Source organism: Notolabrus celidotus, chromosome 1 (assembly GCF_009762535.1).
Source record: "Notolabrus celidotus isolate fNotCel1 chromosome 1, fNotCel1.pri, whole genome shotgun sequence".
Lineage (NCBI taxonomy): Eukaryota > Metazoa > Chordata > Actinopteri > Labriformes > Labridae > Notolabrus > Notolabrus celidotus.
The window spans coordinates 17,383,649-17,455,737 of record NC_048272.1 but is presented as its reverse complement, the minus strand read 5'-3'; the positions used below and the strand labels follow the sequence as shown (position 1 = coordinate 17,455,737).

The window sequence follows — 72,089 nt, the reverse complement described above, 5'->3', positions numbered from 1 at the left end:
CTTGTGTCCACACACACACACACACACACACACACACACACACACACACACACACACACAAACACACACACACACACACACACACACACACACACACACACACACACACACACACACGCATACACAAACAGCCCGCCTCCTCGCCGGTCCCACCACTTCCTCCCCAGCTCTCACACTTGTGCTGTTCTTTCACTCTCATCAGATATCCAGAGTCTCACCATCACATGAAGATCTCTCATTAGTTCCTCACTTCAACAAAGGAAACAGCAACATCCGGTTTTTGTATAAGTGGATTATAAATACACCCCGTCATATTTTTTCACTCATTTATTTCAGAAGAACTTTATCAAACTAACTTTTTGGAGGCACTTTGGACCGTACAACAGCTGCATGCAGAGGCCGGCAGCTGAGGAGCGATGTCATCTCTACTCTCTCAGCACAAAGATCAGCCTCGCCTCAGAAAGTCGATCTCATCTGACTCCTCTCCAGCTTCATCTGCTGCCACCACCAAGAGCCTGAGGGTAAGACTTTCCTATCTTTAATCTTTCCAGTGTCTGTTTATTCAGAGGAAATGCTTTGGATCACACAACCCAAACACTACCACCATTAAGGTTCATTTAGTGTCAAACACATTTCAACACAGAGGTATGCCTACCTCATTTAAGATTAAACTGTGTCCTCTGTTCTGGGGTAACACACTTAGAATGGCCTAAGATAGCCAGTGCTGTGGTTGACCCTTCAAGTTAGTATCATTTTATGCATTCATTTTAGCACTAGATTAAAAAGTGAATGACATTTTCATCAGGGCTTTTTTATCCAATCCTGCATTACACACCCAGACGTTTTTTCTCCATCTATAAACTTTAAAGGCAGTATAAGGAGTTTCCATGCTGTGTTATTTCGGGTGACCCCTTTGGACAAAATCAGTAGTGTTCTTCTGGGATGAAGACTGCATTTCCCATGAGCACCATCACCCACTGTGGTAAAGATGTGGCTCTTGCCAAAGCATGCCACTCTACTCCCCACATTTCCTGTCTATCTACAGCAGTCCTATCAATGAAGGCAAAAACGCCCAAATATATATCTTAAAAAATAATGATAATTATTAACTGTACAACCCCAACAACAGACAGTGTAAACTCTGATTTATTACCATTAGTTAGCTTACTAAAGATAACCACAAGTAGGTTTAACGTCACAGCCCCGGTGTCATGATGTGCCAGTGTACCAGTAAATGTCAGAATAACGTAAATATGCACACACTTAACTCATTTCTCCTCAAAGAACATTAAAACATTCACAGGCCAGCACAAACATCAAATCCTGTCTCAAACATACGTGTTTTTGCTAACCCGGCTCTAGTATCAACTGTGAAGACAAAACATTATGTATAAATGAAACTATCTAAAGTGGACAAAACTCTTCCTGCTTGTAACTTACTTCTCACTGCCAAACTTTACCAGCAGAGTTCTAAGCATGGATATCTCGAAGAGAGTGTTGAAAATCGACTCAGCTTTTTACATGGAAAATCAAACCTGAACAAAGAAACTAGAATTCGATATGAAGAAATAACAAATCTTGTCCCAGATGATCTCATTTTATTAGGTCATAAAATGCATCAGTGTAAGAGTGAGACTATTTCAAAACCTGTTAAAAACTCCTCATGGTTCCTTTAAAACACATTCTTGAATTTAGTTTGTGTTTTTATTCTTTTTACTTTGAGGGGGTGTCCTATTAAAGGACACATATCTAATCCCTAGTCCTTCTTACACTTTTGTCTGCAATGTAACTTATTTAAAATATCATCCCAGCACATAAGAGACTTAAACATTAAACATTTACTTATTAATACTGATGGCACTTTGTAGGTTCAGTTCATGTCTTAATTTCCTCCTTTTGATTTTCATCTGCTTTCTTGTAACATTTCAAGAACAAATCAATGTCACAATAACTGTCATTCAGTGTTGAAAGTAAGTTAGCACAAACTTTAAAAACAGAACTAACATGCACATGAAGGTGACATTTGACGGAGGGTAACAACAGAATAAATATTGAACTGAATTATGGGGTTTATTATTCTGGCACATACATTTTTATTAAGCCTACTATATTAAAATTATTGTAAGAGTTAGAAGTGATAAAAATACCTTTATTGTCTGAGATAACAATGGATGGTGGCCGTGTGTTTCAAATGGAGGCAACTTTGGAGAATGAGAGAGGCAACTTGAGACTCTTTTGAATGTTGATATAATAAAAACTAGCAATACCTAACACTTTGCCATACTTCTTAAGGCTCCCAACAACTCCATATCTAACTTTGTACACTGATGAACTTGCATGTTTATGAGCATGGAGGAACCAAACTTGGAAAACGTTCCAAGGCAAAATTGTAATAAACTGCTAATCTCTTCCGTTTATGTGAACTAAGAATCCCCTAGGGAAATATACATGGAGAGAGGGAGAGAGCCCCACACAGGAAGAGAGAGTATGAAGAGAGAGAGAGAAAGCAAAGGGTGAAAGACAGGATGACAGAGGGAAGGAGGGATAGAGTGCTTACTGACTTGTGGGAACTCAGACGCAGTATTTATGGATGTTTATCTCTCTCGGTCCTTCGGGGAGCTCACATTTTCCACTTGGGGATTGCTGGTTGGCCAACACGAAGTCCCTCATGGGATCCTGACATGCTGGAGGAGAGCTTGGTGACAGAGATGCGGGACAAATGTCACAAAAAAACGAAGTTTCCATCAGCATCTGTTTATATGTGATGTCTCTTAATCCAAACCAGAGCTCTCTCCAAGTCTGCACACTGTATATCATTAATGACCGTTTACCCAGCAGAGCCAAGTGTCCAGAGAGAGCCTTAAAGGAGCTGACATCAGAGTCTGGTGAGGATCCAGAAGGTCTTGTAAATGTCTCAGTAGAGGCCTATCACTGTGTTTACACATAGTTTCTGAAACTTAAACCCCTGTGTCTTTTTTGCAGAAATCCACTTGACGTCTCCTCGATTTAGTCTGCTTTTTGTTTCAGTTTATGTGACTGTCACAAAAGACAGAGTTTAAAAGAATAAAGTACAATGCAAAACAGAACAGTGTGTTCTGTCTCAGAATGAATAAGTGACTGCCTGGTGCATATACAGTGTGTTTCTTTAATATATGCAGAAGTAGAAGAAACAGGCGAGTTAATATTCATTGGTTTCTGCACTGCTGAATGATATCAAAATGAGTTAGCCTTTTAAAGAGAGAGAGGGAGTAGGTTCAGAGGTGATATATAACAATACTACTTTTTCATGACTAGTCATCATGCTGTCTTAACTTCTATTCATAAAGTTACTCTGAATTACCTTGTTGTTGTAAAGAGTGTTCAAAAATGCTTAAAAACAAAAGTAGGACTCCACAGCAGAGGCTTTGTGAGGCACAGCAGTGCATGGAGCTAAATGCTGGCATAAGACATGCTTGAATGCTAACATGCTAAAAAAGACAATGTTAACATTCTGTGCAGCACTTGAGTCCAAGACAGATTTCCATAAGAGGACAACCCTGGAATTGTATCGTATCGTGCCATGTCGTTTTGTGCAGCGTCGTATTGTGCCGTGTTGTGTTGTGTCGTGTTGTGTCGTGTCGTGTCGTGTCGAGCATGTTGTGTTGTTTGTGTTGTGTTGTGTCGTTTCGTATATTTGTGTTAAGTCCATGCTAAACAAAAACGAGATGAGCTGCTAAGCATCTAAGTATTTCAAAAATCCATTAACAACAGATCAGTTTCAACAGGCAGAATGGTGATTATGTTCACCCAGTCTGCTCACTGATAATATTCTGGGGGGTTCTTCTTATCCTGTTGTTTATTGTACCTAGTTATGGCACTGACTATCTTGCTTTTGTTAGAACTTCTTTGGCATTTTTCATGCCTTTGTAGATACATAGAACAGTGGAAACAGGTATAAGTAAGTGGGGAATTACATGCGACTAATAAACTGAAGGTTGGATTTTAATCTGCTAGCTTTAAGAACTATATAGTCTCTATACACGGTGCCTGGTAGCTAAATTAGTGCGTCAACATTGTTGGTCTTGCTTGTTTTTTTTTATGTGGCTTTGTGCAACACCCATTTGTTTATGCTTTCATTTGTGAACATCGTATTTTGTTGATGTTAAGCACTTTGTGACTTTTGTCTCAAATTTTTTCTGTTTTAACCAAAGTGTTAGGAACAATATCTTTGACCTGAAGATGATGCAAGATGAAAGGTCAAACATCATCAAAGGTGTCACAATTCATCTGAAGGAGGATGTTTGTCCTACATCTCACTGTGAGCTTTGAATAATGACGTGTGTTTTACATGTCTTACAAAACAACTGGGTACCCTTCAGCCTCTGCATGAGACAGGCTTTCAACTAGCTCCAACATAAAACCATATAGGGCAATGTTAGATACTGAGAGCAGCTGCTGCTGCTGGTGCTGCTGCTGTGTAGTAGAGAGCAAACTAAGGTCTGTTTTGGGTGGTGGTCAGAGGCCATGAATAGGCCAAGATACAAAAGAATGCCATCCAGGAGGCCAGGGTTTGGCCTTGTTGAGTTATTCTTTAAACCCAGCTCATGATGCTTTTCCTTACCTTAGCCTAACTTAACCAAACCGACCATGGTATGTTAAATACATGCCAGAAAGGAGGGAGGAAGAAAATCTAAGGCTACCATTAGTGCTTGTGTGACACAAAACAGACTCTACCTCATGTGGCTGTTTAACATGCAACAGGTGCTACCTCGATCCTCTGAGTTTAGCGCCAAAGGGTTGTAACAGAGTGTTTAACATTTACAACCCAGGATGAAAACACATTGTCCTCGCAGTGTGCCAAGGGTCACTGACGTGGTAAAAATCAAATAAACACCTACGGTATGGAAGATTTCACACCATATGCTGAACAGTGCTCTCTTTCATCATCATCAAAATCAATAAATTAGATGTTATATTGTGGAGGAATAGTGTTTGGGTGACGGTGCTCATGGGAAATTCAGTCTTCATCCAGAAAACACTACTGATTTTGTCCAAAGGGATTGACAGAATCAACAAAACTTCTCACAAAGCTAACTGACTTGTTATGCCACAGTTCTCCTCCTTTGAAGGAAGGGTACATTTTAATTGGTCTCTTGTTCTCCTTCTTTTCTGTGTCTCTCTAAAGTCTCTCATCAAGGAAACTTTTAAACTCTTCAGATGTGAGCAGGCCATAATGAACAAATAGTGAGGGCCACTGACAGCTATTACCTTTTTTGGATGTGTTTAGCTATCTGTGCTTGTCAGTTTATTTAAGGGATCATTTCCTCTCTCCCTCTCTGACTTGGCTCGGTATTTGAAACTACCATAAACCTTCTCTTAGAAAACTGAAAACAAAATCTTCCATGAAGAATTTGTGGTAACGTCACTTCAAAGAATCTCTGAGCTTTGCTTTCAAGTGGAGATACTGATGATGGATGTTCTTTCTGATGACGCACATTTATTAAAAACATGTGCTTTGTGAATATCAACTGCATGGTGAAGCTGTAATGAAGAGAAAATAGTCAATGAGTACAAAAAAAATGTATGAATGTGGTTTCAGACTCCATTAATCTCACATCAGGAGTGAGCAGCTTGACAATCAAATAATGATTGACAATGTTATGCGATGTCATTAGGGCCTATGTCCGCTAACGCCATTCTTTGTGCTAGCAGCACTTCTCACTGGCGCTTACTGTTCCTTGGTTATGAAAATTGTCTTGCAACAGTTTCAAGATATTGAAAACAGAAAGAGAACTAATAGAAACTGTGTCATAGTATCACCAGTAGATCTAGACCTGAAACTAGTGACCTCAAAAAAAACAAGTGTGGCTAGTTTCTCCTCTGTACAGACTGCTGCCCACCCTTTCTTGATTTTGATTGCTCAATGATGGAAAAGTGACATTTACAAGAAAAGCTTTGTTCCAATAGTTGAAATATTGTCGACTGTTAGTACAGCAATAAAAAACAGCTGATGCAGAGGATGCTGAATAGTATTCATTTGTACAGAAAATAGGCACTGCTAGCACAAAAATAGCTTTTAGCGGAGACAGGCCCTCATTCTTCTTGCAGATTGTCTTCTGAAATAGAGTAAGGGTCATCATGGTGTTTTGTTCATGCTATGAAAGGATTATGCGCAGTGTGTAAAGCTGATTTTTCAGATATCAGTTCACTAGCGAGGACCACACCAACAACAGAATGAGTTCTGACAGATAGCTTATTGATTACGGATTATTATATTTAGCGATTTTGAACACGTAGTCACTTTGGGGAAGCTTTGCACCTGGGCACGACGAACCCCTCAGGGCCCTATGGATAAGGAGAAAGGAGGAGATGAGCAGAAGAAGAAAGGGAAGGGAGGGAGGGAGGGATGGATGCAGAAACTAGAGCGAGAAAGGAGGAAATTGTCAGGTTTAAATTTATGGAAAAACAAAATAGGCGCAGTTGAGGTGTGCCCCTGCTCTTGAAATTTTGCTATTATCACCACTATTGGGAATGTCCTTTTATAAAGTCTGTGTTGCTGTTGTGTTTTGAATTTTCAGATCTAACAACGTTTCTTTTCTATTTCAGCATGAGAGACTGTCAAGGTAAGCTTCCTCTGATTAAATTCACATCTTTCCTACAGACAAGAGACATTTAATTATCACCTGAGAGAAGAGGAACCCGTGTCTGACTTTGTAGCAATAAACTCTGACAATAACCAAGTTAAACACCATTGATGAGTGGCTAATACCGTCTTATTTTGTCAGATTAAACTCGGCTGGATCCACCGACTGCTCCAACAATACATCAACAAATCATGCAGAGTCGTACTTCAAACGTAGAGAGAACAGACTGTCTGCGAGGAAAAAAGCAGAAGAAGAGACAGCAAACAGTGACTATAAAAAGGCAAGGGATACAGCCAGCATTGTTCTTACATTTCTACTGTTCTCAGTATCAAAGGAACTGAGAAGCCTGTTATTATCAGCCAATGTTTGTGCTTTCATCCTAATGCATTAATCGTACAAAGGGGCACATATGCCACTGCCATTATCCAAAGAGAGTGTCATAAATAAACACAAATATCCAGCCCCTTAGGACTTTGTATGGGTTCTGTCCCAAAAGTAGCACTAAGCAAAGCCAACAAAAATAACTGCTTTTAAGGTTTCTATTCTTGGATACCTGTATGAACTTTTGGGCCAATGGAATCTTTAAATGTTGATATATCCAACTGGGATAGTGTACACTTTTGAGTCTTAGTTGCAATAGTTGGGATATAAAGGAACCAGTACATTCATCTCCATTCATGACCTGGGCCCCATAGATTTCTGCACCATCTTTATTAGCTTTGAATGTTGAGATATTCCCCTCACAATCCAAATAAACAACCACCAAGGTCAAGGAGCTAAACCTACAGAACAAACAGTCTCTGTGCCTGGGTTTGTTGCTCTTGGTGCTTTAAAATCAAACACTCCTTTAGAAACCCTAACAAGTGCATATCTTGTAGATGTATGAAAAAGCTCTGGCCACCAATCAAAGGCTCAAGTCCAGGCTGGAGACGAGTAAACAGGAACTAAATGTGATCCAGGACCAGCTGCAGAGGGCACAGGTAAGACAGCACTCAAGTATTAATGAGCTTGATCCAGATTCCTGAAAAAAGAGAAGGAAAGAGTCACTAAAGAGATAACTGGGAGTGTGCCTGAAAGTTTCTGACAGTCATATAATCATCATAAGTTATTCAGACACTGAAGTCTCTCTCATATGTTCTAATGTCTATATCAGGTTTTAACAAGAGAAATGTGGCGTGAAAGATTGTAGTAAAAGAAAGCTGAAATTCATTACTGTTGGCTGCTAGGCCACATTTGAACAACAACAGAGAGCAGCTTTGGAGTTTCTGAGGCTATATTGGATATTTTACATCAGACACATGTGCACACTGTAATGAATATAAATGAAGATGTAATGCAGCTCCCATAATTACACATTTCAAGGCTTTGTGCTGTAATCTTTTTTCGTAATAACCTCTCATTGTTGCAGAGGGAAAGACCAGGAGACAGCAGCTCCAACATGCTGGAGGCAGAAAAGAAGGTATTACTTCTCATTTATACTTACTAACATATTTTATTCATCTGGATTTATGAAAAGATTTTGATTTTTTTTTTGTTGCTTTTATGAACTTTTCCTCATTACAGGAAAGTTGGAGTCTAAAAAAGAGGATATCAGATATGGAGGAGCAGTTAAAGGTAATCTGATGTTCTATCTTTAGTTCCTTTCTTTTTGAATATCTGATCACCCTTAACCCTCCTGTTATGTTCCGGGTCAGATTGACCCATTTCAAAGTTTAAAAAAAATATATATATATATATATTAAAAGTATTTTTTCTGTATGAAACTTCTTCTGCTTGGCTTAATTTGCGTAATCAAAATGTTCATTTAACATATTTGCAACCCCCCTGCATTTTTATATTACATACATACTGTTCGAGGGTCAATTTGACCCGGCAGTCAAATACTGATTTAAATGGTTAGTAATGGAGTTGATAATGAAATTAAAAAAATAATAATTTGGATTTTTCTGGGTTCTGACACTTTTGGATAATTAAATATGCCCAGGTCAAATTGACCCAGGGACATTATTGCTGTTCCTGAGAAATGAACATAACAGGAGGGTTAAAATATCAATACAAACAATACAACAGGGTCTCTAAGCCAGGAGGGAAGCTTTTCTGACCTGAGGACAACAGTAAACAGTCTGATCCAGGCAGTGTAAAGTGTCAGTGGGACTTTGAGCTGTGGTGTTATCTGCTCCCTCTGTGGAGGTTTTAGCTGACATCATTTGCCACCGTTCTGCTCTGCTGCCTGAGGAATGTGTGAGGACTTTGACACAGCAGCGAGTGAGCCATCAATGTTCATCTACAGGCTGACCTTCATAAATGTCTGCTGTGTTATGCCCAAGAGGACACAAACAAAAAGCTTTTGTTTTCTGTGAATGAGGGCTCTAAACAAACATTGGAGGCTAGTCTGAAAATAGACGTTCAGAACAACAGAGGGGCACTGTTGTCTTTCTCAATGAGAATGTCTGGTCCAATTGTGTCTGTGTGTCACTGAATTAATGCCAGTGTACAAGTTCTATGTTATGCTAATGATTGTATGAATGTATCCAGATCATATGCATAACACATTTCCTATGAGAAAGAATATAACTAAGAACTGCAGAGAACTGCAGAAATAACTCAATTTCAGTCAGACAATTCATGTTGCTTGGTTTATAGTTTGTTCCAGCAGCAGAACATTGTTCATGTTTGGGGGGCAGTGGCAAAAGCAGAGAGCAGAAATCTTGCAGCTTAAGTAGACCACAAAATTGGGGGCCACATTAATCATCTAATCCCGCCTTGCACCACTCCATTTATCGAAGAATCATCCAATATCACACCAAATTAAAAATAAGAAGAATAGCTCCAAACAGAAGCATGAAAAGGATAGACTGAGACATCCTGACGTCTTTCTTATAAAGACACTCACATGTCTGGGTGTTGATTGCAAGAGTTACTGTATATTTGTTGTAATTATTCCTCTTGGTGGTATGAGCAAAAATCACTTTTTTTAAGTTATATATTTTGGGGGCTTTTACACCTTTATTTACAGAGGAGAGGACAGTGGATAGTGTAGGAAACGGGGAGGGGGTGGGGAATGACATGCGGGAAAGGGGCCACAGGCTGAAATAAAACTCAGGCCATCCGCTATATGGGCACGCCATTAACCATTAGGCTAAATCCGGCTAAATCCCCATTTTTAATCACATGTTTTAAAATTCCATAATTTGGCATTTATTCAATTCAAGGTTTTTTCAAGGTTCAAGGATTTAAAGCATTTTGAAGATATTTACAATTTAAAGCCATTCTTACCTGTGTCTTGATTCAACTTATTCAATTCAGTCTCATCCACTGGTTTGAGAGGATTCACAGACTCCATACCAGCACTGTCCCCTTTGTAGTGCGGTTGCCTGCTGACATCTGTCTGATTAGCTGCACCTGCATGCTTAGCTTGTGAGTGGTAGCTCAAACTTAAAGTACTTTGGTGATATCTTAATTAAATTTGACACAAAGTGAATATTACTTTTGACTTATCATCCAAGCTGTCTGGGAATTTTAAAAGTAAAATTTGCCATCCAGAAGTGCAGTGGTGTCGTTATTTTCCATCACAGCGCCAGCAGGAAGCAAGAAGATGCTGCGGCAGCTTAACTACGGTGTGTCAAAGGGGACAAAATAGCAAGTGATAAATAAAAGTAACGTGAAAATTTGAACTTGAGGAATACATTAACGTTGACAGCCCTAGTTTGAATTAAAATGATGTTTCTGCAGTCTAATTTGGAACAAAACTCCTCCTTTTTACTCTCCCTCCACTGCAGCTCAGCACGACACTGTATATGTAAAAATACAGGCGACAGTTTTAACCATCTTTGCATATTATACCTCTGTTTTCTGCTCTAGCTGAACTTTAGCATGCATGTTTGTTAAAATAGGACTGTGAATTTCCTTCGTGGTGATCTTTTTCACAGCCAGTGTTGACAGCAGAAATGATTACAGCAACTAATTAGTCTCACATGCATAATGGACATGTGAGTAATGTTTGAAGAATGACTGTGAATGTTTTTTGTGTGAGAACACCACAGACTGTGTGGGCATCCTGAGTTATGCGAAAGCCTTCAAGAACATATTTGTCATTAGTGTTTTGTTTGGACTGTTAGCTCCACTCTAGTGGGATTTACAGCTTATAAAGATAAACACTAGATTTACTTGGAAGATACAAATAAGGGAATATCAAGACAATTAGCTGTACTGTACAACATAGTACTGTATATACTGACCAGTGTTATAAACAACAGACTTTCCAGGTTATGTACGACCTGCATTTTTACATCTGTGTCCACTTTACTTATCTCTTGCTTCTTCTTCAGGCCAAAGCCGAGCTCAAGATGGAGAACCAGAGACTGAAGGATGAGAACGGCGCTTTAATCCGGGTCATCACTAAACTGTCTAAATGAGAGAGAAAGCAGGAAGGATGAGAAGAGGAGGAATGGATAACAGAAGCCATATCTACACTTGTATTCATCCTTTCTTCATCCTTGCCTCTGAAAGAATGCATGTGCATAGTTTGCCGGTACTTTAGGAAATTGATTTCATGCTTTTTTTAAATTGTCTGTTGAAGCATTTGCAAATATAAAAACATATTTCGACACATCTAACGGAGCTCTCTGATACTGCAGTGCATCTACAGCACAGTAACGACTCATTTCCATAAAGAAAATATTTAAATCAAACTTCTTTTTTGTATATTCAGAATTCTACATAAATAAAAAGCCAGCACTATCACTTAATGCGTTTCTTCACTGAGAGCAAATTTGTCCTGAGGAAACTGTGGTAATAAAGAGTACCCCTGCATACCTAAGTGGATAAAATATTGCAGGTATTTCAGAGACTTATTACCATGGAAACTGCAATATTTTGTCCACTCTGTATGCAGACCTTGAAAATTGGCTCTGGGCTGTCAGGGACAGAGGATGATGGATGAGCTACATTTTTCTGGAACGTGGGAGCATCGACTCTGATTTAAGAGCTTTAGCTTGAAGTATGATGTCACAAATGACAGGCTTTTCCTCTTTACCTGAAACACAAAACAATTGAATGCATAAAATGTTCAAGAGTGATGAAAAGCTTCTTTTTTTTTTAACATCATAACGTTCGGCAAGAAAAATCTGACTTGAATGTGAAATATGAATTAATCGGTTCATGTTGGAGTGTTGACGCTTTGGATTGTAGTTTCTAAACAAGCAGCTCTTAGTGATAAATCATTCTCACCTCAAGATCCTTTTAGAAACTATTCCAGGGCTTTCAGTCAAACCAGGATCACACAAAGATCAGGATCATTTGCTGTTTTCAGGCAGAAATATGAAATTTGGAGCACAATATGATATCAACATTGATGAAAAGTCATGAAACTCTACCTCATTACTCAGCATTCCTATTATCAGGGTTGATTCTGATTGGTCAAGACCCTCAACTCTCAACAACAAAATCAGGGATAATCTGATCACATACATAGCTTATATCAAATTACAGTAAAGGAGTCTGGCACATTTCAACTCTGTGAGAAAGACTCAGGCGTCAGATTCCTGTTCATATCATTAGGATTGTAATTTGCATACCCACCGGCTCACTAAACATTACGCCTTACCTATAGCTAGATTTAATATAATGCTAATCAATATTTGTTGTCCAAAATGAATAGAGAACATAAATTAACATACAAAGGTTAATTCAAATAAGTTAGCTTAAAGGCTACATTTTAATGTCCAATTATCTATGACATGCTAATATAATAACATAAAATATTTTTAAAAACTACTTTGTAGTAGAAAAATAAATCATTTTAATTAAACAACAAGCAAAACCTGCAGATGAAGTCTTAGTGACATGATGCAGAGTTTCAGAAAAGTGACTTAGAGCACCTGTAAGGCCCTTTCTGTTTGTGTCGATTTTGGCGCCACCATTTTTGATACCCATTATCTCTCTGCTGATTTGTCATGTACATGTGTAAGAAGGGTTTTCTAATTAAAAATCTCATTCTGTTCTTTTTATAGTAAAATATACTGTATCCCTCTCTTTGAATGTTTGCTGTGGAAAGAGTAAAAAAAAAAGTACTTTCCTTCGGCGTGGTATAAACCATCTTGTCTGACACCTACCTCCACACAGCAGTTACAGGCATTAAAAATTATGTTATAGGAATTGCAAGTCTAGTTGTGGATGGTCTTGATTGCATTTTTAGATCATAAAGAGGCTTCACTGTTCATATCAGTCGGTTTCATAACCAGCTAAATAATCCTCTCACAGCTATCTTTAAAAAATCTAATTTAAAAGATATTTTGACTGACAGGAGGAACTCGGGTAAAAGCTTGAATGCTGCTTAAAAAAATCCTGTGAGATTGATGACATAAAAACAAGTATCTGATGTGTTTTATAGGCCAATAAACACACTAATGATCATATTTGATTCAAATTCAGATGCTTAAACAAGTAAAATAACCTCTATGAAGGATCATTTGGCACTATTAGATTGAGATGTCACTTTGAATATTGTTAATTTGGCTGTCATATATTGGAATTCATTTCGAGTAGTCTCCTTCACCTTCTCTTGGTAGTGTCATACCTTCAGGGGCATCGTATGAGGGAGAAAGGTTACCAACATTTGTGGTGTGAGGTGTCGGGGCCAAATAGAATGTATTTCTGGGGTCCAAAATGTGTCATTGACATTGCACCAGTGATAACATGTGCCACTGACATGCTGCCTTTGATGCCACCTATTGTCCATGAGAGGAAATGCATCCTCTAACTCAATATACACACCACACCAGGACCAGGCTACTTAAAATGCCTTTATTTTCTATGGTTACATTTTGACAACACACAGAAATGTCCGGACCACATCTCATAGTTTGTTCCCCCGTTGTCATTCAGTTCCACACAGAGTGATCTATGGAGTACATATGTTTTTTTGTCTTTTTGTTCCCCCACTTTTTTCTTTTGCTGGAAAACATGGATTTGTACAGAAATTAATCATGCAAATCACAAAAAGGCACAACTATTGACACACTTCTACAACAAGACAAAAACAAGAAAGACTTTCAGGCATTTCTTTGTCTATGTTGCTCAGAAAGTGGATGAGAGATGGAGCACGATGATGATCAGGTCTTTGGATGTTCTGTATCATGGCTATGTTCACGTAAGAGGACGAAAGAAGAACCATTACTGAAGCAGCAGGTTGGCAGTATTGCATTGTGAATAATGTTGCTCTGCACTGTTTGGGTCTGCTCTGTGCTCAGGATAGTTTAGTAAGGAAGACAAGGGATTTTGTTGCCTGCTTTGCAGAAAACTGACACTTGTTAAGATCATAGACAGAACACCAAAAACAAATACAGGCTCTATTGGTCCTATTGCAGATACACAAAGTAGCAGACAGAATCTAGTGCCAGCACATGGGAGTGAGAGAACTGAGAGACAATCACAGAAAGAAGGTTCAGTGAGATTAAAACATGTTTAGAGCACTTTCTTTGATGTTGTTTTACTAGATGCACAGAAATCTACAAGCTAGCTAAGAGTTATCAGTTATTTTTCATATTCATATATTCAGCACTATTGACCACTGCAATTCAAATCAAAGTCCCTCCGAATTATTCTCTTACCAGCTGTTTCATGATAAATTTACATAAAAGGTGTGACATTTATAATGAAAGATAAGCTGCCCTGTGTTCCTCTTGGCCTTCTTGAACATATCAAAGATTCATTACGCTGTAAAAGATGGAGTTTCTTAAAGAAAAGAGCATTATATCACTGTTTTCTGTATGTTGCATGAAAACGTTAATTCACAAGATCAACATGGCGGCCATTTTCCACTGATGTCACGTTTCAGGTTGGAAGCTCGTATAGAGTAACATAAGCTACTTTGATTCAGGGAGTCTTACAAACAGCTGTCTCTACACTGTCTTCAATTGTTTTTCCATTGAAAATGTGTCGTTAAAAAATCTGGAGAGGCATCTGATCCTATTTCATGTTTATTCTCGATGGCCTCTTAGCTACAGTTAGACAGCAAGCATGCTCAAAAACACGTTAGCATTAAAATGTGTCAAATGACTGAAATGAAAAGTGAAGCTTCTTTGCTAAATTCAGAGTTAAGGACTACATGCGCTATATGTCAGCTAGCTAGCTAGCTAGCGATGGTAGCTTCCTTTGTTAACCTTAGCTGGGGGTGTTGAAATCTAACATTAGCTGTCGAGGCTTAGCTGTTGGTGCCAATGGTGGAGGATTCGGGCCACATTCAGGATAAAGAAATAGAGATTTCAAGAATATGGCCATAAATGTAAAAGTGATTGAACAAGAATGAAGTCAGATTTTTTTAACTATTAGTCAGTATGTTATAATGAAGGGGAATCAGAGAGCAGTCAGCCACCCGCATGAAGAATGTGGACATTCTTGTGAAGTTATACTTTAGTAACAGCTTCATAAATAACTGAATACTCTTTTCAGTCTCAGCTCATAGTCATAACTGAAGAAAAGACTGAATCCATTCTGAAGAATGTCAGCCTGAGCTCGCTGTAAAGTGAAACTTCAGAAGATGATCCACGTTCCTCATTTGAGTGCAGGCGGCTGGCTGTCCTGCTGATATCCTTCATTATGTATTTCACTAAAAAATAAACCATACCCTTTAAATATGACTTCTTTAGTATAAAGTTACAACTTTATTCTTAATTAAGAGTTTATTCTTGTAAAATTACAACAAAAATTTAGAGTTTTAATCTTGTAAATTATTTTTTTTCTTGTAAATTAAATTTTTTTTTACACTGAATTTATTACATTTCTTCTCACTATTTTTTTTTTGTCGTAATACTTTGACATCTAATTTATAGTCTGTCTTAATGTGGCCCTAATTCTCTGTTGCAGGTTTCTATGGAATAATCAAATATGTTGTCCACACTATGACCAATGGTCTCTTCAGATCTCAACTAAATATACATTTTTCAGTTTGCTGATTGAATGGGGAATGTTAAAATGAGAAGAAATGTTAAATTCCCTGAATTTAGAACATTAGTAAACTATGAATCCAGCAGTGAATTATAACAACACATGATCTTCTGACCTTGAGTGTGGTATCAGAGGAAATTGGGAGCTGAGTGAATACTATGAACAGTAGATGACAGTGACTTAAATCCCACATTGAGTTGTCATGGATGACACAGCATCGATATCTCAGAGCATGCACAAGTGACACAACACCAGCTCATCCCATTGCAATCCATTAAAGTTTGACTGTAATCTCATTGATGGTTCAGTTATGTAACTGGAGCTCCTTAAGAGCACAGCATCAGTCATACACAGTGATAATATTTCACAGAACCATTGCAGCAATGAAGAAATTAAAAGAAACATTGTGACGAAATTTAATATTAAGTCTGGTTATTTCATATGCAAATGATTAAGTTCACTCGTTTCTCTTTTAGAGGTTTAATCTGACGAGTGAGAGCGAGTTTATTTGAATAGCAATAAGATGAGATGGTAAAACTTAATGAAGTAAAGGGAGGAGAGACGGGCTACAAGTCGATTAAACTGTCCAGCATATCTACATTTAATAGATAGAAGTTTAAAAACCATCTGACCGGAGGGAATAAAGAAGAAAACACTTACGGTACATTGAGATAAAAAAAATCAAGGAGCTGGTAAATATTCCCCCTTTACGACTTAAAGACAGTTTACAGGTCAGCGACCAACACAACAGAAATGAACACTAATAACATGACTTGTAGCCCAAGCATAGTATAAGACTGGATTTAGCACAGAGGACACATACAGACAGTGACAGGAAACCACACAATCATGCAGCATTGTGGGAAGTTTGGTGTTTTTTTTTTCTTTTTACACAGATTCCCCAAAGCAACCCTGCTTTAAGTCCAGGCAATAATAAACCCGTGAATCGTAACATGAACTCTTCAGACATACATTCAGTCTCATTCAGCAAGAACACATACACAGTTTGCAGTCAGTGCATACTCTTTTTTTTTTCAACCCTTTTATTATCAAAAATGACACAGAACACAAACACACATACACAATAGAATTATGGTTCCTCTTCAAAACATGCTACTATTTACATCATCTTTTTAATACATGCTGTAGCCTATTCACAAAAGGTTGCGCGATGCATAATGTTAACAGTAGGAAGAAGTAGGAACGTGAATGGAGCGATCAGTATGCTGCTGCTGTTTATCCTCCTGCAGAAACACTCTCACTTGCTGGATGCAGATAAGTCTGTGATTATTGATTTTATCTGCAACTGCTTTTCTAATTCTCAAACCAGTGCACGGTTGTCAGTTCGCCATTGAAATTGAAACACCACTGAATTAATAGAACTTAAGTGTTTCACTTTGACACAATTTTTTCTAAGATGTTTGAGCGAGCTGTTCTGGGCTTTTTTTTTCAATTATCCAAGCAGAAAGGTCAAGTCTGGTGAGGGTTATGTCCCTCATCTAAGCCTCTCTTCTCCTGGAAATATTTTCACATTTAATCAAAACTACATTTTATACTTAATTAAACAAATGTTATACTTCAAAGGTGCAACAACAGCAATCTCAATGTATTAGTTTTCCTTTGATTTGACTGATCTGAATGTTTTAGTGTACCCGAAATTACATAAAGCAGATTCTGTGATTATCTTTTTATTCCATATAATGCATGCTGGATGGTCTTGACAAAGGGCACTTCACTTATTTTCCAATTCTGACAATTTTCTAAACTTTTGGTTATTAAAAAAATATCCTCTCTCCTCTTTTGTTCCAATCACAGAGTCTGTGTCCCTGTTTTTATTTTTACTTTAGCTAAGCTGCTTCGTAATCTTTCCACGAACCCCATGGCTGCAGCCGAAGTGTTCCTTTGGGTACAAATGTTAAAGAATCAATACAACAGCACTGAGGGCTGATCACTGTGCACCGCTTCAGGAGTTATCCTACAACTCGAATGTTCAAGGTGAATTTTAATCCAAAATGTTTGGATATAAATGAGCTGAACCTGATTTAGGATGGAAACATCATCAGTTTAATTTCAATAGCATGTAAATGGTAGTATCTATACCTGTCTATTTATTAAAAGCCCATGTGGATTCAATGGTGCCATTCAGTGCTATTAAAATTTCAACTTCAAGTATTTATCTAACATTCAGAATCAGGTGTTGAGTCGCTTTATGTTTCAGAATCTGATGTCACTTTTGCCTCCACCCCTCTGCACATTGATCTAATGCAGTATGTGTCGGTGATGTTTGAACACCACCATGTTGCAGCAGTTTGTCTCCAGGTTCACAAAGCCTGTGGCAGCTGACTGAACGAGCCAACGACATGAAATACCGTGAGGCATGATACATGCTAGATTCTGCAGCTCTATTTGGTTCAAGCAAATGGTCCGAGATATGTTCATCATATAATATGTCTGATGTGCAATGTTTATGTGTAGTCCTGTTCTCTTAAAAAGTGCAAGCTACATCTTACAAGTCAGAATCAAATCTCTATAAAAACATTTTCTCTTTGACTGAAGTCCTTAATCTATTTCACGAGCGTTGAAGTGCACCGCAGTATGTTCTGTAAACTACCACATCCGAAAGGAAGAGACGTTTAATCTGTTTAATGATATCAAAACAAAACGGTGTTAGATGGCACTGTTTTCAGGAAGCGACAGCAGGATTCAAAAGAAGCATAGTCAGAGCGTCATTGGTTAGCCTTCTAGTATCCTCACTTAGTCCACAGACAGGTAAGGTTTTACATCCAAGTGGTCAACACAGCTCAATACAGGTTTCAGATGGCACATTCACAGTGTCCCTGACTACTTATGGATGTTTTTCACTCTGTAGAAGTTCCCCTTTCAAAATAAAACTACGTGTTTTTCTCAAAGTGTATCGTGTCAGGAAAGGCACCCTTGTTCTCCTGTCCTACATCAGATTTTTTGAAGACACAGAAATGCATTTTTTTACCGTAATGCATAGACAAAACAAGCAACTTACACTTAACAACCATGTCATCCCTGCTATGTTCATTGAATGTATCTCCTTCTGAAATGTGAGCTGTTAAAATGATCTATCAGACTTTTCTTGAAAATATATTGCAACATGGATTGCAGCATTTAGTGACCTTTATCTCATTCATACTTTAACTAAATCTTTTTTGCATTAAATAGACTTAAACAGACTCTATGCAGGAAATAACCCAATACTACAGTACTCTCTATTGCAAGTTATAGCACACTTAATAGCAAGCTACAATACTGGGCATGGTGTATGCAGAGCAGTGGGGAGGTAAGTAAAGCATGCTCTAAGAACTAAACTAAAGCTTTATTTCCACGCTGTCCTCACCAAGACTCTAATTCAGTGTCAGCACCCTAAGAATCAGTTTCTAAGTTTCTTCAAATGAAAGACCCAAAGTCGATCAGTCATGAACCAGTCACCCGATAACTCAACGCCACTCCTCTCAGCATACACTAATGTGTGAAATGTGATGTTAAAAAATATTTTTTTGTTGACTTAACCATGAATGAGCGGATATCTTAAGATGTCTCTTTTTTGCTGAGCAGGTTGCATGACGAGTTGTCATGTAGTAAGTCATGGGGGTTTCATGCAAAGTAGGGGCAGGGGTTGTGTTTCTGAGATAGTGCATTAGCTGGTTGGTGGAGCACGTTACTTCTTTGCAGCCAAGGACGCCAGCTGACCGTCGATATCTTCCTCTGGCATCAGCATATGCCACTGGGCAATGGGGCGGCGAGGATTAGACAGCATGTCAGACCAATGCTTCAGACCCAGGCCGGTTGCCTTACTGCCGACGAAGATCTTACCGATGGCATCGTTCTTACCGATCTTGTCGTAATCAAACACTGTGACCGCCACCAAGATTTTCTGTAAAACAAAAAGAGGATGTGTGATGTCTGTTAAGTGAAAGCAACAAACGAGAGCGGGGATGAGTCTTCTGTGTTTCATGAGACGTTAGTGTTTTGATTAACTGTGCTTCTCTTTGCACACACTTGTGTATTATTAACTCAGTAATGAAGATGTAAGGGGGAGGCTTGGCTCGTGCTGTACCTGCATCTGCTCCAGAGGGATTTCAAAGCTGAAGGATTCATTATAATAAGGGTTCAAGGTGTTCTTCTTCACTGTAGTCTTCTTCTTCTTCAGACGCTTGCCGCCCTGCAGCAGCTGGATCTTTACATAAGGATCTGAAAGAAGCGTCAAAGTGATCATCAACACAGACAATCGATCAAAGCTGTTGTACTGTATTTACGTGCATTTCAATACTTCTGATCTGTATTTACAACAAATCTATTTCTTTACATTTTGTTATCCTCTTCTTTCTCTTGTGATAGATGTTGTATTTGTGGTCTGTGGTCTTTCTGAATTAAAATTTGAATACTCCATTTGAGGCTCCTGGATTCCCTTTTGTTCCAAATGAAAGGTCCCAAAGACCAAAAAGCTGATCTTTATTGTTAAATACTCGCAGTGAGCCTTAAAGTTTCAATCCTGCTCTATAAATAAAATCTTACACAGACTTGCCCCACCGCCTCTAGGGGAATATATTAAGCTGAAATCTACCAGTAGTGACAGAACCCCGACCAGAGCCTACACTAGAGGAGACTTTGTGATTCCTTCTAGGTGTACTACGTGTCATCAGTCTTTGCTGTCTGTTGAGGAAGGGGAAGTCAGGATTAACATACGGTTGAAATAAGGGAACGCCCCCTTACCCCACATTTATAACCCATCTTAAACGATGGCTCAAGACACATCAGGTCTACAATCACTTCTCTAAATCAACTGCTCTGTGTGTGTGTGTGTGTGTGTGTGTGTGTGTGTGTGTGTGTGTGTGTGTGTGTGTGTGTGTGTGTATTAACATATTTTACAGGTTTAAATTGTACTTCCAGAGCACTTAGGTCATCTAACCAGCTGCTCCTGGCAGTACCTCGGTCCAGACTCTCGACTCGTGGGACAGAGCCTTCTCAGTTGCTGCCCCAAAGCCGTGGAACAGCCTACCTTTCCAGGTTAGAGCTGCACGGTCTGTTGAGCACTTTAAAACACTACTAAAAACCCATCTTTTCTCCATGGTGTTCAGACTCAGCTAAGCAAGAATCCTTGGCTTTTTACCTTTTTACTCTTTTTATTTCCTAAATTGAGCTCTTACTATTCTTTTATTGTTTTTATTTATTGTTATATTTGTGTATGATTATATTGTATTTTAATAACTGTACAGCACTTTGGTGAACTGAGGTTGTTTTAAATGTGCTTTATAAATAAAGCTTGACTTGACTTGACATCTTTACTTGTATGATGTACTGATATGTTGGATCAGACAGTTGGAGTCAAACTTTTGTGTGGTCGAACTCCAGATATATCACCCTATTCTGATGAATTTACTTTAATGCACTTATTAGCACTATTTTGTATATCTGATGCTCTTGTGATGTGTTGTGTTTTCATCATCATGCTATCAGGATATAATGTTTCTATCTGTTGTTATTTATGTTCATCTTTTGTTTATGAACTCAGTTTTGACCTGCTGGGGACTACAGATGAAAATTTGCCTTAACTCTGGCATGTTTACATGGATCAGAACCCGAATCAGAAATACTTTTAATTCCCGGGGAGGGAAATTCAGTCATTACAGACTATGTAAGTATGTAAGAAAGTCAAATATTAATAGAATAAAATAAGGTATAAATACAAATAAAATAAAATAAATTAAGATTAAAAAAATATTGCACAGAGTAGAGGTTATTGTTCAATGATCAGAGGGAGGAGTTGTAGAAACTAGAGTCCACATTTGACAGTCCTAACAAAGGTGTAGTGATCTAGATTGTATTTAAAAAACTGATTCTTGCATTTCCTTACCAGATAATCCACAGGCGTCCATCTTCTTCAGGTTCTTTGCCTCCAGGATGCAGACGGTCAGTTTCCCGGCGGTGGGGACGTAACGCAGGGAGATGCAGATGTCTCCGAGTTTCTCAGGCTGAGTGGTCAGCACAGAGAGGAGAGACAGAAATGACAAGCACACATGCTCGTCAGACACACAGAAAGCTATATGTTTGGTTTACGATGAAGGAATAACTCGCAGCTACTGTCACCTGTTTGTCCTGCACTTTATCTTTTGTGATCAAACATTAGTGTTTTAAAAATTCTTGATTAGAAACTTCTCTGACTGAGAGGAGTGCAAGGCTGTAAACCTCAAAGCTTTTGTAATTCACTGAGATGAGATAGTCATATATAGTCATATAAAATGCCAGATATCTCCAAGGCCATGCATCCTTTTAAAACCAAGCCACTGAAGATTATTGTACAGCTGTAAGAAAATGATGGCTTTGATGGAAGCCTGAATGTTTGCAAATGTTTACAAAAACCTCTTCTCGCACAGATATTGGTCAAGGATTCTCTTTGTGTATTTTTGAGAGGACTCCCTTCAAAATGAGGCAGTTCATCTCAGGGGGTTATCCTGAAAACCACTTAAAGAAATAACTTAAATCAACAATTTTAGTCTCAACAGCACCTCCTCTTGATCTGCGCTCTCCAGATCCTTCCACTCCTCGATGGGGCGTCCGAGGTCGATGGTGTTCATGGGGATCTTCACCTCTCCAATGACGTCATGTTTGGAAAATCGATCGTAGTCGTAAACAGACAGGCACAGAATCTTCCCACCGAGCTCCTCATAGGGCACCTGAAGGACCGATACAACATTGTGATGTTATATAACTTGATAACGGTTTACTGTGGTGGTGATCTCAGGAAAAAATGAAGGAGAAAAAACGTCCAATCATGACTAAATTAAAAGTAGAAGGAAGAAGTTTTAGGATGTTTGCTACAAGTGGTTGAAATTTCCAAATGCATGTTGGTTTTCATAAAAGTGCATCAGGTAAGCTGCGTTTACTGAATTTATGTAAGTGATGCATGTTCATGAGGTCTTTGAGCAGCAATCTCTTAATGTATGCTTAAAAGCTGACGTAATGGCATAGAATATGAATAAATGATGTGGTATCATCTTTTTGAAACCCCCGAGGAGGATAAAAAGAGAAGATGAAATGGTCCAGGTTATAAAAATTCTCCAGTTAGTCTACATTTGTTATATTAAACAAAATGTTTCTGATTCAAGAAAAAAACACAGTAAAATACTAAATGTGGCGATGTGGATATAAAGGTTCAGTTGGATATGTTTTTCCTGCAGCTGCAAATATTCAGACAGAGCTTCCAGCCTGAACCAGAGCCTTGTCAAGCTGCACAGGCCAGTGGATACACACACTGTGACAAGACACAGCCCGTCCAATCACACCCACAGTATAAAGGACACACTGTCATGGGGTTAGGATGATTATTTGTGCTGCTCATGTAAATGCAGAGTTGCTCACCATCATCTATAAATGTTTGATGTCTCTCTGTTTACAGCTGCAGCGATTCATGTGAGAGCAGACCTGAGAGCAGGGTGAGCGACTCTCCTGCACCAAAGTTTGCAGCAGCAGAAGCAATCACACAAAGAGAAGGCTTACCTTGAATACAAATGTCTCATTGAAGACAGGGTTCAGTGTTTTCTTGTGGACTTTGGTGTCGTACTTCTTCTTCTTCTCGGGCAGGAGCTGGACTTTCACGTAAGGATCAGAGGTTCCACCCGAGTCCATGGAGATGAGGTCTGCAGCTTGAAGGATGCCAACCGTCAGCTGTGTGGTGACAGAAGGGACCGGAGAAACAAAGGCAAAGTTTTAACAAGAAAAGAAAGCCAAAGTTGGTGAGATTTTTCATTTGTTTCAGGGTCACTGCTGCGCTGATTGGTTATGTAACATCATCTGACAACCTGAGCTTTGTAATCAATCACCACAGACTTCCTGCTCGGATGGAAACTTATTGCATGTCAGAAGGTTTTCTTCAGTGTCACACAATTGTCACAGTATGATTTATATATGTGTGTATAGATATATATATATATATCACAAATGAATATATGTTTGAGATAGATACATAGGCAGAGAGAGGTGACACTTTAAAGATCTCCTCTGTTCTATGTTTCATGTCACATTTTTTAAAAGCATTTTCTCTTTAAAGTCTCATTAATTCAGCTCATAAAATTCAACTGTGTCTGTACACCACTCTGAGCACTGCACTAATAATAAAGTTATTAAAATTTTGACAGGGAATACTCTTCTCTCTTAGTAAATACTATTTCTAACAGTTTATTATATTTAAAGATGGGATGAAAAAACATCAGAGTAGAAAATACTATTACATCTACTACTACTACTACTACTACTACTACTACTACTACTACTAATAATAATAATAATGATAATACAAATAACAATAATCTTAATATAAGTAATAATATCAATACTAATACTATTACTAATAATACTAATTCTAATATTAAAAATAATGTGAATAATAATATTAATAACAATAAAATAAATACATAATAATAATAATAATAATAATAATAATAATAATAATAATAATAATAATAATAATAATAATAATACAAATACTCATACTACAATAACAATTCTAATAAAATTATAACAATACTAATAATAAGTATAGTATAATAATATAAATAATACCAATATTATATAATAGTAATTATAATACTACTACTACTACTACCACTAATACTAATAATAGTAGTAATAATAATAACAATAATAATAATATTGATAATAATAACAACAGTAAAAATAGTATAATAATAATAAAAAATACCCATTTTAATAATAATAATAATAATAATAATAATAATAATAATAATAATAATAATAATAATAATAATAATAATAATGGTAAAAATCATAAAATAATAATTAAAAAATAAGCACTTTTCAGAAACTCTAAGGCACTTAACAATAATGAAATAAAAGATATAACAACAGGAAAAAATAATTTGACTAAAAAACATAACATTACACACAAATCAAACAAAACAACAGCACAATCCCACAATTAAAAGCCTGTTGGAAAGGGGGAGTTTTTAACAGGGATGAATATGGAAGAATCAGTGCAGTTTTGAATGTGTGTGGCGAGTGAGTTCCAGAGGGAGAGGCTGCTTCAGAAAAGGCTCTGCCCCCCCAGGGATTACAGGAGGGTGTGCGATAGTAGAGGAGGTCAGTGAGGGAGGAAGGGGCCTTGTGGTGGAGGGCTTGGTGGGTAAGGAGCAGAATTTTTAAATGGATGCGGAAGGGAAACAGGGAGCCAATGGAGGTTGTGCAGGACGGGGTGATGTGGCTCACTCTCCTACATCACTCCAAATCCTCTAAGGGAAACATTTGGCTCATAGTGTTCAACATCTGAAACGGCTCAGTATGCTTTAGTCAATAAGCTTCTGTGTTTTAAAAAATCAACAGTATCTATAATGTAATTTGCAGAGACCACAGACCTTTGTATTCTCAAAGTCATAATCAATAGAGTACTGCAGCTTCCCCAGTTTCTCCTGCTCTTTCTCCTCTTCCTCTTTCTCCTCCTCCGTCAGTCCCGTCTCACCCTCATCATCATCTTCGTCATCCTGAAGTTTCTGTGGTGTAAAGGTAAAAGATAAAATGTGGTGTTACAATCAGGGGATCAGGAATCACAACACAGGGCTCCCCACAACAGCCAGCATGCCACAGACACTGGAGCTCCAGGAGTTGTTTTTTTTTTTTAACGTGGGAGATACATGTTTTGGTTACTGCTTACCTGCACAGCACCGCATCATTACAAACAGGGGTTTATCATTTATTGGTAACACATAAATACATATCACTATTTGGAAGTTCTGCACACCTTGTCCTCACAGTGGTTTTAGGATCAATTCCTTCAACATGCTTGTGCAGTTCAGAGTCAGCCAGTCAGTTGAGGCTTTGCATGCTAGTTCCACTAAGAGGGGGAATAAATGCATCAAAAAAATGTCCAATTAAATCAGATATTTGCATAAAACTTTTAGAGTTCACTTAATGAACGAGGAAACAAATGTGTTTATATGATCCCCTAAGGAACTAGCTCACAAGAGAGAAGGACAGTGCATATTCAAATTATAAAAGGCAAATAGGACATAGTATTTAGTGCAAGGAGATGGCTTTTAGATAACCTAGAGCTTTTAGCAAGATTGCAATTTGTTGTTTCATTAAACCCTACATCCAATTTTTCACAGTTCAAGATAAAATCCAATGCATGCCTTGTTTCACCTCCAAATTTATGTGGCACCAAAAAAATGCCTCTCTTTTTCAGCTCACCATTAATACAGTAGATGGTTCAGGATTAAAGGGCACAGACAGTTATTTGAATCATGTAGAGTCATCTTGCAGCAGTCTTATTCTTCACGCTAAATTAAAGCATTTGGATATTTTTTTCATTGCCTCTACAGCCAACCTCCTCTTTGTACGTTACAATCAAAAGCAAATATTTGCTTGCATTTGGCTCTTCATGCAGTTTGTCATCACCGTTTCCATGTCTCCCAAACAACCAACCATGCCCTTTATCACATGCACAGATTAATAGTGTTAAAAGTGTCTTGCATATCATCTCTTAGTCCAATACTTTCATATTGGTGAGTTACAGTTACATTGTCCCAGGAACAATGTGTTAGATGGTTAGACTCTCCTCTCTGGGGTTTATGGAGCACATCATAGCTTTCCAGTATTACATTCTCAAGCTGTCATAACAAAAATCAAAACTCAAAAGTTGGGAGAGACTAAAAAGGAACAACAAAAAAGAGCAAAAGGAAGCTACGACTTTCATTCCATGAAACCCCCCTCCGCCCCCGGGGGGTCAGAGAGCATCACCGTGAGCTATCCACCTACCGTAGAGCGGGAGTCCACCACAGTCATGAAACACGAGGCACACACAAGACAGACACAACGCGGGGAACAAAAGAACAGGAGGAGAGCAGAGAGAGGAAGAGATTCAACTCACAAGACACCAAACACGCTACAAAAAAGAGGGGCAGTCAACACCACCACCACCACCACAGTCATGATGAGAAATGGCACGCTTGTTTTCAGCTTGGGAAATACATTCACAGTACAGACATGAGTAATTGATTGCTTTAATTAACTGTCAGTGCAGTCATGGCGATCTATGGTGATGTCAGCTGATTAGTCCTTAAATGAATCACTAATAACTGCAACATTTATCCCCTGATTTACCCCGCAGCTTTAAATATCTCTATTTCTGGGGTCTTGATTCCGTCATCTCTGATAAAGCTATTAAAATGAAACTTTCAACATAAAGTGCTCATTTCTCTTTGCCAACCCGTAACAAAGTGTGTCATTTTTCACCACGCGCCACAATGGAATACGTCACACAGTAAACAACCACCACAACAACATTGAATAAAAGCAGGGGAAGAGAGCTCTCCTTGTGTCCTCTACAGCCTGGGCTACAAAAGCTGCTGGTAAAAGATCAAACGTGGTTAGCTAGAGACATCTTTAACTGCAGTTACTCATTACACACCAATAAAAATGCTTTGGAAAATCATTTGAATTGGAAAAGTAGAGGCAAAACATCGCCAAACACTTCCTGTTAATGTGACTTTTCGGTCTGTAGGGGGCACAATGCGTCATACCTCACCACCCTGCATGTTCTTCATGTTGAAGCCATCCTTGCCCTTCTTCCCTTTTTTGTTCTTCTTTTTCTTGCAGCAGCATTTTTTTGATTATGCAGAAGCAGCAGGTGAGGATGAGCAATGCAGCCACCACAGCGATGGCAATCAGAGCCCACGGCGGCACTGTGAGTTCCACAAAAACAGAGCACAAAGTGATATGGGTTTGATGCTTTGGTGTTGCTCACTTAGAAAACTTGGGAGTCGTATAAAGAGAGGATGCAGTGCAGCTTTACTCACATGGGATTTTATCGATTTCATTCAGGAATTTGCTCTTGATCTCCTCAAACATGTCATTCTTGTTGATCTCTGTGTTGTTGGAGCCAGAGATCTCCGGCGGAGATGTGGAGATGACAGCCGGGAGGACGGTGGGAGCCATGGTCGCCGTGGTGGCTCCGGTGGGCTCCGGGTGGCTCACGGCCTGCGGCTTTCTGAACAAGTTGAACTTCATTGTCAAAGACTAGGTGCAGCGTCCCTGAAGCAAACATAGATCAGACAAAGAGAAAGACAAGAGTGAAGTGAAGGGTCATAACCTCAGTGGAGAGACATGGGTGCTGGAGGGATTGTATCCATGTGGGCCCCACAACGTCACCACTTTACTGTAAATGTTCTAATATCATTTGGGCCTCTGTTAGTCATGGCTCATTGGAATCTTTCTGAGGCTTAAGTTTGATGAGTTTGTTACTTTGAGTTTCAAACAAAACATACAACATCAAGTTCCTTGTAATTTATCTCGCATTTGAACAGTCTATAATTTTTGCAACTTTTACACAGCGCTGGTTCGAGGCGAATCTTTTACCCTGAGGCCTTTTTAACAACCAAGGTGCTCAAATTATTCAAGGGATTGTTTCAACCTGAGTTCTATCCATGGTGTTATACAGTCTACCATGTGAATGCATAGCAGGTCAAGTCACTGGCTACTAGCTAAAGGCCTAAATGAAGGAAGTAGATCAATCAATCTTTATTTATATAGCCCAAAATCACAAAAAATGTTCTCAAGACTCTTTACAAACAGACCATACTCTATGTTATATTATTAACAAAGACCCAACATCAAGACAGGATAAGATGCAGTCCCATCTTATAGACAGGACTCAGTCTGATCTCATCTTAATCCACCACGAGCAGAGCACTTTGCAGCATTTAGCAAGGAAAAACTTCCTTTAACAGGCAGAAACCTCCAGCAGGACCAGACTCATGTTAGACAGCCATCTGCCACAACCATGTTGGAAAGAAGGATAGAGGAGATGTAGGAAGAGAAAGATGATAGTGGGGAGACAAATAGTAGTGGTTGTAGCAGCTGGTGTCTGGCACACCCACAGCAAAAGGCTGTCTACAGCAGCGACTGGGAGGAACTTACGAGACAAGGGAGCACAGAGACTCCAGAAAGGTCTCTGATGATGGAGGAAAACCTAATTTAACTTTAACATAGCCCCCAAAAAAACTGGTGCTTACAGGAAGGTCTCCTCTGCTAATGATCCAGGCAGCCTGGCTAAACAACATAAACTACATTTCCAGGAGAAAAATGCTGCTTGTTGGCTTTTGTAAGATTGTTTACCTGGTCTTTCAAAAGTAGGGGAGATTATCAAAAGGCATGTGGTCAAGAGATAAGTGACAAATCCAGTTACTTTTGATATCAAGTTGTGACTAATGGTATTGTATTACTTTGTAATGCAGTGCAAATGGAAAACAATCACAATCATAAACTACAACAAGGAGGGAGAGTAAAGAGTCAGGAGGGGGGTGGAGTTACCAACTAAACTTTAGTTAACTGATGTAAATTTTGACTTGTTTTGTTTTAAAACAGAATAAGTTTGCAACAATTCAAATGTCTTTTAATAAAATATTGAACCGACCAGGTTATTAGCTCAGCGTAGCACAAAGGGGAATAGGTACTTAGCTGAATCTACCCTAAGTTAAAGGATCAACAAGTGTCTCCAATCAAAGCTCATTACGGTACATGGATCTCTTATTGTTTCAACATATCATAAATCAAAGCACCAAATGATAAAATGTGGAGTTACTTGTTGTTACAAGGCTGTTTCTTAATAAACAGAAGATAATCTTTCACTGTATCTTCTATAAGCTACAGCTGTGGTTGCTGGGCAACCTCTCAGTAAGACAGTGCACTCCCTGAAGACAGTGTGTTAATCTGTTTGTGAGCCTTAAGGTGAGTTCAGACACAATATGAATGATAGAGGCTGGAAAATGCTTTCAAAGTCACTGGAAAAATGGAAATTGCCGTTTTTAAGTAAACTGGTGATTTATTTTTTCTGTTGAGTTTGAAATGTTTTAAGTCAAGTTAAAAATACAGATTATCCAGGGCTTTATGAGTCACCTGTAGGTTTATGAAATTAATAAAGGACTGGAGTATCAGTGCATTAGCTTAGAGCAAGCATACATTTACAAACAAACAGCTGTAGCTTCTATTGTTAGCTAGCTCTGAGTCATTTTTGCTTAGCTGGCATTGGTGTTTGGGGCCAAACCAAAGCTGATGGCACAAGTAATCTCACGACAAATGATGAGAGGCTTAAATCTGCCTCACTAACAATTTGAACACATCTTCAAAGGTGCTGGTGGATGGGGCAAGCTTTTACACCCTGTTTTTAAATCTTACTACATGGCTAAGCTTGTCGCCTCCTGAACGTAGAAGACAGAGATCACTTATGTTCCCATCTAACTCTGGGAAAGAGCCATAAGCATATTTCCTTAACTGTCTATAAACGATGCCTTCAAGCCACGCTGTTTAAAAAAAAATAGAAGAGAGATGAATAAATGAGTTGTTGTTGCAAAAGCAAAAAGCTTTTATCGTCATTCCTGATTTATTTCTGTGCCACAGTAACTGACTAATAGATTAAGATGATCCCATTTGTTTAACAGATGATGAGATCAAGAGCTGCAATGAAACAGCTCCGCTCTCTGAGAGATGTATGGGTGTGTAAACACACAGCCTGAGAGTCATCAGAGAAGCAATATTTATTGTTTATGAAGGATTATGCAGAAAACAGCAAGGCCTATGTGAGGGGGGAAATATCCTGAACTGAGGAATCCAATAGGATCTAAACAGCCATGAAGGTAAAGTAATCCATTACGCTGATGATGTGAGAATTTGCTGTCAGAAGCTGAGATAAGTGCCCCTCCCCTTATGAAAACAATGATCTGTTAGATGTGTAGGGTCAAAAAGAAAGGTGTGACTAGGAGATTAGAGATGGTCGATAAAACTATAGTATGAGTTCTGTTTAATAAGAAGGTGCAGGCAGGGAGGGTATGGCTAAGTTTAGCATACAGGACGAAACAACTTGCTGTGAATTACATCAATTAAGCATAATATGCAAATTAGAGAGCTCTTGGGGAGCTTCTTGTATTATTAGCTTTGAACAGAACAAGCTAAGATACGGGCTTCTGGCAGAAGCTTCAAAGTTATAGTACACACGAAAGGGAACCACTAAACTTTTCATCTTACTCTGCACAAGTGAAAATGTTTCACAAATAAATGAATCCCCATCAGAGAGGGGTTACTATGTTCTTTCGTTGGATGGCATACATTTGAACCAGTTATTTGTAGTAACCTTTATGCCGCAGCTACACTTGAGTGAACTTAGGTTGTTTAATGCTAAATTAAAGCTTGAGAAAGGGAAATAAGCATTGATATCAAATTGCTGGTACCAACATGGTGCTATAGAAATATAGAAGTAACAACTTTCTAACTGCTATTTTCTTTGTTTATTTGTGTTTGATAGACGTCTTGCATGCATGTAGTAGTAGCCTACAGCCACCCTTTTTTAAAGGAGTTAATATGTTAAAGTCATAGACCATACAAAACATGGATGTAGTCTCAGTGACGTCATCCAATTGTTTCTGAAGATGGGCTTTGAAGCCCAACAGTGGTAGTCGCCATATTGGAAATACTGTACGTCGCCATATTAGAAATAATTTCAAGCAAGTATAGAAACAGACAAAGAGCTGAGGCAGGCTTTTAGTCTCCTGGCAAACAGCTACATTGTGTATACCTGTTAATTCATCTACACCCCTAATTATGCAAATCCATGCATAACTTGGTCCTCATATCTCCAGTTTTATATAAAATATCACACCCCAAGTGTAGAGTGTGTATCGATAATCAAATGAGCTCCAAAGATCCCCCGTGTTTTTGTACCAGGCTGTAACATGTTAAATTCTGCTGGAAACTGGGCATTTTAATATGGGTATTAATGGGAATTCCTTGGCTTTTGTAGCTAGCCTCAACTGGACACTTCTGCACTGTCTTCATTTCAACTCTGAAGGCTGACACTTTGTTAGAGCCGCTGCACTAAGGTTGTGTTTTAACAAAAATCTGCATGTAGATGGACCTCCATGCTGGTAGTAAATCCTGATTATCAGGAGAAGCTCAGAAAGCTCAGAAATATATCCTACATGAACATCATTTTCTACCTTGGCCTCCATGTCACCATAAAGAAGATGGATGAGGACACATTTCTGATTAAAATTTGGGGGAGGCAGTAGCTCAGTGAGTGGGGACTCAATTTTGGAACCAGAAGGTCCAGTTCCAGGTCTGGAGGTCTGGAGGTCCGGAAATTGGCCTGGCAGAAGGAGAGTGCCAGTTCATTTCCTCTGTACTACCTTGGTGCCCTTTAACCAAACCTCTAACTGCTCTTCTGGGTTTTCATCTGTGTGCAGCCCACTCACTCTGACACCTCTCAATTTATACATGTCCTTAGGTTTTTGTTGATAGTACATGAGTGTGTATTTCGGCCGAGCATTCTTCTTCTAAAGTCAGACACACATTCATAGTTTTACGACATTCTCTAAAACAGACACAGTCACACCTTAATAGATATTTGGAAGCAACCAAAGTGTAATTTTTTTAATGTAAAAACTAGCGGCCAATCAACTTAGTCACGCCACACCAACCCGATAATAAAAGAGGTGTCTTTTCAAAATGATTCACCTTTTAATCCTCTTAAAAGCCGACCCACTGCGAACAGCTGACACAGTGTATTTCTCCTGCTGCCTCAAATGAGCATTTGATTGTTTAATCTCAGTTTCTTTTCTCTTTGCATAACTGGGCTCTGAATGACCAACACACTGTTGGCGTTCCCTGCTGGGAATGACGATGCTGACGCTGTGGTGTAAATGAGGCTCGCTGTTTTTTACACAACACAGTGAAAAACATATGCTGCACATAATTGGACAGATTTGACAACTGTAGCACTGAGTCAGTTTGGATTAAATTAGAATCAGTGCATTATAATTTGGTGCAGAGAATGAGAAATGCCTCTCTTTGTTGTCTTAAATTAGATTACTGGAAGCAAGGAGTAGCATTGCTTTAATTGGACATTTGGAGCAAAAGCAATTTAGTGGTTTGGATTTCATCAGGAAGAATAATTTTACTGCAGTCTGATACATTTCTGTGACCCACTGGTCTATTATTATTTTTCAGTGCCGAACACAGTGATCCGGACACTGCCTTCATGCTTTCATGCCCCCCATGAGCTCAATGTGACGCAGAGGAATAATTGGCATCTTTACCACCATTCACTAGTTCTGCAGTCACAACATCCCCATGTTTGTTTGTTTGTTTTTTGGTTTGTTCTCACTGCAGGGTGGAGAATTCAAAGGGGGGATATTTTATTTTACTTTTTTAGAAAAAGTCATGAAGTTTGTCAGTCTTTGGTGGCTTGATAACGCTGCCGCTGAAAAAGCATGCACTATGTGGAGGAAGGGATTTTTTTTACAAAAGAAGAGAAATGCATAAAACACTCAGCATGAATAAATGATACAACAAAATGTGTGCATGTGACCTTGTGTGTATGTGTGTGTATCATAACAGCTGACACATTTATGGTGCTATCCAGGGCTTCTTTTTGAGAACTGTCCTCTGCTCTGGTCTGCATCTTGACCTCATTGTGAATGAGGGAAATCTCAATGATTTTTGAGGCTTGAGTAAAGGTTTGGAATCAATCAAGTTTAACTGTCCTCCCAATGTTCAAAAGTGCACACACATCAGTTCGTGTATCAAGAGAGGATCATGTTTAGTTGTGTTGTGGCGGCATTATCAACATCAGCTCCCAGTGCATGTGAGGATATCTGTATCATAACATAAAAGTGAACCTGCAGACCTCAGACTTCCCCATCAGCACTCATGATGTAACCACATCTTCCCTCCCTCAACGGAAACAAATCGATAAGTATTGCATTCCAGCATCAGTATTTTAGTGTAGGCTCCAAAGGTAAAGAATGTGTGGTCAAATGTGTGCGTCTCACATACAGTAGAGATGAGGCCCGTGTGTCTTGGGCCTGCACATTACTGTTGCTAAGCAATCCTGATAGTGTCCATCAAAGCCCAGAATTGCACAGAACCAGACTACAGCCGAGGTGACCATCCAATCAAATAAGAAATTGGCTTGAGGCCAGTGTCAAGTCATTGCCTGAGCGCTGGGTACGGGCATGAGATGCATGCTGACTGCTCTCCTCTGCTGAGATGATGATGATGAAAGTTTTAGCTGAAACAGTCACAAATCTGTCCTGAAATGAAATATCACTTTTATTCCCATTCAGGATACAATGACAGTAAATAAAAATGGAATATTCAGAAAATTCAGGATAAATCCTACACTACTGATCCAACTCAGGGATAACTCAGCACTTCCATAACTTAGCATCAGTCTTGTGTTTGATTCAAAATGTAAGATGATGAGGAAAGTGGATTCAAATGGATGTAAAATATCTAAAAACACGTCCGTTGATCTCCCTATGTTTTTTAGCCTTGTGTTTACCTTTGTGCCATTAGCACTCTGTCCTTATCTGCATTTGATTTCTGCAGCTCATCACTGGCCAGCATCACTCAACAAGAAAATAAAGGCAGTCACACATTCTGAATCACGAGAATATCCAGGTATCCAGAGAGTACCATCCCTGTAGATCACTTTATCATGACTCGCTTAGTTTAAAATGCAGGAAAGATGCTCGAAGAAAGCGATCTCCTAGTTGTGCGCTTTGATTTTATCCGATACACATAACCGCATCTTAATTTAATAAAAGATCTCTGAAACAAAACTCACCAGTCAGATGTGGTCTTCCCCTTTGTGAGGAGGCCCATCCAATATCAATAACTGTACGGGCTTCAGTCCCTCAGAGCTGTGGTAACATAGTCTGATCTCTCCCATAAGCAGAGACTGCAGTCTCCTCTCACTTCTCTCCACTGCAGCACTACACCCCTCCTCCTCCTCCTACTCCTCCTACTCTTCCTACTCCTCCTCCTCCTCTTCCAGTGCTCACCATCTCCCCCATTTTCCACACACACCTCCCTACTCCCTCTCTGTCTCTCCCTCAATGTACTCATGCACGCAGCCTCTTTACCTCTTTGTCTCCATCCCTCTCTGTCTCTCTTTCTCTCTTTCTTTCTTTCTTTCTTTCTCTCTCCCCTCCAACCTTATTTGTGATGCTGCTCACACAGCTGATTGCAGCACGCCACTCTTTGGTCTAGCATTGGAGGGCAGTTGTTAAAGATCAATATGCACAAGCTTTGGGGGTGGAGGGGCCGCGTTTGAATCAAGCCACAGTTTGCGAAGATCAGAGTCGGGAAACAGGAGAGGTGGGTCGTAGGCGGGCGGAGGAAACTCTTAAGGGCGTGCTGACTTTACCACATCTGCTTCACACAGTATCATCACATGAGCTCATGTAATTAATTGGATTGCTGGAAATTGATCTCAGAAGTGTGATATAAACCTCCGGAGAGAGCCTCCGTAGCTAAAGCCATCCTGAACGACCAACCCACACCGTGAACGATCAGGTCAACCTGCCTGCCTGCCTCTTAGTGATCCCTCAGGAGGCTTGTCATTGATAATTGGAAGTGAGCAGATTGCAAAGCATAATCTCCAGTTACAACACAAACATAAACTCAGCTTGCAGTGATGGAGGAATCCATTACATCACTTAAGTGCTCCTGTGTGACCAAAAAATCCATGCAAGCAAATGAGAGCAGAGGGCTTCAATTTTAATATTAGGTAAAAAACACCAATTTCTTAAAAAGCAGCATGACATCAGTATGTATTTTGAACCTGTTTCAAATTAACAAAAGCATGAGAAAACATCCCCCATGAGTTATTTTGTACACACTGAGCCCTTTTCAATTCCAGCTTTGAATCCATTTCCCCGCTTTCTCCTTAAATGCCTCTCTCCCTCCTCTCTCCTCTCTCTCTCCTTGGGGAAATACCTTTCTGTGTGCTCATGTTCAGCCAGCAGCTGTCAGGAGCCAGTGTGAGGTGGCTCTTCTTACTTCAGGTTACAGTGCAGTGGGCTGTTTCCACCAGCAGGGGGCAGGGATCTCACATGACATAGTACCCCCCCCCCCAAATTTGTATTTCATGTCTCCTAAGTTCAATTAGTGAAGGTAATAGCTGCAAAAAGTGTTTCTTCTAACCCAGAAATGTACCTGCAGCTCTGAACAAAACTTTCAGCCCCACTCAGGTCTTTTGCTTCATTGAGGCTGGATATCTCACTCCTTTAAAGTATAACTTTCCTGCAATGCTTAATGGGTGATTCTTTGTCAGATTCTCAAAGTATTTCATTCCGGTAATGAGCTAGCTGACCTTGCCATCAACTTGCAGCACTTCAAACTTGAATGAAATTGAGCTCAGACTGAGGCTGAAGAGGATGAAGAACATGGAGGAAAAAAAACAGCAAGGGTGAGTAAAAAAGGGCATGTTGCTGGTTGTGGTCCCAGATAAAAACCCTTCAGCGTAAGTTTGCATTTCCTCATCCTCATCTGATTTACATTAGCGATGGGCATTTCAAGCCGGAGAACTATTTAATAATCACTGACATTTAATCTGCAATCATTGGTAATCGAGCTCTCTGACAGCAGGTTTAAAACGTCATGTTGGGACAACAGCGACTAACACAACATTTGTTGTGCAGTAGGTGTAGACAGTAAAAGTAAACACTCCTCGACACACCTGTCCCGTTAATGGGCCGTTTGTGTGACTGTCGCATTAACCAGCACCGAGACATGGTGCTGCTAGTAGCGGGCACCGGCAGTGTTGGTCTTGACCTTCATGCCCATGTGACGCGTGTATGTTTACATTTTACAGCCATGTTCAGTTTCAGCAAATTGATCCGTTTCTGAATCTCACACTACGACACACATATTTCCAGTGATTGTCGCTAATGTTTTCTACTTCTTTTTCTATTTAATGCAGTTAGCATTCTTCTCATCCTGTTAGCTACTTCATGCAGTTAGCAAACAGCTTTAAGACCATAGACTGTATAAATAATGGACGTAGTATCTGTGACGTCACCCATCTGTTCCTGAGCGCTATTTTTAAGCTAATCGTCAGCAGCAGCCATATTGGAAATGCTGAACTCAACCAAAAGAGTGTGACATAAAGAGGTGGGGTTTGAGCCTCCTAGCCAACAGCTCTGTGTTCCTGCCTGTCTATCAAGTCAGTGATGTCCTTATTTGGGTAAAAACTCGTGATCTTAATATCTTCTGAACCATCGCATTAGAAAAAAATTTACCTCCCGTATATTGTGTGCCGATAGAGATATTAGCTACGTATAACCAATCCGTTTTTTGAACCAGGCTATAAACATGTTTATTTCTGCTGTAAAGATAGTCTTTTTTTAATTGGTGTGTACGTGGTTTCCAGTGTTTCTGCAGCCAGCCTCAAACGGATTCTTGATGAATTGCAGTTTATAACACTTCTGCATGGGCTTCATATTTTGAGACAGGAGGTTGCTGTTTTTTTAAGACGCCTTATAGCCACCATCTGGTGGGAATACTGTATTACAACCAGGCACCGGTGAAAACGCTGAAAATTTGTACTTTTAAAATAAGATAAAATTTGCATTAACTCTTCGATTTTTAAAAAGTAAATGAAAGTTCGAGCATTCGAAAATTGTATCTCATCCCTAATTTACGTTTAGAAAACATGCTCCTTTTTCATTGTCTGAAGTAAGATAAAGGAAGATCAGATTTGCCCGGCAACAGGAAAAAAATGTAGGTTGTAACACAAACTGTGGAACCATGAGAGCTAGCATATTTGTAGTACATTACAAAGGCTTATTGACAGCTCCCTCTGTCATTGCCCTTGCAAAGACAAAGTTCTCTGCTGCTTAAATGATGCCAGGCGGTTTAAGAAAACACATGGAAGCCTCATTGAAACTCACTAACAAACACAAACTGTAACCCCTCTTTGTTTATTCCTTACAGGAAGCGTCCATTAAAAATGTATGACTGTTTATCATTTGGGTCAATGTGCTGGCGTCGTGGCTGCAGCATCAGGGTCGCAGAGGTTTCCTGGAGTCAATGATGTTAATGACTGAAATCTGGAAGTGCCTGTTTTTTTACCTTAGACACAGCTCCACTTTTCACAGAGGTTCTTTCTTTCTGTAAGACGAGTCACTTTCCTACTGTTGGCACAGAGTGAAAAACAGACCGGGAAATAAAGTAAGTCTATACAGGTGTTAAAATTGGTAAACAGGATTCAGACAGCAGAAGCTTTTTACTGAGAAAGGACTCAAACTCTGTCAAGAAGTTAAAGGGGAACACATTTACAGCCGCTGTTCTATTGTGCTGTGTCGATATTAAGTTCCTTAAGAAGGTAATTCAACAGTGTTAGGATGCTAACTTTGAAGTCAACCCTGTTACTCTGCATGGTCAAAAAAGGAAACTTGACAACAGCAAAAGACTTAGTTCTTTAAAAGTAGATGAAGGACAAACTAAGACAAACCAAGTATCAACCTCCTGTCATGAAAGATAAAGATGGCGGAAGTGCTAAATACTGCAGTTCATCGAGTGTCCACTTGGGGCTGCCTTGTGATGCCAAATACACACCCATTCAAAAAGCTGATCTTTACAGCAAAATTAACACGTTTACAGCCTGGTTCAAAAATAATTTTGTTCTGAATGTTAAGACTACGAGTTTTGCCAAATTAGGAGTACAGCTGACTTGACTGACAGGCAGGCTCACTGTAGCTGTTAGCGAGGAGGCTAAAGGCCCGCCTCAACTCCACCTCTTTCCTGCTGTTAGGTTGTCTGAAAGTTTGATTGAGTCAGCATCATCAATACAGTGACTGTCAATAGGCTTAGGTCTATGGATGCCACCAATACACAAAGTTAAAATGTAGAGAGAGGTGGCACTTGAATTCCACTACACTAAACATGCTGGATAGAGCGATACTTTCACTTCCGTCACTAACCTTTCCCTTCCTCATTAGGTCATGTTCATGTATTGAAAGGAAACAGTGGTATAATATTAAGAAGTTAACCTTGTGGAGTTTTCTTGAAAAGAGTCTTCAAGTTAAAAGAGCAAGAGACCAGCATAGGTGGGGGGAGCAAATCTCAGCGAATAGACCACAGGCAGTGGTTCCGCCCGTATCTCTGTCATTAAAGTTTTTATTCACTTTTCAATGTTTTACAAATAAAACAATAATGAACAAAAAGAACAAAATGAAACAGAAATACAAAATACTGGGATACATTGCACAGGCCAGATGGACAATCACAAACATAGGATAAAGGATACATATACAGACAGGACATCCGTACAAAGAGATAACGAGAAACGGAAACGTGACTGGAATAATACAGTGTTACAGCAATAGTTATACAGGAGATCCTGATGCTATTGGGATCTGCACAGTGTCTTGGTCAGTTTTTATGCGAGCCCAAAAGCAGTCCCTGGAGGTGGTCCCACCTTCTGTATTACCTTTTAATCTGTTCAGCATGGATTCGTAAGATGCCGTCTCTATCATTGCATCTACCCAGTCTTTCAGTGTTGTTCCGCCCGTATCTCACAACTATCAATGATACCATAGGCTGAGCTCAACTACTTTATGGGTAGCTGGAGGCACGTCAATTACAAACTGTTTTAGAGGGAGCTACACATCTGCATAGAAACTGCACATTTCTGAATGCAATGAAAGTCTTCATGCAGGAACAGTTTAAACCTTTTTCCCCCTGAGAGCTGCCTGAAAAACAGACTTATATACCGGTGCGAATGACACAACTTAACAGCAATAAAAGCACTAAGTGACAAGAAATAGCACAAACATGGTAAATTCAGTTTATTTGTTATTCAAAATGGAAACAAACAAGAGAGCATTCCTTCCGGCAATACCCCAAAATCCAGTCTGCCACAACCGATGAGAAAAACAAAACCATTCAGTTTCCAGTTTGTTTCAGTCCATTCTTCAAACATGAAACAACATCGTAAGCAATGGAAAAAAAGAGTCAAGTCAAGAGTCTGGTCAGTCCAGTTTGAGTTTACACCATCTCATCCCAGACTGCACCTCTCCAAAGCATAAAAACACCACGGAAACTCTCTAGAGGGCTGTTGGAGGTGAGTCAGTGACGTGTGCGTGCATGTGCGAAATTAGCCAATAGCAGTCAATGCTTTGGGGTAATAACGAGTGAGTAATGTGGGATACCCAGGGGTTGCTACAACCTCCATATAACTTGTTTGCTTTATCCCTTTTTTAATACATTAAAAGTCGGCAGCCCTGAACTTTCGTCAGAGGGCAATACATCATATATAAAAGGGCAGCTGTGGCTCAGTAGTAGAGTGGGTCATCTCTCAATCACAAATGAAGACATTTAATCCCGGCTCCTGAAGCCCACGTGTGGCAAAACAGTGAATCCTGAATAACATCTGTAGTCAAAGCAGGCGATGGCTTTGGTATGAATGTTAGTGCTGGTTTCACTTGATGTCACACACTTATGGGGCTTCCAACCTGGCAGGCGAGAAAGGCTCCCAACTGCTACACTCTATGGAGAAGTTACCTGAATCTGTAGACAACTAAATGTTGCAGAAACTGTTTTTTTTTATTTCCGACAGGTGTTTTTTTAGTTAGATGGGCTAATCAAAATGGAGACAATATGCTTCTACAAAACCTCTTCCAAGAAAGAAGATTTTGCATTGATGCTCAGCTGTCCCTGAGGAGGAAACAAAAAAAATGGCAACTATCAAAGTTCTGGAATCCAAAAAATCAGTTATTGTTTGTTTAGTATGTAGTCTATAGCTTTAGGAACTTGTTCTGACATGGTTGGTTTGTTGACCAATGAAACCAGCTCTAGCGTTAACTTTCTGACACCACTCGCAAACTAGCTCACTATAGCTTAATGATAGAAATAATACTTTTTGCACAACCAGACACTTTCATGCTAGCATTCTGATGATCAGGTGCTTTTATAAGTCAAGGCGAAGGTTCATTTTCGGTATCAAGACTTACATTTTTGGGAAGAAGTGAGGTTTTAGTAGTCTGCATGAAGTCTTGTCCTTCATCTCTCAAATAGCAGCATTATTGACCCAGCTGGATTGTATATACACTACCGTTCAAAAGTTTGGGGTCACCCAGACAATTTTGTGTTTTCCATGAAAACTCACACTTTTATTTATCAAATGAGTTACAAAATGAATAGAAAATATTGTCAAGACATTGAGAATGTTAGAAATAAGGATTTTTAGTTGAAATAATAATTTTGTCCTTCAAACTTTGCTTTCATCAAAGAATGCTCCCTTTTCAGCAATTACAACATTGCAGACCTTTGGCATTCTAGCTGTTTATTTGTTGAGGGAATCTAAAGAAATTTCACCCCATGACTCCTGAAGCACCTCCCACAAGTCGGATTAGCTTGATGGGCACTTCTTGCGTACCATACGGTCAAGCTGCTCCCACAACAGCTCAATGGGGTTGAGATCTGGTGACTACGCTGTCCACTCCATTACAGACAGAATACCAGCTGCCTGCTTCTTCCCTAAATAGTTCTTGCATAATTTTGAAGTGTGCTTTGGGTCATTGTCCTGTTGTAGGAGGAAATTGTCTCCAATCAAGCGCTGTCCACAGGGTATGGCATGGCGTTGCAAAATTGAGTGATAGCCTTCCTTATTCAAAATCCCTTTTATCTGGTGCAAATCACCCACTTTACCTGCACCAAAGCATCCCCAGGCCATCACATTACCTCTACCATGCTTGACAGATGGCGTCAGACACTCTTCCAGCATCTTTTCACTTGTTCTGCGTCTCACAAATGTTCTTCTGTGTGATCCAAACACCTGAAACTTTGATTCGTCTGTCCATAACACTTTTTTCCAATCTTCCTCTGTCCAATGTCTGTGTTCTTTTGCACATATTAATCTTTTCCTTTTATTGGCCAGTCTCAGATATGGCTTTTTCTTTGCCACTCTGCCTAGAAGGCCAGCATCCCAGAGTCACCTCTTCACTGTAGACATTGACATTGGCGTTTTGCGGGTACCATTTAATGAAGCTGCCAGTTCAGGACCTGTGAGGCGTCTATTTCTCAAACTAGAGACTCTACTGTACTTGTCTTCTTGTACTGTTGTGCACCGGGGCCTCCCACTTCTCTTTCTACTCTGGTTAGAGCCTTTTTGTGCTGTTCTCTAAAGGGAGTAGTACACATCGTTGTAGGAAATGTTCAGTTTCTTGGCAATTTCTCGCATGGAATAGCCTTCATTTCTAAGAATAAGAATAGACTGTGGAGTTTCATATGAAAGTTCTCTTTTTCTGGCCATTTTGAGAGTATAATCGAACCCACAAATGTGATGCTCCAGATACTCAACTAGCTCAAAGAAAGGCCAGTTTTATAGCTTCTCTAACCAGCAAAACCGTTTTCAGCTGTGCTAACGTAACTGCACAAGGGTTTTGAAGGTGTTTCTAATCATCCATTAGCTTTCTAACGCAATTAGCAAACACATTGTACCATTAGAACACTGGAGTAATGGTTGCTGGAAATGGGCCTCTATACACCTATGTAGATATTCCATTAAAAACCAGATGTTTGCAGCTAGAATAGTCATTTACCACATTAACAATGTATAGAGTGTATTTCTGATTAATTTAATGTTATCTTCATTGAAAAAAGCAGTACTTTTCTTTCAAAAATAAGGAAATTTCTAAGTGACCCCAAACTTTTGAACGGTAGTGTACATATAGCTGTCTGAACTTATGTAAGCTTTCATCCTAGCTGCAGTATAATGGGAAGGATTCTCCACGATATCTTTGTAAGCATTACTGGAGTGAAGTTCTATTTAGGACCAAAATAGTGTCGTGGATGCTGTATGAGGGTCACGAGTGCCCAAAACTTGAAGTTTCTCTGTTTTTCGGTGGTTGTGAGGGGATGAAGTGAGCCCCATTCTGAAGGTATGGACAGATAAAAAGCCAGTGCTGCAGTTCCTCAGAGTGTCCAATGGAGGCCACCATTTTGCTATGCTCCCTTTTCTCTCCAAGCTTCCACGCTGGTTATGTGACTGAAAACTGTGAGCTGCAGCCTCTGCTATCAGTGTGTGAATAATATGTGTCAATGAGTGAAGGTGGCATGTAGTTTAAAAGAGCTTAGAGAGGTCAGAAGACTAGAAAACCACTATCTAGGTTTAATTCATTTTCCTTTTACTAATAATTAAAATGTGATGAACAGCCAGCAGACAGGTTTATTTATCGAGATAAACGCACAGCTACAGAAATGAAACGGCTCTCTGAAAATACGCCTCTTCATTATTCTGGATGTGGTCTCCAGCTGTAATCAGCTAATGTTCTCCACCAGATTCGATGGATCATTACTCTTTCATGACTCAGCAGCTTTGATGCCTGGCAGACTCCAGTGCAAGGTCACAGTGCAGCCAAAGCATTAATAGTACGACAGAATGGTTGACTTGGACTCCCAGTGCATTGTGGGATACTCCAGCCTTTACCTGAATCTATGAATGAGTAAGGCTCTCTCTCTCCGTTTTTTACCAGTCTTTCCTTTCATAATGGCTTATTCAGGCCTGAGTACTGTGCTGCACTTGGACGTCAATAAGAGCGACACAAGCGGCTATCAAAGCCCCCGATAACAAACATATGCAGAGAACAGCTGGTGCCAAAGTGTGCCGGGACACTTTGATCGAGATAATTTGTCTCCTCTGAGGCGGCAGAGGGGATGTGGACAAGTCTGCACTCACTCAGCTCCTGCAGGGAGTGCTGCAATGCAGGGGTGTAACGGAGAAACACTAAGCTAAAGGCAGTTTGTCCGACAGTCAGCTGCACACACTCTTCCTCCATTTTCTCCCATGCCTCATTTGCTCCTCTCCTCTTTCCTTTTATCTTTTACTTAATTCTTTCCTGCCTTTTTCTCTGCCTCCCTCTTTCTCTCCCACACACACACACACACACACACTTACCGACCTACACACACACACACACTTACCCACCCACAGTTCTACTCTGGCCCATTATACTGCACCGTCAACAACAGGAAACAAAACGCACCATATGGCTGTCGTTGGCTCTGTGCATCAGCTGCAGTGTTTGTGTGCCTTGAAAGAAGCAGTTGGTTCAACAGGGTAAAGCTCTGCATTTGTTTGTGTGTGTTTGCCATTGTGTATATATGTGTGTCTGCAAATGCCAAGTGGATCTTTTTTTTTTAGTTTATTGAGTGGGTGGATGTCTGTCAAAGACAAACTCTTGTGCTTTGACAGCAGCTTTTCACTATAACTCAGTTACTGCCATGATGATGCTACAGTGTCTGTCTGTCTGCTGAGTAAAGGACAGCAGGGCTGTGACATCAGTCAATGTCAGCAGGATTAAGGGAGTAAAGACTCATCCTGCTCAAAACTGGAATGAATTTGAAGGATTTCGACTAAAAATAGTTTAACAAAGCAAACAAAGCAGTTACCAGAACTGCTGAGTCAACAGAGGCTGAGTCATGTTGGAAAAAAATAAAAAGACAATGCTGGAAATAGAGAGAAGATAAATAATTAGCCAGGATACAGACAATTCTTTTAAAGATGAATGATTTTTGGATTAAAAATTGACTGAGGATGATGAAAGAGCTGGACCTGAAAACAGCATATTGTTGTTTTAGCGGAGTCCCTTGAACTTCTGAACCACAGGGAACCCGTGGAGGTCTACATAAGTGATGACTTTAATTTTTATGTCATACATTTTTAATCTCACATGGTTTAGAGCTGGAAATCCTCTTTCATATCAAACTTCATTCAAACAGGAAAAGCACAGGTGGAGCTAATGACGGTATAATGTTTGGAATAACTTGACCTCTGCTGAGGAAGGGGCAGATCTTTTTTTTTTTTGAAGGGTTGGGCAAACTGAGGCAAAGACTAAAGGCTGATTTATACTTCTGCGTCTCCCCTACGCAGCAGGGGCTGACGCAGACATGAGCACCACATACTTGTGCGTCGGTGTGTCTGTGTCGCGCAGCAATTCTCCGCCGAAACGCCTGAGGGCAGTGCGGTCTCTCTGATAGCCGCGGCCTGCTTCCGGTCCCGCTACGATCTCTGTTTACTTTTCCACAGCGATTCAGAGCGTTTTATGTTAATCTACAGATGATACGTGTTGCTGTTTATCATACAGACATGATTACATGAAGAATAGAGAGGAGGAGATGAAATACACGGCCGATGTGCGGCCGATGTCCGGGATCCTGGAAGTGCTGTAAATGCGGGAATGACAAAGCCGCCGAGCGGTCCAATCACAGAGCTTGCGGTCCGCGTCGGCTCTACGGGGAGTTACGTTTTGGAGGAGGTGTACGTCAGCTACGTGCGTAGGTCTCGGCGTAGGTACGGGAGCTACGCGGACCCCCGGCGTAGGCTACGCCGTTGATTCAACGCAGAAGTATAAATCAGCCTTAAGGCTGTTTTCGAAACCGTCTGATACATACAACCTATGAATGTAGTATGCTGTATGCACACTGCATACTGCATACTGCATACTGCGTTTGATGGTAGTATGTAGTATGACTGTTCTGTTCGATCTGTTCTGCAGTATACTAGGACAGGCATTGCCGGATTTCCAGTTTTGGAAAGTGAAACGACAAAGCTGATCGTGAAACTACTTCTTTAGCATCACTTATGATTTAAAATGTTAAGAAGTGGTTTACATGGAATTTAATAATTTTCACAGCACCTTATAAATGAGTGTTAAAAAAAAAGAAAAAAGAAAAAGCAGAACGTTTGCGCTGTGCATTGTGGGAAACAGGACACGAGGGAGACTGGTCCAATGCATACTGTGAAATTTTCCTGAATCAGTACGACATCCGGGTAGTTTTGGCATACTGCAGATTTTGCTCTTGGTCACATACTGCATACTGAATTTTGGCCAAATCAGTAAGTACTGCTAGTATAGCAACCCGCTTGAAGCCGACACTTTTACAGCTCCCCCTGGTGGTTTGCTACAGTATAGGTTTTAAAGCCTGCCTCCTCCATGTTAACAGATGGAACATGTATCAATCTAGAAAAATTAAGATATACATCAAATATATTATTTTCAAGAATGCTTTCTGTCAAAGCAGTTCATTCCTATTATGCTGATTTATGTGCAAGTGTTAAAGTGCACATTCAGTTTAGTTTTGATAAGTTATTTGATGTTAAAAAGATGATTGATTGACAGCTTTGTTGATTTGTTGTTATGCAGTCTCCTGCAGCACTTTTTACTGGATTAACAGAATAGAAGAGGAACTGCATGGGAAAACATGACTAACACAGATGCCGAGGTCAGACTATACTAATGATTATAAGCCAGTCTGGCAAACATGGGGTTTTGGGACCAGTCTGCCCCCAGAATCAATCATCTTGTCCCGTGTAGTGTGTCCTAGTGAACAACAATCAAGGTCGTCTGGGACACTTCATGACCCCGACAGAAAGTCTAGCATGTTTAATCTTCTTTCTGCCTTTACAATGTTTTCTAGCACATCAGTGAGGTTGACCGATGCAAGTATAGAGTGCTCTGCGCGTGGTAAAGTTATGAGTGTAAACAAAAGAGAAGCGACACAAGAATGATGACGTTGGTGCTGGGTGATGGGACAACGAGACAGGCACTGGGCAGTTGAAACAAATTATTACATGCAAGATGCAAGATTCAGCTGGTCAACCATGGAGGTAAAAAGCTATGTCAAAGGCCTCTTCATATCTGATTTAGAGCATCAACTTTTCAGTGCAGTTGAAGTTTTGAATGTCTCCATTAATTTATCTATTGCAATACTTCAAATATTTCAATACTGCTGAAGATCAGGCTGATGAAGGGGCTGAAAACAACACCAGGGCTGTCCCAGTTTTCTCAGGGGGCAAGACATTTCATCCATAAATATTTAAAGCATCAGTTCAGACTGTGATTTGCACCAACATCTTTACTTTGGATAGTTGAAAGAACACAGATCATTACATAACTTTAACCATGCCTCTGTTCTCTTTATGTGTCCCAGTAAACCATGACAGTGCTACAGCGAGCCAGCTACACAAAAGCTTCAGCTGAGGCAGCAGAATTAAATTTAGACATCATAATTGAATTATTTACACCTGTGCTTTTCTTTCTGAGGCGTTTAAAGATGGTCTATGATCCAGTGTATGTGGTTAGTGCTCAGTCATATACAATCACTTTTTCTGCAATGATACAAAGAAAAGCGAAACCAAACCATTTGAGATTTAGAAGGGTTATTAAGGAAAGCAAGGCATGAATGCAGAGTATTTGATGTGAATGTGTTGAAATGAAAAGAGAGAGAGCAGAATGGGCGAATAGTTTGGGTTTTAAATGGTCCAGTCTGGAGGCTGTGGCTAACTGGGTGAGATATACAGCTAACAAAACCCTTTAGTTCAGCCATCTCCCTTTGAACTCTACCATGGAGAAAAGGTTGCCATTCCAAACCAAAGCAAGAGAGATGAACTTTTTAAAGTATCCACACACACACACACAAATACAAATGGGTCTCTTAGAGATACTTTGGATTCAAGCGGCAACCTCTGGCTGCGAGAATTGAAGCCAATGCGGAAGTGTTAAAAACTGCAGTTCATCGAGTGTCCACTTTAGGCTAGCTCTGGAAGTACCGGAAACCATGTAGACACAAATTCAAAAAAGACAATCTTTATAGCAGATATAAACACAAGTGTAGTCTGGATAGCTCATATCTCTATTAGCACACACTGAAGGGAAGGTGATTTTCTTCATAACGAGGCAATTTCAAAGATATTGAAATTACGAGTTTTCCATTACGAGAGGCACAGCTGACTTTACTGACGGGCGGGAACACTGTAGCTGTTGGCTAGGAGGCTCAAAGCCCGCCTCATATCTCACACTGTGTTTGGTTAAGTTCAGCATTTCCAATATGGCTCCCGCCGAAGATTGGCCTCAAAACAGCGCTTCAGAAACAGATGGGTGACGTCACAGATTCTACATGCATTCTTTATACAGTCTATGGTTAGATGACGACAATCATCACTTAAACTAAAGGTCTGTAAACCTGGTCACTGTGAAACAGTACAAAACACATTAGGCTACAGTGTATTTCCAAACTGACATTATGAAACGAATGGAAAACAATTCTACTCACTAGGGTATAAACAACAAAAGCAATGAAAGGCATTATATGTTTTGACTAAATTTCCCCTGTGACATCATTATTGTACGTTAGCTTAAAGGAAAAATACTGCAACCATTATAACGCCCACAAATATCTCTCTGTGGTCGTCAAATCATCAAAAAACTGGACTTAAAGGCTGGGAAGATAAGCAGATAAAAGAAAGTCAACAATTTGATACTCTCTGATGATTTGTCTTCATACTTACACGCTACAGAAACCAAAACAAGGCACTTTGGGGGCATTTTTGCAGTTTAGCGTATAAATTGCTCTATGTTGAATCAACTGTAACCCATCAAAATCATTAGATGAATTGCTTCTCTGGAGTTCATGGTGCAATATGTTCCTTCTTGCTTCAAACAGATTCTACAAGGCTTATCACTCAAAGAATCTTTTCCACTTTTGTCCTTTAAGGTTTCTTCGATTTGACCAACACTTGGATATTAGGCACTAAAACACCTTGTACCTTTTCTTCTTGCACAAACATACACATATGCACGTCCAAACGAACTCTAAACACTATTTTTTTCTTTCTCATGGTGCTGAAAATAGCCTGACCGACTCGCACGAGATATTGGTGCATTTAGGAGTGAGCATCAGGCCGGTAGAGAGTGACATTTAGAAACATACAAGAAGGAGGAGGAGGAGGAGGAGGAGGAGGGAGTAGGAGGAGGAGGGAATGCATTCCCCTAACAGTGACGGATGTGTTGCCTTACTGCACCGATCTGGGGCAACATGGCGGAGAAACACTGAGTAAAGAGCAGCCAGCAGGGACACAAGTTCGGTCTGTAATTATCTGATCTTTTTGCAACGACTTCCCATATTTTCTCCTCTTTTCCTCCGGCCTCAGAACCATCAGATTTTATTGAAGAGGCTGGCTAATTAAACAGCGAGCACTCACTTTCTTACAATCCTCCGTGCCTTATTAAAACAGACATAAAGTGAAGTGGATATAAAAACTTTGAGGCTGTATAATTTAAGTCTCTAAGGTCCAAAGAACAGCGATGAATACAAGAAGCAGATACGTCACTCTGGGCATCTCCGGCTCTCTGCTCCAGCAAATTTCTAAATCTGTCAGGGCTTGGTGCTGGGAGAGGAGAAGACAAATTGGCATCATGAAGAGAGTCCTTTATCAGCAGATCCTGGGAAACAGCTCTGTTTGCTGCATCAAGCCTCAAACAAAGAGGACAGATCTGTTTTTTTCTGTCGTTTTAGTCAAGAAATTAGACTTTAGTTAAAAAACGAATTATATCTTATGTTGTTATTTTCTAATTTCAGGCCTCTGCATTCATCATCTTAAGGTGTGGGACTCACAATGACCAGCTGAGGGCACTAGAGATCCAGTCTTTAACATACAGAGGTTACCATTATCAGTACAGTGGCTCTGCATTCTTGTGGGAGGTTTCATGCACATTGCAGCACACGAAAGAAAGTCATCCCTACAGCTGGGGTTCTCAAAGTGGGTGGTCGTGAGTCAGTAGTGGGGGGCCACAAGATTTCTTCAAGAAAGCGTCTTTATTTTTTTTAGTAATCTGAAATTTCATATTTTACCCATTATTGTTAATATATCAACAAAACCAGTAATTATATTTACAATAGAACCTTGCAAACACAATTTTTCTCATTAGTTTTCTGCTTTTCTTTGTTGCCAGATGACTACTCAGGTTAGGGTTAGAGTTAACAATAAGTATAAAGCAACATTTAATCACTTTGAGGGACAGTTGGGGTCGCAAGTCTTTTGGGGGGTCGTGGGCCGAAAACTTTGGATACCCCTGCCCTGCATTCAAGATGGTATCTGTTGATGCACTTTATTAGTGTCAACAAGATTCCTCTTATCAGGAGGAGAGGGAACTTGAGTTTGAGAACAGTACACTGAAGTCAAACTTCCTTTTTTCTTCTGTTCCTTGGTGTTTACATTTATGCTACTTGAATTATCTACCAGCATAGACACATTTAGAAGGACATACTGTTTTCTTACTGCACTGATTACTTTGAGCTCTGTTGAATCCTTTGTAATGTGCTGGGCTGGAAAGTCCATCGCAGGCGTTGAAGGATTTGGATTAAAAAAAAAAATAGAATAAAATAAATTGAGATCATATTATCTTGGGTATATAACTGACTTCACATGAGATAAAAACTTTCAAAATACACAGAAGGCTGATTTAGCTGTGTTGTAACAAACGTATACAAAATCTACAGACATCACAGTAACCCACGCATCCAAATGAAAGTCACCACAAGAAGCATTTCTGGATTTACACAATATTTTGAAGCACTCCTAGGGTTAAATATTGTGACACGGATTCACTTTTAGTTAGTTGGGGAATGACAACAACAGCTAGCTAGCTAGCAGCTACCTGCTAGCTGAAGACATGATAGAAGTAGCTTACTTTCTGCTAAAACACTAACACCACAATCATTACAGCTCAGAGAGTTATCTTCATTTGATTCATAATCCTGCCTCTGTGGCAACACAGTTTCTCTACAAGGCTGACATCCACATTGCTGGAGTTAGCAGTCTGCATTGTTGCCACCGACACTAAATGTCCTTCCTGGTTCTGGGTGATAGCAAAAGTAAGTAAAGCCTTCATTAATCACCTGGTTAGGTTAACTTAAAAAACTAGGAGAGTAAGGACGGAATCAGTTTGTTGTTACTCACAGACAGGAAACTGTTGGGGTATGAAATGCTCACGTCGTCCTACACATGCTAGCAGATTTACAAAAATACAACCTAACGGATGAAAATACAACAATACAACCTAACTGATCAAATTGCGCATAAAGTTGCAAAACACGCAGTCTAGCAGACCAAGCACGCGCCCCATTTAAAGAGGCTGTAGTCCCCATCGCAGTGGTCGCAGGTTCAATTCCCGGCCTCTACTGTTTGTTGCATGTCTTCCCCCATTCTCCACTCCCCACATTTCCTGTCTCATTCCAGCTTTCCTATACAACAAATGCCCAGAAACATAACTTTAGAAAGTTGCAGTCATGGAAAATATGATTGTAGTTTTTGTACTAATATTAAAAATGTAATTTAGATTGATGTGTGTATATTTTCACATGTTTACACCTGATCAGATGCAGCTGCTTTGTGCAAATGTAATCAATACTTCTTCCACCAATGAACCACAAAACCCCAAAGGCAGATAGGGCTGTGGTTTAATTGGTTTCCACCAAATATAACATGTGATTATTCTCTTTTATCCCCTCACAATTATACCCAGATTTTAGCTTATTTGAGTCACAGTATATGGACAGATACACCCACACACATACAGCACACACACCCAGCTCCTGTTTATTCTGGTTTTTAAATATATGAATTCACCCAGCTCTGGAGTTGATCTGCTGAAAAGTATTGATCCTCCTCTCATGAGACTGCAGAGGTGGGGCACGCTGTAGTCTTGACTGAGGTAAGTAGCACACAAGTGCACTATAGTAATATACAATGTTACCATAATAGTAAACACATAAATTATTCCTCTAATGTGAGATAATATTATACATTCTCTATCTGTCTGCAGAGCGGTGTGCAGTAGATTTATAACAGCTTCTTTTGCTGCATGGAGATGCTGATGATAACGATGATTAAAGTGAATCAAAGCAGGAAAGTTACGGACCATAGAAACGGACACAGAGCTGATACTGTTCACACTAAAGAGTCAAGACAGTGACAGTTATAAATTTGTTTGATCTGCATCTCAGATAATACGAGGAGTCATGTGATCGAATGTTTACACAAATATTGAGTATTATCACTTCAGCGGTCAGATATTGACATCAAACTCTTGAGAAGTAAAAAAAAAAGATATTTTCTCGATTGAACTTAAATAATAATTAAAATGATCAATTCACTTGCTGATTGTTTTCTTGATAAATCACTCAACTGTTTGGTCCACAAGTTGTCAGACATAAAATGTTCAAAGTACTGAGCCTCACGTGAAATTTGCAAATATCATGCTTGAATTTGAGAGGTCTAAACAAAACAAAAAAAATCACTTTTAATGATATTGAATGAAGAAAAATCAAGATGTAGGACAAACAGTTTGAGATAAATTGGTAATTGTATTTTTTACTTGAAATTATCTAATTGTTTAGTTATCCTAAAAGTTGCTGGTTGATTTTTGGCGATGTTGAAATCAATTTACCATCAGACTGCTGCAGACTTCATTCTTTTTAAATCTTTCTTGGCTCCGTCACTCCCCCCCATGACTTATTGTGTTTTCCATCTAACTTCATTATCTCCTCTGTTAGTTACAGAGCAGATATGATCAGGGGAGGATGGGTCCTATTTGACCACAGTGGCACAACTAGAGCACTGATTTATGAAGAGGCAGAGGTGTGACCAGAAAGGTGCACAGGGGGTGCACAGGGCACTTTGAAATCTGATTGGTCACCACGGATGCCCACCAAAATTCCTAAACTATGATGGGATGCTCTGCAGTTTTATAGGCTGGACTAATGTTAAAATCAACTATTTGCACTAAGTTGCAACACATTGCTGGTAGCTTTCTTTGCTATTAAATGTAGAACATTGTCCTTTTGTGGTACTTTAAACTGTAGAGAAACAGCTTTCACATTTATGTAGAAGAAGTGTGTAGAAGAGGAATCAATCCAAAAACGGCATTGACTTTCTTTATACTAATGTTAAAAACACATTTATTGGCAACACAGGGTACAGACACATTGCCACTACATGTATTTTTCATTGTTGTTGTGCAGGAGTTTGCTTTAAATTGTAACTTTGGACAAACATCTATCTTATTTTGTTTAGAATTGTTTAGAATGAAGGAAATACATTTTACATACACAACTCTGTAGCATTACTTTTTCAAGTTAAAAAAAAAATACACAGGAATAAAACATCTGTATGATACTTAAATATCATATTCAAAAAAAAAAAAAAATTAGTGGATACAGTATGAGTAAATGATGTTCACCGCATACGTCCACCACAGTCAATAATGCCTGGACAAGCTCCTGTACTAGGGTGGCATTGGGTTTGTGGGCACACACACACACATCTCTGTATCATCTATTCTAATATCTACAAACATCAAAGAATGGAAAAAAGTTATATTCCTAGGTCTATATTTCTTTTTATTTGAAGAGGTAGTTCAGAATGTTAACATGCTAGCTTTTTTAGGCAGCTGTAGCTTAGTCCATAGCTATATAGCCATAGCTTCGCTTGGCAATCGGCGGGTCGCCGGTTCGAGTCCCAGGATGGACAAAGTTTGGCAAGTGGACTGGTGGCTGGAGAGGTGCTGGTTCATTTGCCTGGGCACTACCGAGGTGCCCTTGAGCAAGGCACCGAACCCCCAACTGCTTGGGGTGTGCTGGTTGATAGAAGCATCCTCACTCTGACATCTCTCCCTAAGTGCATGTTCACTGCATGTTTGTGCAGAACAAAATGTATGTGTGTATGTACACCAAACTGTGTGTGTAGCGTGACCAAAAAATAACACAAGTGGAAAAATTGAATTTCCCCCTTGGGGATTAATAAAGTACCATTCCTCTTTCCTCTTAACATGTAAATCTTCAACATCACAGTATAAGGTAGTAATAAAAGCATCAAAATCCCCCCAAAAGCTACAGTCAGGTCCCTCCTCTGACTTAGAGGTGGCCTCTATTTGGCGATTGCATTTCAAGATGGGCCCATGCCACCCCTGGGCACTTCTCTGGATCTGCTCCTGCGTTTGACCTGCTGAAGCTCCTATCTTTCCTCACAGAAAGCCTCTGATGGTCTCGTATCAACATCTGTTGTAATTATCTCTATAAATCATCCACTAAATGCTCCGTCTTTGCCAGCATCTGACAGCAGATTGATTACAGTTGAAGTAAAAAGAGCTAGAGGTCCACTTTCTCTGGCTTTTAATGATACTCATCTCTTCCAGGCAGGTTAAACAAATCTAGTGTGTCCTCAGGCTGACGAGTGTTGTGCTGATGGTTTCTATCCAACAGAAAACGCACTGCAGCACCAGCAGACATCCGCTCAGCAACTTTCAGAGGGATGTCTAAAGTCCTCAACACATCTCCCCTGACATCCCTGTGATGGATGTCAAAATGTCTCTCAACACAAACGCATCACGAGGCGTCATTATGTGAACTCGGATCACACTTTGTACACTGTAGTATTAGTGGGTGCAGAGTACAAATTGAAAACATCAACTGTGCGCTCTGTGTCCATCGATGCACCTGACAGCCCGTGAAAGAAGAGCTTAGTTTAGTGAGGACGGGATTATAGGCTGCACCACAGAATCCCATTTCATGAACCATCAAGCAGCAGAAGTCCTCCAGGCGTGCTCACTTCTCCTCAGGAGGGGCTTTAATGTGGAAACTTAAAGGAGCTCAAAGAGGCCTCCATACAACTGAAAGAACGTCTATGAAATATTTAAACACAGTCAGGGTAAATGCAGGTTGAAAGACTGTCCCCTGCTGGTGAAAAGCTTGCATCTCCTGCTTGAATGTAGGCAGTTTTGAGTGATGTAATCTACACACTCCTTTGCTGCTTGTTCTGACTGGAACTACAGGGGACAAATTATATCAAAGTGAACTCCACATGAAGATACAAATGCAAACCCCGTTATAAGGAAGAAATGGTGAGGAAAGTATTCCAGAATGTCAGTTTTGCACACGCTATGTGCCTTTACTGATACTGTATTCAGATTTCAAACACTTGCAAATATTCCCACTATGAGGTAATGATACATCCATGAGGCTTCTATCAGTCAGTACCATTACTGATTCAATTGAGTAGACTGAATATAAGACTGCATAAAAGGCAGAAAAGTCACTGTGAGACTACACATCGATTTATGGATTGCCCTCCTGAAGCCTCAAGTCTGGCATTGTGCCCTTCACCAAGCTGGTTCCTTGGAGCCAGAAGTGACCACTTTTCGGCTGGAGGGAAACAGTGGGTTGGAAATTGCTTAGTTAAAAAAGTTGTATCATCTTTATCCAAGGCTAATACATCAGGATGTCTTGTAAGACAGTCACCACAGCCACAGAATCAATCTGTTTGTGATGTTAGCTGACATTAGCTGACATTAGCTGACATGATGGGTTTGGACTCAAAAGGCTGACCCTGTGATTCCACAGGAAGCTCTTGCACTGTATTCAGCCTGTGCCCCCTAGAGCTGATTCAAACCCACGAGCTAAACCCACTCTAAGTCAATGATCATGTTTCTACAGGAAGTACCATGACACGTTCCATAAGTGTCTCCTCTCTGCTCCACAAAAAGTAACTTAACTCAGTAACTTTGTTTTGCCTTTAGTGATAGGACAGCTTGAGAGAGACAGAAAACTAGGGGAGTAGAGAGTGGGGGAAGACCAAGCAAATTGTCACAGCCGGGAGTCGAAACTGGCAACCTCTGTGACGAGGACTATAGCCTCTGTCGTCTGTCTATTTATTTTAAACTTTATCTTAGTAGTTAACAGCATCAGGATGTAGCACACAATATTGTTCATAAAACAAACTTCTTGATTCTGCTGTAACATTGGGGTGCTGTTGAGATTTACTCACTTTTGCAGCAAGCTTCAAGTGGCCACTCCAAGAAGTGCAGTTTTTGGAAAAAGCTAAGCTATAAACCTGCTAGTTGTGCTAGCTCATCTGTGCATCTGCACAAATTTGGTTTGAGCTAAACGCTAAAGTCAAGAAAACCATCAAGGGGATTATGCTTAAATGATTGTGTTAAAAATGGTGATGTGCATACGCTGTCCATTATTGTAGTTTATTAACTTTCTTACTAATCTTCTGACTGTGTTAAATACTAGATTCTGATTGGTCAAAACCCCTTGACAACAGTAATTCATTCTGAATAGCAAGAGCAACACTAGAAACAACCAGATCACACACGTCATATCAAATCAAGCACCGGAGAAATGTTCCAACACATTTTACTTCTGCTTGTTGACATGCAAAATCATCAGTGTCCGTTAGCATGCTAAATTCTAGGCTAAACAACATAGACATTTTAATGTTGGATCCGGTCCTTCAAACCAGGCAACGACAGCAGAGCTGATGAGTGCATCTACAAGTTACTGATCACTACAAAGAAAATTAAACCAAGAGCGATAGTGATAATAGCGCTAGTGTTAAAAGTTGTGATATTCTTTATCTTTATTTTTAAAGGTGTGTCAACTGGAAAGCTCTCAAGAAAGTGAGCTGAATGAGGACTAAAGTTAATATTTATATTCTTGGAGAAGACGCACTCACCTTGTCCAACAAAGAAAATGTTAAATTTAATGTGAATCATAACAAATGAGCAGGCTAATGTTTGACTGTTATTTAAAATGTTCACATTGACGTGACTAATTAAAACAAAAACGCAGGCCAGACATATTCCTGCATTAGTCCTGTTCCCCTTGTCAAGCATAACCTTCAATGGTACTGTTCAGTTAAATGATTATTGTATTAGCATGCTGATGTTTTAATGTTACTGTAAATTGAAATGTTAAATTTGATGTTCGCTGGTGCTGCAAGAATGCGGATTAGAATCTGTTGTGAGCTCTCCAACTGTGGAATCAGAGTCTGTACTTACATATCATTTTTAATTTAGTGTAATGGTCTGTAAATCAATATTTGTGTTGATTTGTTTATAACTTTCGTGGATAGCCGGGTAATAAGCAGGATAACTGTGAATTGATTCGGATTGTGGTCTTGACTCACCCTGACAGGATTCTAATTTACACAACTATCCGTTGCTACATGCTAACATTTGCTTATAAGCAGTAAACACATACTGCAGTGGAGTCAAATGGGAATGTTAATGCGTAACTGATGACTAATTCTTCTTTTGTGGTACCATGCGTGTCGGTGCAACATTTCTTAGCAGTCATCCGGTTCGTGTTTGTCTTGTTTTCAGTTCGGAGCAAAGCCTTGGAACGACCCAGGTGTCTTACCGTGTCTACAGCATTCGTACAGCCTCACACCACTAGCATTACTAAAACACACATGTGGGAGTGGGAGGCATTCATCGTGGAAACAGATGACTGTAGCTCTGCTAAAGACAGTCTCATCTAAAAAACTGTAATGCTGACTTCATCAGTAGACTCCAAGCACAGACTGCAACACTGTGCAGCATGATTTATCCTCTCAGTGTGTCTTGCTTACAGCAAATTCAGCAAGAAGAAACAACTTTGGATACAAAATGAGGGAGCGAGAGGGAGAGAGAGAGAATCTTTGATACAGTTTTAATATGCTTCATCTGATTGCATTAAGTTGTAGTATTTCCTGAAAATGCTCCCTCTCTGGTGATTAGAAACATCAGTAATGGCATTCGAAGTGTACACTGAAGTTATGATCTTCAAGGATGAACATCTACAGTACAGTCTTTACATTAACTACTCAACACAAACATATCACTTCAGACCTCTTTGACACTAATGCAGCACAAACTGCACCACAGCAGGTGCATACAGCCTTATGTAGGACTGAGAGGCTGCATGAGTCAGTATGAGTGTATCTGTGTGTAAGTACAGACATACTGCAGCTACACACCCCTCGATTCACCTCTGCTGATGCCAAAAGGAAGTCCTCATTTGGCTCACACACTCAGGAGTGTCCCCGTCATGTACTCAAAACATCCCGAGGGACTAAAGAACTCACTGCATCGCCTGATCTGCTCACACCACTGCATCATAATCAGCACAGGGGCATACAGGAGTATTAATACCTTAATGTGAGACTGAAAACACATACTTGGGATCAATAAGAGATGATTTCACAAGAGAGAAGTGTGAGAGGCACAAAAATGAGAGAATGAGATGCAAAAATGACTGAAAAAAAAACTAATTCAAGCACAAGTGTAATCAGTGTCCATTAGAGGCCAATGCGCAACATTAAAATGCAGGTTAATGAGACAACCAGCGTCCAATACAGCCAGTTCAGGAGGTATTCCACTGAAATTCTACAAAATAAAGGTTTTTAATGCTTTTATATATTTACTAGTCTAACCTTTATTTAGGCTACACAGTTTCCCATAAATACAGTGAGCTCTGCAGACTCTTACGTGGACCCTTAACTCCTGCTAGCTCAGCAGATTTGACTTTGCACGCACACACACACACACACACACACATACACACACACACACACGCGCGCGCGCACACACACACACACACACACACACACACACACACACACACACACACACACTCCCTCAGAGCTTTTACTGTATGACAGTGAGCTGACTCTCATCATCCATTTAAAGACTGACACACTGTGAAGAAAACGCCTCAGAGAGAAAATACTGACGAAGAGACGTGAGAATTAGTTCAATTTCAGCTTAAATCAACTTGATAGTATTGATTTCCATTCATGTTTAAGAAGATATAAATCTCATGTATAAATAAAATAATGTATCTTTCACTTTTAATCAGTTTCTTCTTTTCTAAATCACAAGCAACCTTTAAAATCTGCGTTACTCTTCTTTTTTCCACAGTGGAAGAAATCCCCATCTCAGGTTCCACCCTCACACACACACGTTTATGTTTGCTATGTAACATTATACTGCAGCACTACGCACCAGCCATGAGGACTCACCTGCATGCTGTAAAAGTTCATCTCTGTCAAATTTGCGTTTACTTTAAGACTCTCTGCATTAAAAGAAGAGGCGGCTGGCTAACACTGTCTGCTCTAATTACCCCAGAGCCATTTATTCTCTCTTTCTCTCTCTCTGCAGAGTTTTTTTTCCTCTCCTCTCCTCTCATTCAGATGGAACAGTGTAATGAGGCTAGGTGCCTCTGTGACAAGCCGGCACGCAGAACAGACCCATTATCTGATGAAGCAGTTGAGGACGGCAGGAGAGGAGGAAATGCTGCTTACCTCGGACGGAGATGTGCTGCCTCCTGAACAAGGAGTGGACGCAGAGAAGAGCCTCAGGAAGAAGAGAAGAAGAAAGATGTTTTAAAAATCTGCACTTTGGTTCATCCCACTTTTAAAAGACATCTCAGTGCTGGTGTAAGTCCCAGTTTCACCTGTCCAAGAAGCAAACAAGACTTCCCCTGATGCTGCAGAGGTGTGTTCAGATCAAAGAAACACTCTCACAGATTAACATTATTCTACACAGTGAAATCAGCACAAGCATCAGAGCCGGTGCAGTTCCTCTGCTGTATTTCCCGGCACTGTTCTATCATTGGCTTAGGAGTGACTCAATAAAAACCTTCCTTGTCATCAATTGGGTATGAGAGGGAGGGGGGTAGTTTTCTGTGGCGCACTAACAACACCGCTCCTCCTCCACCTCCTCTTTCCTTTCTTGCTCTATCACTTTTCCCCTCAGCACAGGGAGGCAGGGAGTGCTGAGCTTTGAGAATTAGGCGCAGGAGGAAAAAGGAGGAAGAGAGGGAGCTGGAGAGGAAGGGAAGGGAAAGGAAGGGAGGGAGGGCGGAGCGAGAGAGCAGGGGGAATCGATGAGTGGAGAGGTGAAGATGGTAACCAGCAGTCTGCAGTGGCTCTCACAGAGCTCGGTTTTAGTTCCTGTGCCTCTCTGCTGCAGGAACTCTGCAGGAACCTGAGTGTGCAGTGAGGTGTGAGGACCAGAGAGGATAGAAGGAGGGAGGAGGAGGAGAGGGGAGGATGGGTGAGGGGGTGTTACCGGTCTGCTCGGGCTGGTTTTGCTGCAGTATAGTCAGAACACAGATGGGAAGTTGTTGTTTTTTTCTTTTTTTTTCTTTACAGCAGCAGTTGATGTGAAGCAGCAGCAGATTCAGCAGCGGCAGCAGCAGCAGCATAAAAAAGGAAACCAGTTCCTCCTGTTCTTGTTTACAGGCGTCTAACATGCAACTCCTGAATAATTTAGAAGAGAGCAGAAGGTGGGATACTCTGCAGGAGTGACAGATCTCTGCTGCTGCCTCATTAAGGAGATTATAGAGTCAGCTAATTAAACATCAAATGTAAAAGTCAAGCGGTATGTTGTAGAGGGGCATCAAACCTAACATGATGCTGCCCGCTGATTAAACAGGCAGCTCAATGTCTTACCATGTATTCATGTTTTATGCGCCTCAGAATTAGCCTTAGCTGCAGCCTCCTCTGTTTTATTATCTGCAAAATAAAAGACAAAAAGAGGAACTCAAATAAAATGTCTGAAAATGTGCTGCTGCTGCTTTTGATGCCCTTTCCACTCAACAAATAAGCTCCTCACATTTAATTAAATTGACTTAATGAAGTCTCGTTCTGCCATCTGAAATCAATAGACGGCCTCACTTTCTATACTGGACAGCCGAGGAGAGCTGCCTCACATCACCACTGCAGCTTTCTCAATGGAAATCTATTCTGGTTTGTAAAATCTTGTGTGTTTTTTTTTTATGGAGATGTGAGGCAGTGTGCCATAAACAAAACATAATCCTCTTAAACTAACGATTAAGATAAGCAGATAAAAGATCTCAGGGTTGTTATTCAGCAGGAAGATGGTTTGGACTTTTGAGTGGGATGAGAAAAAAGCCATTGAACTCAAGAGGAAACCTACTGGACACAGAAATGACGCCAATGTGGAAGTACCAAAAACTGCAGTTCCTCAAGTGGCCACAAGAGGATGGCTCCAAAAGTGAGTCAATCCCCATTTGGCCGCATGTTAAAAGGCTCAAATTTACAGCAGTATTAAACATGTCTACAGCTATGTTTTCTATTAATTTTACATGTATGGTGTCTGAATGTATATACTCACCAAAAGGTACAGTGTGTAGTATTCAGCATTATTGGCGAGGCAGATGGCTGTCTAACATGAGTCTGGTTCTGCTCAAGGTTTCGGCCTGTTAAAAGGAAGTGTTTCCTCGCCGCTGTAACTAGCTAAATGCTGTGAGGTGCAATGCTCATGGTGGATTAAGATAAGATCAGGCTGATTCTTATCCTGTCTTGATGTTGGGTCTTTGTTAATAACTTAACATAGAGTACGGTCTAGACCTGCTCTGCTTGTAAAAGCGTCTTGAGATAACATTTTTTATGATTTGGTGCTATACAAATAAATATTGATTGATTGATTGATTGATTGATTGATTGATTGATTGATTGATTGATTTAGTAGAACAGGCTTGGTAGCAATGTAAGATTCCAAGGTGTGTTTAAATTAGTGCCTAAATATGTTGTTTTCGTTGACTTAGAATGAAACTTTTATATCTATATAAGGATCGGGTCCACTTCCACTGAGGCCGCCATCTTGCATCACCATGTTTCTACCATAGACTGTATATAAAATGGACGTCATCTCGCTCGGCTCGAAGTGAGGCTGCCACAAAAACTGCTCCCCCTGGTGGCTGGCTGCAGTACAGGTCAAAAACTCTGTCTCTCGCATTCATTTTAATGGGGCTGAAGTCAAACTTTAAAAATGTAATACACATCGTACAAATGTTTCTCACATCCATATGCTGTGATGATATGTAGGTATTATTTGACTGTTTTGTGTTCAAGGCCTCTTTTTTCTGAAAAGTTTATTTTTGGTTAGTTATTAGAGGTTAGAAAATTGGGTTTTACATCCGGGTTTGCTTTGATTGACAGCTGCTGTAGAGAGAAACTCTGTAGGTCCTCGGGACGGTATGCTGTAGGGCGGAGCTTGTTACCGTGGAAACACACAAATTCCCTACTGCACAGACTGGTTGCAGAAAATGTACAAGATGGCAGAGTTCTCGAATGGGACATTTTGGCTTCAAAACCATACAATGGGAAAAGGCGGAGTGACGCTGTCCATTATACAGTCTATGGTTTCTACAGGTCACCTCTGGTTCCAGAAAACCAACATGGCGGCAGACCAATGACGAACAACCCTTTAAAAATACAGTCGACACACCAGTAAGAGACGTCACGGTGGCCACGCCCATTATTGATACAGTCCGTGCTTTAACTTTACAAAACAGCATAATTTCTTCATACCACCTCAACTGCCCAAGCCCTAGACAAATCAAGTGTCCTCGAACAGTCCGCCAACTGATTTAACGGTGCAACATTTGTTAATGAAAAGTAACAACAGGACACCGGTGCGGTTGCCAGTTGCACCATTACACTTATTAAACCTTCTGGGAGTGTTGCCAAAACCTCTGCAGCTAAAAGCAGCCAGACTCCCCTTCAAGGTGGATGAACCATTTCATTGCCTTTGGCATTACCCTTGACATAGCAGCCAGGCCGTGTTCAGTGCATTACCAACGATTAGAGCAGCACCAGCAGATGACTCAGGGATGCTGCATCACAAAAGCATCCTGCCTTTTTATGAACCCTCTTTCCTACCAAGCTCATTTGTTTCTGCTTCTGCTGGAAGGCCAGACTGAAGAGTTTTGATAGGCTCTAATTTTTCCGCCACAGGGTATTTTGTGATTGCTTCATGTTGAGCGTATACACTGCAATAGATGAAGCTGAGACACTGAGATAATTCGGCGTTGAGATTAGAGCTGGAATTTGTGCCTGGAGCAGTCTGGTGTCATAAAGGTGAACCTCAGTCTCATGAGAATAAAATATTAAGTGAAATTAGAAAGAAAGAAAAATGGCCATGCTGGCTGCTCAATAAGGGAGTTAAATGTGAATACTGAATACTAAAGTAGGGGAAACCTCCTTATCGGGACACTTTATTGTTCATGCAAACTCACCTCAGTGTATCTTAACTTCAGCCTGTTGTTTAAACATAAAACCAAACATTTGTGTTTGCTCTTTTTAATACGACTTTGTATGTCTGCATTTCCACTAAGTGCAAAACTCAGCAAACTTGTTGCCAGTACTTTAAAGGAAGCTGTAACTCACCTGGAGCTCTCCAAAACGCTGACTTCCTCTCCAGCATGACGCTTTCCTTCCTGACGTGACGCAGGCACACAGCTGGTCCTGGTCCTGTCTGATGAGCCGAGCTAACAATGCAACAGCGCCGCAAGTGGAGAGTGATTGACACGTGTGCTGACAAATCAGATTCGACCTTTCATTTTCATTTTTACAGTTTTCCTATTGGTTGAAATAGCAAAAGCCGTGGCAACAATAATGATTGACATATATACAGACAAATCAGTGTTGCAAGCATGCAGCATTGTTTTGGTATATTCCTCGTGGCTTTACTAGCCAGGTCCTTTCTGCGCAAGCGTTGCTTGCACTATTCTGAATACAGTTAATGGTTAAAACCAGGACAGGGATTGACCAAAACTGGGATATGTTAGTGTTTTATGTGGTCACCCCATGCTAAAGTGCTTGCATTGCAAACGCTAACATGATGATGTTAAAACTGCTGTTGGTAGGAATGGTGTAAAAATCCTTTCTTTTTTTCTACTGGGTTTGGAGAAAAGATCATAATGCCCATCGGTACTCATCGGTAAATTGAGTAATTTGAGACTATTGCGAAATCTCAGCATTTTTCAATGCCTCTGTATCAAGCAATGTTATTATTCCCATCGTTCCCGTTATGACGGACCAATTATAGCTAATCTCCAATCCTCTGTCCTGATTGGTTAAGGGGCGGCCCCCACTACGTCCTCCGATTAGTTATGAGTCCGACACTATCATGACTGCACACGCCGATCTGTGTTGGGGGGCTAAGAGGAAATCTGGTTGGGAGGGGCAGTGTTGACAATCAGAGTCCCTCTCTCTGAAAAGATGTTTACTCCATGAATACCAACAGCAGCTTTAATGCTAACAACGTAAACCACCACCAACTACAGTCTTTTTTACTTTGGTTTACTTGATAGAATTTAGATTTTTACATATTTGGTCATAAATTTTAAGATTTTTACAAATTTACTACAATGCAACAGTAGCGGAAACTCTTGAGTCGAGTTGACAAATTTAAACTTCAAAGTGACAAAAAGCTGGGATCATTAAAGTGAGTTGGATACAGATCACGTTGTCAAGAAAAAAGTCTGTATTATAAATTGCAGTCCAGATAATTCAGTCTGGACTAAAGTGATGTATCAACAGACTGACAGGAAACCATTTCTGGGCAAAAGCTGTCAGGCTAAAAAGAAATATCCGTTAAATACAACCTTTTACATCTAAAAGGTTGTATTTCAAGGACATGTGTAATTGAGAACTGAATTGTTTTTCACTATAAAACTTAAAGCAGTAAAATTCATATAAAATACAGAAAATACAACAATCATGTAAAGGTTGTCGGTATAATATAGGAAATCCCTGCATTTAACTGTCTATGGAGCCCCTTAGGTCCCATGACGTGATTATTATATTTACTTCAGGTGTACACAAGATAATATCTTTTGAGAACAAGTTAATTAGTGCAAACAAATAGGATGTCAAATAAAAACTTGTCCCCCGAAATAATTATCTCAGCATTTTGATTCATCCAATTGTCGCAGAAACAGCATACCAAGCCAATTTCACCACATGGAATAGTGGATAAAATAAGACTTCTGACCTCACATCAGATAACTTCTCATAATGTTTGTTTGTTTTTAAATAACCTGGTGCAATTTTTATCGTGCAATAACTTACCTTATCTATTTATCACATAGAAGTGTACATAGTGTGTATACATCTGTGATAGTTGCCATATTTTATTTCATTTTACTTTATTTTATTTTATTTTATTCTATTTTATTCTATTTTATTCTATTTTATTCTATTCTATTTTATTTTATTCTATTATATTTTACCTTTGTCATTGCTATTATTATTGTTATTATATTTTTTAACTACATTAGTACATTGTTGTATTCCCCTGTCCCGTGTTGTAAGCTGCTGTAACAAAAGAATTTCCCCCAATGGGGGACAAATAAAGTAGATCTTATCTTTATCCTATCTTAACTTTAAAGTCAAAGTTACTTTTAGAAATGCTCTATTAAAACACACAATACATATATAACTCTAACTAGTTATTATGCACATAAATATTGAGTCAGAGTTCCAGTGGTGGTTTTCATTGGAGGTTTGAAACTTGCTCGCTTCAGGATCTAATTTAGACAGTAAATCTCTCGCTCCCTGACCCTATTGCAGCGTGTCAGCATCCAGGGAGCCTCCAGAAGTAGTTCTGAGACCCATTCTGGTTCACACAGCCCACAGGTTAAAGCTGCTAATCTGTGCAAAAAGGAGGCCCGATATCGCCTGGATGCAGATTCAGAGGCCTGATTGATGAAATAGACAGAGAATTGAGCTGATGTCGGTTGATCTGTTAATGTGATCGCTATCCTTTTTCTCCTGCAGAAGCAGAAACTTAAGAATGTATTCATATTTTATGTCTCTTTCGTATTTTCATTTTTCAGAGGGCCTGCAGATGACATGCCTCAAAATGAACACTAGAGGACGCCACACTCAAAGAGCCATGTTCATTTTTCCTGTTATTCTAACTGCAGAGCTTGGTCTCTGACTTTCTTACCATCAATATGCACTAATGCTAAGATTCTATACTGTTTGGAAACCTCATTCATGTTAACAATGGTCATCCTGGTAGTCACAATCAGAACATGAGCATATGCAGGATGGAAGATGGTTGTTTTGATATGTGGATATTTTTTTCAGTACAGTTCCTCCACACTCCTGTTCTTTGTATATCTTCATGTATGAGCTCCTTTTCACTCTATACGTTTCTTAAACTAAAAGAAAAGCTCATTTTGCCTATAGATCTTCTTGTTCCTAAAATAACCGGAGTAAGACGGAGCACTGAGGCTAATTTTGTCAGCCTCTGGGTGAACCCATGTGTCTCTGTAACCTGGATATGTCTGGCATGCTCCCCAGTATCACTATGCCTGTAACTCACAAGTCCAAATACTTACAAGATCACTATTATCAACTGATACTATTATGGAAGTCCTGGCATACTGGGATGTGCTCTTGGGTCTGTATGAGCCAAATGACCAGAGTCTCACTGGTCTGCAGCCAAAAATGCTTCATTCATACATTGGCTCACTGTTTGCTGTCTGCTGTGGAGTAGCTTCTCAGTCCTGTCAGAATAGTTTTTATTAACCAAGTTTTTAACTGTTGGTCGTCTTTATTATTGAACCGTCTTTTAACTTTGGTTATCTTTAAAAGTAAGATTTTTTTACATTAAGATTCAAACAAAATCCAAGTAAAAACTGATTTATCATTCACTTATTATAATAACCTTCTTTCATAATTAAAGCTCCAGTGAGGAGTTTTTAACAGGTTCTGAAAAAGATTGAAATTGACAATATTACCTCTTGATATTACCTCCTCACCTCAGCACCCTATCACCATCAGGCAGTAGAAACAGCTTTAAATACCTCGGAGTAACATTGGACAATCAATTCACTTTCAACCAGCACACCAGTGACATTCAAAAAAGGAGCCATCAAAGACTGTCAGCCATCCATAAACTAAAAGGACTCTATGTTGCCCCCCGTTTCCTTCTGCTGCTATACCAGAGACTGACTCATGACTCAATCCATCCTCCTGTACTGCTCCACCTGCTTCTTCAACCTTTTATCTGTTAAAAACAAGGCCAAACTCACACTCATCACCACCACAGCTTCTAAAATAATCGATCTCCCCCACACCAAATCTCGCATTGCAACCTCAATAGAACAGGACATCACACATCCACTAAACACCTACCTCACCCCACTCCCCTCAGGACGCAGGTACAGATCACTGAGGTGCAGAAGGGCCAGAGACGCATTGTTTGGCTTAGAATTTGTCTTGACTGTAATCCTTTGACAAGTGTTTGTGTTTAAATGCTTTAAGAGCACCCCATATACAGAGGCTTTAGTCTTTGTCACTGGTTCGACTCCTGGCCACAACCCTTTGCTCACCTTTCCTGTCTCTCTTCAGCTGTCCTGTTAATAAAGACAAAAATACCCCAGAAAAGAACTTAAAGGAGACGTTTTAAGTTTACTAGAATTACTAATAACGTATACTTTATTCATCCTTCAACTCTTTAACCTCCTAAAATTGATGTGCATTAACACTTTGCACATATACAGTCATGGCCAAAAGTTTTGAGAATGACACAACTATTAATTTTCACAAAGTCTGCTGTTTCAGTTTTTATAATGGCAATTTGCATATACTCCAGAATGTTATGAGGAGTGATCAGCTCAACTGCAATTAATTGCAAAGTCCCTCTTTGCCTTGAAAATGAACTTTATCACCAAAAACACATTTCCACTGCATTTCAGCCCTGCCACAAAAGGACCAGCTAACATCATTTCAATGACACACAGGTGTCACACACATTAACACAGGTGTGGGTGTTGATGAGGACAAGGCTGGCGATCAATCTGTCATGATTGAGTGACTGGACACTTTAAAAGGGAGATGGTGCATGACTCCATTGTTCCTCATCTGTTAGCCATGGTTACCTGCAAGGAAACACGTGCAGCCATTATTGCATTGCACAAAAAGGGCCTAACAGGGAAGTTTATAGCAGCGAGTAAGATTGCACCTCAGTCAACCGTCTATCCAATTATCAAGAACTTCAAGGAGAGAGGTTCAATTGTTGCCAAACAGGCTCCAGGGCGCCCAAGAAAGTCCAGCAAGCGCCGGGACCGTCTCCTGAAGGTGTTACAGCTGCGGGATCGGGCCACCACCAGTGCAGAGCTTGCTCAGGAATGGCAGCAGGCAGGTGTGAGTGCATCTGCACGCACAGTGAGGCGAAGACTTTTGGAGGAAGGCCTGGTGTCAAGGAGGGCAGCAAAGAAGCCACTTCTCTCCAGTAAAAACATCAGGGACAGACTGATATTCTGCAGAAGGTACAGGGACTGGACTGCTGAGGACTGGGGTAAAGTCATTTTCTCTGATGAATCCCCTTTCCGATTGTTTGGGGCATCTGGAGGAAGGCTTGTTCGGAGAAGACCAGGTGAGCGCTACCATCAGTCCTGTCTCTTGCCAACAGTGAAGCATCCTGAGACCATTCATGTGTGGGGTTGCTTTTCGGTCAAGGGAGTGGGCTCTCTCACAATCTTGCCTAAAAACACAGCCATGAATAAAGAATGGTACCAGAACGTCCTCCGAGAGCAACTTCTCCCAACCATCCAAGGGCAGTTTGGTGATGAAGAATGCCTTTTCCAGCATGATGGAGCACCTTGCCATGAAGCAAAAGTCATAACAAAATGGCTCGCGGAACAAAACATTAAGATTTTGGGCCCTTGGCCAGGAAACTCCCCAGACCTTAATCCCATAGAGAACTTGTGGTCAATCCTCAAGAGGCGGGTGGACAATCAAAAACCCACAAATTCTGACAAACTCCAAGCATTGATTATGCAAGAATGGACTGCCATCAGTCAGGATTTGGTCCAGAAGTTGATTGACAGCATGCCAGGGAGAATTGCAGAGGTCTTGAAAAAGAAGGGTCAACACCGCAAATATTGACTTATTGCATGAATTCTGTGTAATTCTCAATAAAAGCTTTTGATACTTATGAAATGCTTCTAATTGTATTTCATTATACCATAGAAACATCTGACAAAAACACCTAAAAACCCTGAAGCAGCAGACTTTGTGAAAATGTAATATTTGTGTCATTCTCAAAACTTTTGGCCATGACTGTACACTCAAAATACAGGCTGAATGTGTAGCATATCAAGTGTTTTTAAACTTTTGCACAAAGAAATAGTCTTTTTAACTACTTATTTTGGAGGTTATCGAAAGAGCACACTGAAAATAAAAGAAATTGATAGAATCATTATTAATCGATTACACACAAAAAAATGCTCAGTTAGTTATTTTGAAAATTGGATGATGTGTTTTCATAATTCAAACATGCTTTTGTTACTGTTAAATATGATGGTAACCTTTTTACTTCTGTTGTCAGGACTTCAATCTAAAGAAAAACAGGGAATCGAAAAAACAAAACCAGAAATTAAATTATTTATTGATATAAACACGTAGATGTTACATGTACTTCTCCAACAAGGAACAGTAAATACATGATGTAGATTTCTTGGCGTACACTTAGACTGAGGAACAGTATCTGGAACGTGTGATAATTTAGTAACCGACAGAATTGTTTGGGAAAAAGCTGATTGTGGACATGGATATGGACTTAATAATCATGATGTGCTGAGTGATAAAGGCGAAAAGCAACAACAATTGTTCATCACAACACAGGGTCACACTCAACAAGAGGTCAAAGGCAACAACGCTTTGGTAGTGTGGTCACCAGCCATATATACATGTTCTTCCAGGAATCCAGCACCTTCCTGCAAAGATGAAGACACAATTCAAACTGTGAAATCTTTATTCGTCTTTGTGGAGGACGGATTTAGAAACACTAAAAGGGTCACGCACCTTATGCTGCAAAGGCCTCATTCCTTCTGCTCCTAATTTGGGAATGTAACAGATGAACAAACAACAACAGGTGTTAGAAAAGAGTGAGGGATTCAGATGTGGAAACAGCAGAAATACCAAAGAAGATTAAGAGGAAAATAAAGAATACAGGGGCTTTTATTTTTAAATATCAAATATCCGAGGTAAAAAATGTTTACACAGAAACCAGAATGGGACAAAAGCACAACATTAAACAAGTTACAGCCTCAAAATGTGTTGACTGTATCTGAGTGAACTCCTGAAGGCGTCTGCTGCTGCTGAGTCAAGGAAATGTGATTAAGTCACCTACCCGAGCCCAGGAGGAGCCATCAAGGATTTAATTTATGGGCCCTACCTCCTGGACTCTTCAGAGGCAGAGGCCACCTTTTCCAAGTTTAGTGCCCTCCATGTATGGGGGTAAGTCATGGAGGAGACAGATGTCTCCTCAGGACTCATATAGACCCAACCAATCCAAAATGTGTCCAGGTTTATTGTTAGAGAATGAACTCCACAAGTTATAGGATTGGACTTTATAACCCTAGATATTTTATAATCATTAAAGACACATTTCATTGTATTTTTTTGTCTTTAGTGAAGTTTTCAAACACAGAAAAAGAAGAATATTACATTTCTGACCTGTGAGAGTGTGAATGTTGACCTATTTCTTTTCTGCATCTGGAACTGCTGCCTCTGTTTCAAAAGAAAGACAGCTTATAAGCAGTTTCGGCATGAAAACACATCAAATGCTGCACCTTGTCTGCAGTATTTTTAGATTAATTTAAAGTCTTGACTTACGTTTGACCTCCAGTTTGCAGCTGACGGTTGCCTCTCCGTGATCGTTCTTGGCTTTGCAGGAGTACACACCGCCGTCAAAGTTACCGGGCTTGCGGATCTCCAGAGAGCAGATACCCTGGGTGCAGATCTGCCTGTACTTGGGGTCTTCTCCGATAATCATCTGGTTCTTCATCCACAGAACCTTAGGCTACAGAGAGAGAGAGAAACATACTTTTTCTTTACAGGCATGTGGTAATGAAACCAACTGATCTCTTCCCGTCACAAACATAATCTCACTAATAAACAAGCAGCGGTGGTGTTTCTATTCCTGTTTGTGTCACTTCGCAGTAGAAAGCCTCTTTGATTGAAGTGGACAAACACCACAGAGCCACTTTGGGACTCCTAATGGCACTGACATGTTGAGGACCTCCTGGGGCCTCACAGGGAATGTTACACATGTGACCTAGCTTCCCCGCTGACCTGTCACCTCTATGGCCTCTTCTCCTCCTCCTGCTGCCCCGCTTCAAAAGCAAAGAACACCAGCTCTCATCAAGACCATCTACGCTCCTGTGCTGTGTTTGACACTGTGGGATTATGAGCTCAAACAGGAGGTGAGAGGCTCACACAGAAGGCTAACAAGGTCGGGACCAGATCTCACACATGCTCTGTTCAGAGCCAAGCTGCTGACAAGAAGTTCTGAGCAGAGGCTGCACTGCTGTTACACTATAATCCAACTAACACTTAAAGAACACTCATACATCCATTAGGCATTACAGCACAGGGAATGTCAAAGATTGTGTAAGTGTGCTTGAAGGTTTTAGCGGCAGGCTTGCACTGTCCCCCTTTGAAACTTGATTGTCGGCCCTAGGTGTCATCCCAAAGTGTGTGAAAACCAACTGGTGGTGACTCGTTGAGATGATTTACCACAGCAACAACTTTCCAAGTTCACAAATACTCTAGCTAGTACAGTATGTTCTGTTACATTCATTATCATTATCCAGTGACGTCAGAATTTGAGATTGATTGAGAGTGGTTGAAAGACGCTGAAGGATGAACTATAGGGTCTGTTACATTTGAAGGATAAACTATGCACAAGCTGAGCTTTTGTTTAGAGCAGTGATTCTAAATATGGGGATGTGGACACCAAGAGGACCTTGCAGGGACTCTCAGGGGCTCTTCACATAATTTCAGCCATAAGTAACTCAATGACAGAACTCAGAACTTGCTTTGTACAGGGGGCACCTGCTCTAGTGTTGGAGCTACAACAGCACCCAAAAATTTTAATTATTGAACCTATAACGGGAACCCACGGCTTGAAAAGTCTTTTCATTATAATACGTCAAATATCACATGCTGGATCTCATATATGAATTTACTGCCGTCACTGTAGTTCCTGTGTGAACTTCTTTTGGTGCTCATCATGGAACTACTGTTTCCCGCATTGCTGATGTCGACCGTGTGTTTTCCTGAGGCTGACCGTATAAAGAAAAAAAAGGAGCATGACATGATGACTGTTAGCGTACCTTGGGGAATCCTCTGACGGAACACAGCAGCTTGGTGCTGTAGCCCACGGTGGTAGATCTGTCAGTCAGAGAGGTGGTGAACTTGGGTGCCTCGGTGAAGTCGTGCTCCTTGAAATCTAGAGGTTTGAACTCAGTACCTGGAGAGTAGAGGAGAAACTCATGAAGCTCCTCCTACACACAATGATGGTCATTTTTGATAAAAGTGGTTGACATAATCTACAAGTCAGTTAATTAGTCAATCATTTAACTATGGTCTAATTTTTCAAATCTTGACCTGTCAAATTATTGTTTAAACTCAAAGTTAAAAATGTATTGGCTTTCATAGCTCACACCCACATATGAGATCTGCCTGAATGTGGACTTTGACATGTTTCCTCAGAGTTGCAGAAAACAGCTAATTGTATGCTTGGCCATCATTAAAGAGAAACAAGAATTTAAAAGCTTAACGTGTAATATTTGGATGACAGGTTCCCAGCAAATATGAGAATTTAAAGGACCAGTTTTAGGATTGAAAAAGATGTATTGGCAGAAAAAGTAGATATGACATTCATAAATACATTTGTAACCATGTGTATTATCCTGAGATAACAACTGTTGGGTTCATGATATCTTTAAATGAGCTCATTAAATCTATAGTTTGCCAAGTTGCCCCTCCAAATTCAACACTCACCCAAAACAGAAAAAACAATGATACTGGAGTGTTAATGTGATTTTCCTTTAGCTTAAGACTTCTATAAGTGTTCTTAAAAACAATCAAGCTAAGCTCCATGGAAGTAAAATTCAGAAATTCACTCTTTCATGTACCTAAACTAGTGGCTTTGGCTTTGGTGCCCCCTGTAGTTAACGTGATGCCTCTGATATATTTGTTTATCTTTATCTAAACATGTGGAAGTAACATTTTCTGATAAAAAGTCAAGACAACAGGGCATAGTGGTTCAATTGTGCGCCCATATAGCTGGCAGCCCGGGTTTGATTCTAGCCTGCAGCCCCTTTCCCGCATATTATTCCCCCACTCTCTATCCCAGTTTCCTGCTCCATCCACTGCACTATCCTCTCTAAAATAAAGAAGTAAAAGCCCCAAAATATAACTTG

At 40.0% G+C, this 72,089-nt stretch overlaps 3 protein-coding genes across 8 annotated transcripts in view; 1 reads left to right on the top strand and 2 right to left on the bottom strand.

Annotated features, from left to right (window-relative positions):
* Window positions 1–176: 176 nt before the first annotated feature.
* LOC117816022 (protein phosphatase 1 regulatory subunit 12B-like) lies at window positions 177–11,371 on the top strand. Its single transcript, XM_034688095.1, has 7 exons — window positions 177–521; window positions 6,586–6,602; window positions 6,765–6,903; window positions 7,502–7,603; window positions 8,032–8,082; window positions 8,187–8,237; window positions 10,952–11,371. The coding sequence occupies exons 1-7, from the start codon at window positions 417–419 to the stop codon at window positions 11,036–11,038; spliced, it is 552 nt and encodes a 183-aa protein (XP_034543986.1). The 5' UTR covers window positions 177–416; the 3' UTR covers window positions 11,039–11,371.
* A 6,813-nt stretch (window positions 11,372–18,184) lies between these two features.
* On the bottom strand, window positions 18,185–62,325 carry LOC117816019 (synaptotagmin-2-like). The gene is given in 11 exon segments (XM_034688080.1): window positions 18,185–19,473; window positions 19,657–19,790; window positions 21,454–21,571; window positions 22,106–22,273; window positions 23,097–23,264; window positions 24,968–25,102; window positions 27,131–27,202; window positions 27,204–27,292; window positions 27,407–27,641; window positions 58,354–58,405; window positions 62,248–62,325. Coding segments are annotated over 9 exon segments (1,311 nt in total). The 5' UTR covers window positions 27,618–27,641; window positions 58,354–58,405; window positions 62,248–62,325; the 3' UTR covers window positions 18,185–19,257.
* A 5,922-nt stretch (window positions 62,326–68,247) lies between these two features.
* The window catches only part of LOC117816406 (myosin-binding protein H-like), a 13,202-nt gene continuing 9,360 nt past the window's right edge, over window positions 68,248–72,089 (bottom strand). For all 6 annotated transcript variants that reach the window (XM_034688693.1, XM_034688771.1, XM_034688852.1 and 3 more), the window contains 5 exons: window positions 70,998–71,134; window positions 69,496–69,682; window positions 69,337–69,390; window positions 68,683–68,714; window positions 68,248–68,594 (listed from right to left, as the gene is read on the bottom strand). In XM_034688693.1, coding sequence (XP_034544584.1) covers window positions 69,359–69,390; window positions 69,496–69,682; window positions 70,998–71,134 — 356 coding nt within the window. In that variant the 3' untranslated portion in view covers window positions 68,248–68,594; window positions 68,683–68,714; window positions 69,337–69,358. The remainder of the gene's footprint in view (window positions 68,595–68,682; window positions 68,715–69,336; window positions 69,391–69,495; window positions 69,683–70,997; window positions 71,135–72,089) is intronic.

Excerpts from the sequence above, each read along its gene's own strand:
- LOC117816022 (XM_034688095.1), top strand. The coding sequence starts at position 417 with ATGTCATCTCTACTCTCTCAGCACAAAGATCAGCCTCGCCTCAGAAAG. Across the intron at positions 6,904-7,501 it reads CAAACAGTGACTATAAAAAG|ATGTATGAAAAAGCTCTGGC; the intron begins GCAAGGGATACA and ends CATATCTTGTAG. Across the intron at positions 8,238-10,951 it reads ATATGGAGGAGCAGTTAAAG|GCCAAAGCCGAGCTCAAGAT; the intron begins GTAATCTGATGT and ends CTTCTTCTTCAG.